Here is a 72,089-nt window from a genome sequence, read left to right on the forward strand (position 1 = left end):
CACATAAAGACTTAAAGCAGTCCTGTTGGCACAAGTTTGGCAAAAAACATTCAATGCTAATTTACCACTAATATTTATCGTTATGTTGGTGTATTTACCATTCTACCATATATAAGAGGTGCAATCCATTTATATTAGACTTCATAGTAAATTTACTAAGATGTAGATTGTAAACCATTATGTGTCACCAGTGGATTAGGTGAAACTGCCTACTAAAACCGAGCAGGAAACATCTGGTTTTACCCAACATTGTGTAAGACATTATGGTGGGCCCAAGCAAATAATTTTGTCCCTACACCTAGAGTGGACAGTCCAATAGTAACTAACACTGGACCCCTCCTTATACCCCTTATTGCATTGGGTACAAGGGTAATAATGTGAAAATGTTATGCATGCACATGTGGCACTACAAGTGCCAGTATGCACATGGGTTCCAACAGATATAGACACTTGAAATAATAAAATTGTAGTGGCTGCATTGATAGAAATTATAATATATAATAGCACCACTTTCATATAGTTAATTTAATAACATTACCAAATTAATAATTATTTTTTTGCTCAAATTAATATTTTGAATTTGGTTTACCTAAAAAATACCTGTGGGTAAATGTATGAACATGCGGGTTCTTCAACACCCGTCTGTTCAGCGTGTTCGGCGACTAAATTTCAAGCGGCGCTGCATTGTAAAGGGAAACTTTCCTTTACAATGCAGCGCCGTTTGAAATTTAATCGCCGTACACGCTGAACACGCGGGTGTTGAAGAACCCGCATGTTCATACATTTACCCCCTGATCTCTTCTTTTCTTCATCCAATGTAATCCATATGAAATGTAAAACATAAACAAATAGACAAGATGAACTGCTAGCTAGGAGCTCCCAACACCAGAGGAGTTAATCACCTCTAACCACACCTACTTAATCGACGGGCAGCAAAAGATTAGCAGTCTTGCACAGATGAGAGGCCACTCTAATTAATAATTATTGCACTATTTAGTTAATTATTTACAATTTCTGTAAGCTCTCACACATCATTTGTATACCTTGAAGGAACTGGTCCTCTCTAGGTGCGGGGGGCCAGAATGTTAGTATGGTTCCCTCTCCTACCTAGAGGACTGGGCCTGATGTTGAGCAGTCTTGGTGATAGAGAGAGAAAGGGCTTTTTTAAAAAATCTTTCTATTTTCCTTATTTTTGTAATTTTCGACAGGCATGACAGCTCATATAGCATGTGGTTTGAGCTGTTTCAGCAGTCAGAACTGTATCTAAAAAAACTGCCTTTTTCTGGTTGTGTTTTGTGGGCTTCTGTATACTGAACATTCATAAATCCCTATTTGTGTCTCCCCCTTTCCTTTAGGATGTAAGCTCTCAGGAGCAGGGCCCTCTTTCCTTGTATGCTCCTTCTACTATTCCATCACCCACTGTACCTCTTGGCCTGCTTCCCTAACCTGTTTTCTTAAGCTTTGGCCTACTTCTCGCTGTTTTCTACCATCATTTTCAATCATTGTCCCAGTAATAATTTGATTTGAATTACCATGTTACCTGTGTCCGTGTATATATTTTTATTCTTGTTTTGTTCTTTCTGTATCATGTTGTGTCATGTACCGCGCTGCGGACCGTTTATGGCACCTTATAAATTAAAGATAATAATAATAATAATAATGCATGCAAGGAAAAGAGAGAGGGGATGAGAGGGATAACTCACCGGACCGAAACGAAGGGAAACAGAAGTGGTAAACAGGGCAGAGAAGGGGGGACAGGGACACATGGCAGCACTAGATTACAGTAATAAGGCTGCTGCAAAAACTCTGAGATATCTAGCAGCTGAATGGAAAAAAGGGGGGAGGGGGTAGAATAAAAGGGGTAAAAAGGGGGAAATTAGAAAAAGTAGAGAAAACAAGAAAAGTAGAAAGAAAGAAAAAAATAAAGGAAGGACTGCATTGCACAGAAAAGTAAAAAAAAAAGGGGCATATATACAAAGAGAAAACACAGCAGAAGGAAATTGTAAAATATAAATAATTTCTCCAACAGGTTCTTCCCATGGATCTTGCAAAGAAGAGTGAGGCAACCAGGAAATGAGAGGACCTATAAAGAAACCCAAGACCCTCCCACAAGACATTTATTGGCCTTCAAGCTAAGTGTAAGCTCGAATGCAACACTGTCACTACTTAATTGCGTTCATCTATAGGGACTCTCTTCTAATCGTGCTCTGCATACCTAGTACACTTATTCTAATATTTGTCAAAAAAGAAAAACTTTCTCCAAGGCATGGAAGACCAACACCTTTCATAAATATAAAAAATTTGACATTATCAATCTTACATTGCAACCATTTTTGTCTTAAAAAAAAGTTTTTGCCTGGGTAGCTCTTTGTTATTATTATGTGACCTACAGACCCAATACATTTCTATCTGTATGTACTTCTGCACATGTATTTTGAAAATATTTTGGACAGTATACTTTGCAGCATTCTTAATTTTGAAAATGTCACACAAGTGGCATGCCTTTAACCGTCACCTCAAGGTCAAGCTGAGTGGCCACCATAGACATGCTAGGGGCACTGGCGGTGGTTCTATGGCTTCCTTGGACCTCAGTCCTCTTGAGACAATAGCATTGGCATCCATAGATGATCAGTTGAAGACAGAACACTATATAAGACCGACAGAGGGAAATTACTTTTTTTGCCATTTGGTAAATTCCGATTGTCAATTTTAATTCAAATTCATTTACTAAAGTGAAAGGTACATTCCTTAATATCTAAAAGGCAATGCATATGTTAAGCATCTGCAAATGTGTGAAATTGTCTCCAACTTTCAAATCATTTTCATATATTTGCAAAATAGTAATTTCACACATTAGCAATGCTGTTCTATAAAGGGAAATGTTATATGTGTGCTGTCAAGTTTCTACACAGTTACATAACTTTGCATTGCAGGTGTGTGTCCATATCATGTACTATGTATGCCTATATAGTAGCATACATTTATAATGCAATGCTTAATTTTTGTGTTTTCTAAAGAAATTGTCATGCTTCAAAATTTTATGTCATGCTTTTTATTTTTTTGGGTTATTTTACAGAGGCTTTGTGATTAACATAAATCGATCCATCCTAATAGTATGTCTATAATGTACAAGGAGACTTCAAAATGTGCAAGGCTTTAGATAATCCATATTTCTCTCATGTAGCCAGACATGGGCATGGTTGAAGCCTGGAATCTGTAGGATGACAAGTGTTATCCCCTCCGAAACCAGCAACTGTATACCGCTGCCGACCCAAGGAGCGTGTCTTCAGGCCACGTGTCAGCCTCTTTGGGATATCTGAAGCTGAGGTGGTCTGTGTCATCATGTACACCGTGTGCGTTAAGCAGATGGACCTAGAGCCTATACGCAACATCCCAACAGCAATACTGACAGCATTTGCATTTGTTAATGAATCAGGAACACTATGTTGTAACATTTACTGTATCCAGCTTGTGGGCGCTAAAATAATAAAGAAATCAGCATAAAAATTTACAAACTGTGTTATAGATAAGAGAAATTTGAAGCAGGTGAAGCGAGTTCTTGAGATAATATTACATAATTGCTACAGACAGGGTAAAGGTGAATCCAGAGTTGTTATTAGAGAAAAGGTAGAGATATTTTTTTATTTACAACATTGGTGTCACCACAGAGTGTTTATAGCACTGTTAAGTACAACCTATATGTACAAAGAGTTCAATGCATAACGAAAAAATACTTTAATGGGATATGCTTATCCAAAATTAGCAACATATAACATGGTAAAAAAGTACTATAATAAAAATATATTTTTAAACTTTAGAAACTTTAGAAGTGGAGGTGTATATTTTTAGCAGGACAAACCTGGGCAACCACTATTTCAGAATTATAATGCTGGGACTTGTAGTTCCACACCAGCTAGGGACTGTTATCCTTCTCGGAAGGACTGTATCAGTATATCTGGTTGTCGAAAAACAACACATGAAACAGTATTTGTTAATTGACATTATTTACAAAGGTACCTTATATAATGTGCATGACTCTGCGCAGTGCTGTAGAGGGATCTACCTCTCCCAGTCAGGCCTTCTCACCACGCACTTTCTGAGATTATTTGGGGGTCATTCAGGCCCAATATAACAAACTAAATCAATTGCAGAGGGCGAGAGAAAAGAGTGAACCAAATACAATCCATATGTATACACTACACTATATATGTGAGACAACTATTCGTCTGAATAACACAGGTATGTCAACATTTTTAGTCTGTCATATGGAACGCTAAGTGGATGCAATCTCAATGCAGCCCCATTTTATCTTTTTAAAACAGTTTTCATTTTCTGCTATTTATAACTATAAATATGTATTTTTGTATTCATCCAGGTACGTGCTGATCTGTGTAAAGAAAGTTGTTTATTGTTTGTTACACATTTCATCTTAATGTTTATATTGTAGTGGTGGGCCATACTTCTTTGGCACCTGGTCACAATCCCTCTGACAACTGGTCATGCCCCTTCAGTGGCATACCACCACTTCACAATGGCGCACACATACTATTTCATGATCCCCCACCATTGCATTTCTGCAGTGGACCCTTCAAGCCCCAGTCCAAAACTGAGTACATACATTAACGGCGTTTGAACCAGAGTCTCCAGTTATATTGTCTTGTCAAATTATTTTACAGTCAATGCTCCTGATAACTGAGTTACTGTACTCCATCATGCTTTATGTGGAACCCAGTATAAATTTCTTACTATTTGTCGCAAAACAGGAAGACATGCTAAGTTTCCATAGCAATAGGTTATCACTCGATCGGACAAGGTACATCCTGTGTTTATTGTAAGAGGGGTCATAAAGAGAATTGCAGATGGAATGTTAGCAGCCAACAAATATCAGTAGGTGAGGTCAACAAAAGGTTTAAATATTCTCCCACTTTTTAAAAGCAAATGATTATCTACAGGAGGACAGAGGAGGAGAGACCAGACCAGCTCACTGTATACTCTCTACACTGTATACTGCTCAAAGTAAGAAACTAAAGCCTTAGTCCTTTTATAAAAGAGCTGACAACTTTTCTATGAAACTATGATGTAATTGGAAAACAAATATATTATTGGGCTCTAATATACTAATTTACCTACGATCTGTTTGTTTTGCTAGAGCTTTGTACCTCAAATTGGTCTCTCTTTTAAAGAGACAGGTCTAAAGCGTAACTCTGTCTCTCTCGTTCCTGATTTTCCCTCTTCTGATTTCTATCAATATAGCTCAAATTTTGTAATACTGAAGTGTAGTGTAGAAAACTGTATCTGTGTTATCATTCAGCTTAAATCTGTAAATGTCATATGATTAGTCATCCACCCTCTTCTCCATATCACTTAGTTGGACTACTTACCTCATGTAAACATAACCATATGCATTCCATTTGTGTATGATAATATATAGCAAAAGTGCAAATGATCATATGTCAATCTCTGCAATTTCCTTGTTGTCATTTTGAAAGGATGAGTTGCATTTATGATTTAGGTCATTTAGTATCAAAAATTGAGGACATGCAATTGTTTTTATAAATTAAAACAAATGACAGGATTAATGTTATGAAATTTCTTGCATGGTAAATCAGGATATTAACAGCCACCAGGGAGGTTCATGTCCATCTAAAGGTACAAGGATTAGGGCTTTTAGGGGTCTATTTACCAAGCATATTTCCTGTGGTAAACCCCCGAAAACAACAGTGTATGGGAAGTGCTCAGAACCGCTATGTATGAAAGTTTAACTAGAGGAATTTTTCTCTTTTCTTACATGTTAATGTACGTCATCTGAAGCTGGCGCCATCTGAGGCTGGCGTACATTAACATATCTGAAAACTTTCGCGCTGTCCAGCTCTGCTCTGAAGAGCAGAGCTGGACAGCGCATGTGTGGAGGGATCATGTGATCCCTCCCTGTCAATCATCCTGCAGTTTTCCGTCCAGGATGTTACTGCGCATGCACCAACTTTTCGGTCGGTGCATGCGCACTAACAAAAAAGAAAAAAAAAGGAGAAGAACATCGCAGCCTTGAAAATTGAGAAGAGACTGCGATGAACAGGTGAGTCACTTCTCAGGGACAGCAGGTTATCGGCACTGCTGTCCCTGATAAAAAATTTTAATACATAGCCGTTACTTTTCAATCCTTATCAAGGAGATAAGGATTGAAAAGTATCAAGTAAAAAAAATGAAGGGTCATAAATAGACCCCATATACAGGTCATGGGAATTTGTTTTGACTATGAATATGTATAATAATATAAAGAAGTAATCCCCAGAAAACAATGAAAGGATGAATTTACAAATCACTGTTCATAACTAGTGACATCAGCAGGGCTGGACTGGCCCTGCAGGGAACCGGGGAGATCCCCAGTGGGCCCCAACAACTGAGTGCTCCGCCAATTACCATAGGGTGCAGGGACTTCCACCCGGGACCTCCAAACAATGCTACTCAGTGCCAACAATGCAGGTGGCACAATGCCTGCACTCTCTATACCGCCTCGGCACCCCCTAACACCATGTGATGAGCTCATACAATCAGTCAGATTACCCAGACTCCGTGATACCTGTTCCTGTTCAAGGGGGGGGGGTGTAATCAGAGTCACTCTCTCTGGTGGTACCCTGACACAGTGCCACACAGATGGTGGTACAACTGGTGCATCTGCCCCGGAACTGCACGCAGAGAAGAAGAAGAAGAAGAAGAAGAAGAAGAAGAAGAAAAGCCGAGGGAGTAAGAAAAATGAGAGAGAAGTGTATAAGTAAACTATATATTTCATATATTTAGTTTTCTCTTTAGAACAAAAAATCAGTAAAATCCCTTCAAGGGGGGTGGGGAGTGGGCTGTCTTAAAAAAAAAGGAACCAAATCTATAAATAATATAGTGGAGGTGGGAGGGTGGGTGACAAGACTATTCTGCCTCCTACTGTATCAATACTTTAGGGGGGATTATAATGCCGATTCTGACTCCCAATCTTTAAAAAAATAGGCTTAACATGACTTTAAATCTATAAAAATCTATAGAAGATGGGGTTGATGAGACTATTTTAGAACTTAAGCTATAAAAAAAAAATAGAGGGGTTGACATTATATTTATGGTGCCCAGTCTGTATAAAAATATGGGACTGGTTGGGAGAAATAGGTCTTTTTATTTTATTTATTCTTATTTTATTTTATTTATGCTAATAATGTCAGGGCTGGTGTGTGTGGGGGGTCTACATATTAAATGTGAATCCTATGAATTTAATGTCAGGGCTTGTGTGAGGGGGTGTTTAATACATGCACATATTAAAAGTCAATGATTATAATATTGCGACTGGTTTGGGGGAAGGAAGCTCATTTATTAAACCTAAGTATGATTTAATTTTGGGGTGAAAAGGGCTTAATTGTTAAACGTGGTTGTTATTAATTTAATGAGCAGCATGCTGGCTTAGTGGTTGACACTTCTGCCTCACAGCACTGGGGTGATGAGTTCGATTCCCGACCATGGCCTTATTTGTGTGGAGTTTGTATGTTCTCCCCATGTTTGTGTGGGTTTCCTCCGGGTGCTCCAGTTTCCTCCCACAATCCAAAAACATACTAATAGGTTAATTGGCTGCTATCAATTTGACCCTAGTCAGTGTCTGTCTGTCTGTCTGTGTGTATGTTAGGGAATTTAGACTGTAAGCTTCAATGGGGCAGGGACTGATGTGAGTGAGTTCTCTGTACAGCGCTGCAGAATTAGTAGCGCTATATAAACAGCTGATGATGATAATGTTCAGTGGGTTAGGCTGGTCTAGTGTTTAGTCATTGTTCTGCTCTCTAGGAGGTGAACAATAACTCTCATTCCAAACAGAACCCTAATATTCCAGGGTCTGGCCAAGCAGCAACTGACCTGAAGAAACCAGTAGCAGATGCAAGAACAGGTAGGAGAGAATAGCACAGGGATAGAGGGTGGTCTAGCACCTGTAAAAGGCTTGGCGCTGCCCCTGGGTGGCAGCCCCGACTCACACCACAATATGGAGGGGGAACAACTATGAATGAGATGTGAGAGGGCAATGTGAGAGGAACAAGGGGAGCAATGTTTGTATATGGGCAACACCAACTTTATATGTATTAGACAAGTGGTTGAAGTGGGGATTGTGAAGTGCTAGTATGGAAATTCGAAGATAGCTGCCGGGGATATTTGATAATGTAAAACTTATGTTATATGCTTTTTAACACTGTATAGTATAATATAAAACATTTTAAATCAGATTGTAGCTTACACTTTCTAGAATATACTAGACAAATGATTAATTTAATCTGGTTGCCTTGGGCAACACGTCGCATTTTCCTTTTCAGAATGTATCCTAAATCTACTCCTAAGGAATCTTTCAATATGGAACTTAAATACATGAACTGGGAATAAGGAGATAAATGAGAGTTACATGGATTTTGGTTGACAAATGAAAAAATAACATTTAATTTTTTTTAGTTTGACTTTCATTGGAATTATTCTTTAATAGGTTCTCATTTTGATTTAAGAAAATGTATCTGCTGATGCGCAGTAAGTGGTATGAACTGTAGATTACTGTAACACAAGAGGGGAAATTTGGTAAATGACTTGTATGTTGAAAAAGTGGATATGGGAGGGCTGCATGTAAGCTATAGGTACCCCAAGGTTTGGAAGAGAAGCCCTCTCATTAGGTTAAAAGCTGTTACGAGCATGGCCCTCTTCCCTCCCTTCTTAATACTTAGTATGTCTGCTCCAGTTACATTGCACTGGCTTGCTAGAAGCTTGTGGAGTCTTATTAGTATTTGTTTGTTGTTTTTTTGATGTTATACCTTGTCTGGTATAATTTAATGTTTGTGTACTTTATGGTGCTGAAGAAGTCTTGTTGTGCCTTATAAATAAAGGATAATAATAATAATAATAATAATAATAATAATAATAATAATAATAATAATAATAATAATAATACTATAAACTAGCTTTATTTTTTGTGTCATCCACATGGGGCAATTTTGCAGATCCCTCTGTTTCTCTCTGATGGCCAGAACCATAGAACGATGGGAGAGATATTTTCATTGATAATGGCTTGTTCAGTATTTGGATTATAAAGAATTTGCTTCCTTCTAAAATAACTATCTTTTGTCTTCCCTCTCTAGATTTTACAGAGGACATGATTACCATCGACCCCGTCACAATTCTTCTGTCTGTTGTTGTCATCCTATTTTTGGCCAATGTTTTTAACAATCGGAAACAAGACAATGGCAAAAATTTCCCCCCTGGACCAACGCCTTTGCCAATCATTGGAAATATGCATATTATAGACTTATCAAAACCTCATAATACATTTATAGAGGTAATACAGTACTTCTACGTAATTTTACTAAATTATTTAAAGGGTGTTTACACTTTATTTAACATCAATACAAAATCCTCTTCCTTCTCAACAACTTTGATGAGTGAATCCCACCATTTAGTATATTTAGTAGGGTCCTTGCACTCACATGAAGTTGGAATCTCTGCAGATCACCCTTGTTGCTGCAGCAGGATTTCAAATAGAGTAAAGAGACCCCCACCAAAATAACATAATTGAAACCCCCCAGTTTGTCTTGAAAATCACCAGAATTAACATGCTGCTCTGTATGGGGGGGATGTCATATTTCTGACATTTTCCTACTGCTGCCGGCCAAGTGCTGGTAGCAGCAATATTGGGGGGGGGGGGAAAAAGTGTGGGGTCCCCCCAATTTCAATGCAATGCAATGCAACACCAGCCGGGACTAGATCATCCACTATAGCAGGGGAACACACAGTTTGGGGTCTCCTTGCCATAATGACAACCAGCCACCAGCTGGTTAACACAGGGTTGGAATCACTAGGGAGTTGGGGTGCGCAAAAACCACCGAGGGTGTGGGGTAATAAAATGGTTAATGTTCGAAAGACACTTTTTTATTCATTGCTGAAAGGGGCAAATCTGTACTGAACGACAGCAGCCAATCAGCAACTAGATTTTGTCTGTCTAGTTTAAGACAATAAATGTACATATCTAATCAGGTACAATGTCATGAGTGCAGATTTTCACCATTTAGCAATGTTAATAAATATTGAGTGGAACTAACAAACAAATCAATATGCTATTACGCATATACAAATGTGTTTAAATAATTTTTTTCTTGACCAAATTTTCTTGCCCAAATTACAGCTATCCATGACAAATGTTTTGTGTACATGTCTTTATTTCCATTCAAAATTAACACATCTTGATACTGCATTAAAACTTCAAAACTATTATACATTTTTGCTACATGAACAATTAATCCTTTACAATTATTCATAAATATTGATTAAATATAAATAACATTTCACTAGGAATAATGAATATTTCACACACCAGTGTAAATTGATTAATGAATATCACATTAGCATATTAACAAGATTATTTATACTTTTTAGAAAGAGATGTTTATGAATTTCACTCATGGCCACTTTTATAAATATATACTCTATTTATACTATCAAAACTCACAGGTGAATGAAATGCAATGCTAAACAGGGTTCCTCCGGAAAAGGCGCCAAGGCACTCCGCTACAATGTAATATTGCAGATTATCTCCCACATCCCATGGAGGTGCATAGTAAAATCTGTGATGCTGCTCAGCCGGACACTGTGGTGTTGTCGATGACACATCGCGTTGAGATGAATCAGCTCCACTTTGTTTGAGCTGTCTCTCCCCATCCATTTGTGAAGTGTCCCGCTGCCATGTGATGTTTGACTGAATATTATTATTATTATTATTATTAATTTTTATTTATAGGGCGCCACAAGGTGTCTGTAGCGCCGTACAGGGACAAACGAAATTACAATATGAGGCGAGACAGCAGAGTACAGTAAACAATAGGCACAGTAACTCAGTGAGCTCAAAGCACAGCTAGAGGGGCGGGGGAGGGGAGAGGGGAAGATCCTGCATAAGGCGGAGCCCAAGAGGGAGGGCACGGAAGACAGGGAAACCCCCAGAGGGGAGAGGAGGGAGCGAGAGGGGTCAGGGGGAAGAGGGTCCTCGAGGAGGAGGGCTAGGTAGCTGGAGAGCAGAGTTAAAAAAGGGATGTGCACCGGCCACTTTTGGTGTCTCGTGTTTTGTGTTTTGGGTTCGGATTTGCTTGAGGTTTTGGGTTCGGATTTGTTTCACAAAACACCTGACGAAAGGTTTTGGTTCGGATTTAAGGTTTTGGATTCATATTTATTTTGAAAAAAACATAAAAAGTGTTAAAATCAAGTTTTTTTGGTTTATTTTCACTCCTACGCTATTATTAACCTCAATAACATTCAATAACAATCATTTCCACTAATTTCAAGTCTATTCTGAACACCTCACAATATTGTTTTTAGTCCAAAACGTTTCACCGAAGTAGCTTTCTGGACTGCATAGTGGAGTGGTCCCGCTACCCAATTTGGTACCGGGGCCACAATACCTCCTTCGACTTTCAAGTGTAGTGTTTCTAAGTTATAAACCCTACAGTAGTTCGAGCACGTCAATACCTCTTGTTTTAGACGACCATGGTACTGAGCATTCATCATTGAGATCCCATCAAGTATGTGAAAGACAGACAGGGTCAAAGTGTTATTTGTTGACTTTGTTAAAAAAAAAACTGTCCGGGTTGCAAATATTCATGCAATGAAGAGTGACTTTTTCATTTAAAGGCTCAAGCTTTCCAGTGTCGTGTTTCTAAGTTATAAACAGTACAGTAGTTCGAGGACGTCAATACCTCTTTTTTTTATTAGGACAGGGCATTTAACTTTTGGTTTAATTTGTTTAATTGGTTTTAATTTTGTTTTACTTTGTGCTCATGGCAAACGACTGTTGGACGGTCAATTGTTTTGTGAAAGACGTAGCGGTCTTACGACTTCCCCTCTTGGAAGATGACCGACTAACAGCAGCAACAGCAGCAGTGGCAGTAGAAGGCGTACCGCTGCAGGATTCCTCGGATGAATCCCTTATTAAAGAGGACTCAGTCTGGCTGGTGACTTTGGCTGCAGGACTGAATCTGATGGAGATCGTGGAGGAAGTTGACGAGGAGGGTGTTGCTGTTGTGTATCCAACAGGACCAAGGGATTTAGGTGTCCCTGTACTGATGACGGTCCTAGCCCCAGTTCCTGAACTAACCACTGAACTATGAAGGTTATTCAGGTGACGTATAAGGGAGAATGTCCCTAGGTGGGCAAGATCATTACCCCTGCTTATTTGAGCTTTACATAAGCTACATATGGCCATAAATTGGTTGGCCGGATTTGGATAAAAATAACTCCAGACCGAAGAGGTGCATTTTTTGGTCTTCTGACCAGGCATGACAATGGGCTTTTTAATCCCATGGACATCAGCTGTTTCCCCCCCTGGTGCCTCATTTACAATAACCACATCAGCATCCTCATCATCAAGTTCCTGCACATCGCCAGCTACATCAATAGCCTCCTCCCGAGCCACCTCTTCCCGTACAGTGATGGGAAGGTCAGGCTTGACAACCACCAACACCCTTGGACTCGCCTTGGGGATTTGTGATAATTTCTCTTTAGAAGGCAGAGTTGTTTGCTGTTTTGTTGCTGACAGCATAACTCTCTTCAATTTTTTGTAGGGGGGGAGGAGGAGGAGGGCTAAGATCCTTGGGTGAAGCTGAACCACTAGTCATGAAAACGGGCCAGGGCCTAAGCCGTTCCTTGCCACTCCGTGTCGTAAATGGCATATTGGCAACTTTGCGTTTCTCCTCAGATGATTTTAAGTTTCTCTTTTTGCTACTTTTTCTTAACTTGGGCTTTTTGGATTTTACATGCCCGGTACTACGAGATTGGGCATCGGGCTTGGAAGACGACGTTGATGGCATTTCATCGTCTATGTCATGACTAGTGGCAGCAGCTTCAGCATTATGAGGAAGTGGGTCTTGATCTTTCCCTACTTTATCCTCCAAATTTTTGTTCTGCATTATATGTAGCACAAGAGAGCGTACCCCTAAGCCACACACACTCGGCAAAGCCTTTAAAAATTATATGCGGCACAGGAGAGTACCACTGGACTGGAGTTATACAGCAGTACCACTGGACTTATACTGCAGAATCAGTGAAATTTGTAATATGGCAGTAACAACAATGGACTTATACTGCTTAATCAGTGAACTTTGTAATATTGCAGTACCAATGTACTTATACTGCAGAATCAGTGAAATTTGTATTATGGCAGTAACAATGGACTTATACTGCAAAATCAGTGAACTTTGTAATATTGCAGTACCAATGGACTTATACTGCAGAATGTGTGAACTTTGTAATATTGCAGTACCACTGGACTTATACTGCAGAATGAGTGAACTTTGTAATATTGCAGTACCAATGGACTTATACTGCAGAATGAGTGACTTTGTAATATTGCAGTACCAATGGACTTATACTGCAGAATGAGTGAACTTTGTAATATAGCAGTACCACTAGACTTATACTGCTGAATCAGTGAACTTTGTAATATAGCAGTACCAATGGACTTATACTGCAGGATTGTTTTGGGATATTTCTTTTTTTTTTTTCATAATTACTTTTTTTGTAATTTTTTTTATAACTATTTTTGAATTTTTTTCTAATTTGGGAATAATGGGGAAATAACAATGCCCTTAGAAGGACAGAGCACAGGACACAGCACCACTGGACTGAACAGGACACAGCACAGGACCCAGCAGCACCACTGAACTCAGAAGGACAGAGCACAGGACACAGCACCACTGGACTGAACAGGACACAGCACAGGACCCAGCAGCACCACTCAACTCAGAAGGACAGAGCACAGGACACAGCCCCACTGGACTGAACAGGACACAGCACAGGACCCAGCAGCACCACTCAACTCAGAAGGACAGAGCACAGGACACAGCACCACTGGACTGAACAGGACACAGAGCACAGCACAGCACAGAACAGAACTGAACAGCACGAGATATAGCAGGACAGAGGACCACCTAACACACCCTCCCTCTACCCTGATCAATGCCCGAGTGAAGATGGCGGCGACTAGCGGGGAATTTATAGGATCCGAGTATCGTGAGATCTGACAGCGAGATTATGACTCAGAGCCTCGCTGTCACTCACCGCACTGTGAGTGCCATTTCTCCTGTGTTCAGGAACCGTGGCCATCCGCCATCCTGAGGGTCTGCGCATGTGCAGCCCTTATTAAACCTTCAGTACCTGTTGCTTTTAATTGATTGGATGATCAGGCAACCCTCCCTATTTAAACCACCTGTGATCATTACCTGGTTGCCTGATCTTGGAGTCTCATTCCCCATGAGCCTCTGAAGGTGTTCCTGTGTTTCCTCGTGTATTCAGCTCCAGCTGATTCCTGTTTACTGCTATTGTGGTTTCCAGACCACTTCAACTCTCCTGTGATCATCGTGCCTGCACTCAGCTGATTCCTATCTGCTACTACTACCGGACTCCAGTTCGTCTCAACTCTCCTGTGTTCAGCGTGTCTGCTCTCCGCTGCCTCCGTTACTACTGCAGGGTTCCAGACCGTCTCAACTCTCTTGTGTTTATCGTGTCAGCTCTCCACTGATTCCTATCTGCTACTGCTGCCGGATTCCAGACCGTCTCTACTCTTCTATGTTCAGCGTGTCTCCTCTCCGCTGCCTTCGCTACTACTACCGGATTCCAGACCGCCTCTACTCTCCCGCGTTCAGCGTGTCTTCTCTCCGCTGCCTCCGCTACTACTGCCGGATACCAGACAGCCTCAACTCTCTCGTGTTCATCATGTTTCCAGTTTTACTTACTACTGCTTCCTGAGTATTGCTTCGTTGATACTGGATTACCTGCCGTGCGCTGCACCAACCTGATTACCGCTTCCATCCTCCAGTGGTCTCTCCTCCTGCCGGCCTTCAGCTGTTCAGGTATCCCTGCACGTCTCTCTGACAGCCTGCTCTCCTGAACCGCGGTATGCATACTTTCCATTGACTTTGCTTTTGTATTGCATATCCGTCTGGACTGTGTTGTGTTCTTCTCCGGAGTCTCCGATCCACTGAAGCTATTGTTACCATTGACTTTGTTTCCTATTACCTGGATCGCTATAGTGACTTTGTATACTTCAAGCAGCGCTTGTCAGTTATTATTGTATTGTGGATATCATCGTGGGATCAAGTTCTGTGTGCCCCGTGTATCCTCTGCTTTACATTCATCTCCTCGTGCCCCTCCTCACATATATATAGCAGTGGTACAACTTGCTGACGCAGACCACTGACTCCTGTTTCCCTGTGACACGAGTTTCAAGTATCCTCTCACATAAGCAGTGGTACAACTTGCTATACGCAGACCACTGACTTCCCCGTTACCTACTTGCACCTGGACTCCATTCCTTCACTATAGACAGCGGTACAACTTGCTATACGCAGACCGCTGACTCTCACTACCTCCTCGCTACTCCTGGACATTCCTCCTCATTATAGCAGTGGTACAACTTGCTATACGCAGACCACTGACTCTTCTCACATTTACTTGTCCATCTGGTTCCTCGTGTACATAGATCTACTCATTACCAGTTGCTGTTAGTCATAGACTTTCCTTGAGCATTCTCTCACCATCTGCTGATTCTCCTGTTCCGTTGCCACCCTGCTACCAGAGAACCATAGTACCAGCTATATTACTCTGGTAAGTCCATCATCTGGTGATATCCTGGGCAAAGACTCCTAGTGCCCTTGACACTCGCTTTCAGTTTTGCAATTGGCAGGAATACCCAGATCTGTCTCGGATCCGACTCGGATTCGCAACGTTCGGGTGGGCTCGGATTTCAGAAATCCGAGTGCGCTCATCTCTAAGTTAAAAGTGGTGAAGACAGGAGGAGAGATGACCCTGCTCAAAGGAGTGTACAATCTAAGGGGTGGGGTAGACAGACAGAGAGACATGGGGGAGAGAGGGAGAGAAGGAGGAACGGAGGGTAAGGATAAGGGAAGCGGAATGAAGGGGAAGAGGCAGAAGAAAAGGTAGGAAGTTAAGTGGGAGACTGGAAGGAGCCAGCTTGAAGCTGGACAGATTAGGGGAAGTTCTGATAGAGGGAGGAAGCTTGTTCCAGTGGAGGGGCTCAGCCCGGGCAAAGTCTTGGATACGCGCGTGGGAGGAGGTGATCAGGGGAGAAGAGAGGCGACGGTCATTATCAAATCAGAGAAGGCGGGATGGAGCATGAATAGAGAGGAGGGTAGAGATGTAGGGTGCAGTGAAGTTGGCGAGGGCCTTGTATGTAAGAGTGAGCAGCTTGAAGAGAGTTCTGTTGGGGAAGGGGAGCCAGTGAAGGGATAGGTAGAGGGGGGAGATACTTGACAAGAACAAATCAAGCCTCACATACGAGACGGACCATTCCACAGTGGATGGGGCCAGTTATCAGCATTTTGAGAGAGAAATCATGGGTAGGTGGATTGTGGGGAATGAGAGCCAATTTCATAGTTTAACATATTATAGAATTATTCTTTGAATGGTTTGTTGATTCTGTTCTTTACTGTTTTTACAGCTGGCAAAGAAGTATGGCTCAGTATTTAGTGTCAATTTAGGAGAAAAGATGGTCGTCCTGTGTGGCTATGACACTGTAAAAGATGCTCTAATCAACCATGCAGATGCATTTTCTGACCGACCTGTTTCACCAATCATCTCTAAAACATCAAAAGGATTTGGTAACTATTTTGAGTTGAAAGTCAAAAAAATATACAAAAAGTTCAGAGCTTAATACATATATTAAGCTCTGTAAAAGTGCATCAAAGTATAATGAACCCTGCTCAATGAATGAAAAATTCTTGTCCCCGCTCATATGCATTTCAAACATGGCAAAACATAGATACTACTGACACAAAACCATACTATACCTAATATTAAGTAATGGCACCTTTGGGAAATGTGCCTGAAAATATTAGCACAGGTCCCAGCAGCTAAGGTAACCCTGTGCCGTTGGCAACCATGCTACTCCTGGTCCTGAGCCCCTCTGTTATCTTCTCTGAGTGTGAGTATTGTGTGTTGTCCGCATTCAGCATGGAGCTTAAAGATCTCCGTGCTGTTTTATCACCTACACCAAAAGCATTTGAAAGCCCAGAATGGGAGTGTGAACAAGTTAACCTTCCTTTCTGAGTAGGAAGTGCAGAGTGAAGTGTTGCAGAGCACCAGCTGGTAAGATGAGGCAGGTTTGCAACCTGGTATGGTAAGTGAGAGGAGAGGGGGTTTGAATATCTCTCACCCTAGAAACATTGTTGGTCCCTGCAAAATTTTGCTATGGTGCCAAAAATGTCTTCCTAGACCCCTGAAATGACATGTCCACTTTTAGACAAGTGGCTTCTATTACATCTATTAATCTGACACACACACACACATATATATATATATATATATATATATATATATATATATATATATATTCACCACTACTGAATTAGTTTAGAAAATGAATCGCTGCCTTGCTGTATGTAGAGTAATCTTTTATAAGTTGGATTGCTCTGGGTAAGAGACAACTGCTAGAGTGCATTAAGATTGTCAGTTGTAACTTTCTTCTTATTCAAACATCATCTGACCCCTGCTTTTACTTACATTCCCTTCTTTTAAGTATTAGAAATTTGATATCGATAGTGGGCATTCAGTGTGAAATTATTGAGGTAAAACCTTTTTAAACGTCTCTGTAAGGCAGCTAGGCAGCTTGTTTATGTCCACACAGGTGCATGCCACATCCTGTTCAGTGATACTGTAATGCATGGTATGGATTATGGTAGGTGAAGGTTTCTGCATAATTAGAATTCGGGGGCCACATAGCAAAATTGTGATGGGGTCGCCAATGTTTCGACAGGGAGGGACACCCTGATCATTCACAAAGTTAAAGCAGCTGGGCTCTACCGTTTCCTCCTCTGCTTATTGCTCTGGGCTTCATTTATTGCACGGTCATGAAAGGAAAACAAGCGTTCCCTTCCCATCTTAGCAGAATTTAATTTTGGAGAGTTAGGATGCCTACTAACGTGCATGTTTTTCTGGGGCTTCAAATGCTTTACATGTTATAATTCACACAATAGTTCAATAAGATGCCCACTGACTGCAGACACTGCAGAGGTCAGAGGTTCCACAGCAAAGTAGGGTCCTGCAGTTGAGAGTCTCTACTGCTCATGCTAGTCCAGTATACTGTATATGTCACTGTGTTTGCCACATTTCATTGTTGGATGTCACTGGAGTGACCCCAGGCCGATCTATACATACCAAACCTGCATCCTAGAAAGATACAGATGTCATGGGCATGTTATAGTTTCATGACAGATTTATTTTCAAGATGGGTTTAACAACTACATGTACAGTAACTACACCTATAAAACAGACATACATTGATAAAAGATATTCAGGAGAATTGAGAATAGAAGGTGGTTGTTTATGGACTAGGACCTGGCAGTAAGTTGATGGGAAATTGTGGCATTAGGTGTTTGGGGCAAATGCTATTTTGGCTCATATATCACCATCAATATTTTCCATTATCAATGTAGTACAAATAAGTGTAACGCAGTGATGTGTATTCATTCGATTTAGGTGTTATCGCTGCTAATGGCGAGAACTGGAAAGTGATGAGACGATTTTCTCTTTCAACATTACGAGATTATGGAATGGGAAAAAAAAGCATAGAAGAAAAGATCAATGATGAATGTGAAAGTTTAATGCAGACATTTAGATCCTATAAAGGTGAGTGTTTGCTATTGGACTCTCTATCATTTTCTCATATACCACGATTACTACTTTGATACCAATAATATATTTGCATTTAATTAAATATAAACATACATCATAGTATGACCATGATACAGTAAAGAATCTCTTTAATACTAATGAGGAATCCATATTTTCACCAATCATAGTGCCTTGTCACTTGCACAGTTTTGGGTAATAAAAGCTCATTAGTTTTTTATATATTTTTCTACATACTAATTAGGTTACATCTATGACATGCTTTTTTTCAGTCTTTTTTATAAGTTCTTAGTTCCCATGATAAATAAGTTTGCCCACCTTTGAACCTGTCATTTTCTGCTGTGTCCATCTTGTAGACACGAGCCAAACACTTTAGCCCAAGAAGTGGTCTAACTATTAAGGAATACAATATGATAAAGTTGTGCTATTGTAATTCATTTGAATAAATGCACCTTTATTTTAGATTATTGCTGTTAAAGCTAATTATATGTGTAATCCCTGGATCCAGGGATCTCCTGTAAAAGAGGGTTGGGTTCCGCGAGTTGATTGAGACATCGGCATAGGTGGCTATCCAACTCTGTCTTGTGTGTCGCTGTCATGATCTGCCTCTGGCTGCAGTCCTGTATCTAGCTGCAGCCATGCCTTTCCCTGATCTTGCCTGCAAGGAGTATATCCGGACTCTGTCATATGTGTATCCAGCCTGCAGTACCGCTGTTCCACCAAAGGGGCCACTATGGTACTTGCACTGTTGTCCTACATGCTAGAGTTAAGCTTGTTACTCTGGGATGTTTAGCATCTGTTTCTGTTTGTGGAAATCCAGATTTGTTCCAGTTGTCTGCAGATTGCTATTTTCCTTTTCATTGTTTCTTGCTAATGCTGTTGCTAATGATAAAACTATATTCAGAGAGGATGGCCACCGGAGAACCACTCAGGCCTTTGATACATGTTTAAATTCCAGGGGGTAAATGTATCAAACTGAGAGTTTTCCGACGGGTTTGAAAAGTGGAGATGTTGCCTATAGCAACCAATCAGATTCTAGCTTTCATTTTAAAGAATGTACTAAATAAATGACAGCTAGAATCTGATTGGTTTTTCAAACCCGCTGGAAAACTCTCAGCTTGATACATTTACCCCCAGATTTCCAGAGCTGGTAAGTGTGTACTACATGTGGGAGTAATCTAACAAATATTGTGCCTCACCATACCTGTGGCCAAAAGTCAGTATTGCAGCCCATTTAAATCAGAAGCTTGGCCTTGAACTGCTTAAACTCTCAGGACTACTCATAACTGTATCCTTATTATTTTCTAGTGCTTATTGTGCAAGTGACTACTTTGCTCCTTTTCCATTGTCACTCCTATTCTCAATTAAGATACAATGATTCTATGTGTTAGGTCAAGCCCAGTTAATATGCAAACTAGTTATAATAACCACGGGCCTGATTCATTAAGGATCTTAACTTAAGAAACTTCTTATTTCAGTCTCCTGGAGAAAACCATGTTACAATGCAAGGGGTGCAAATTAGTATTCTGTTTTGCAAATAAGTTAAATACTGACTGTTTTTTCATGTAGCACACAAATACTTGATAGCTTATTTGTACATGTAAATTTAAAGTTGATATTTGAGTGCTACATGAAAAAACAGTCAGTATTTAACTTATGTGCAAAACAGAATACTAATTTGCACCCCTTGCATTGTAACATATTTTTGTCCAGGAGACTGAAATAAAAACGCTATCTACTGAATAACTTTATCCTCGATCCCCATATCGGATTATGGATTGCAAACAACCGCAAGTATAGCGAGGGGTCGTACTCCCTTTCATCATTGAAGCATTTTGTTCATTTGCTTTATCACCGATCTGACATCTTCGGTTTCAAGTGTACAGACTCTCCACATTTTAGATTTTATTTTTATATTTATTTATTTTTTTTTCTTTTCTCTTTTTTTAATTTTTCTTTTTTCCCTCCTTTTCAATTTTTTAATTTTCCATTGTTTTGTTTTGGTTTTTAGGGTAGATCTATCCTCATATATATTTATGGACTATGTACAATTTTCTCTCTTTTGCTGGGCTTATTTAAATAGGTATATCTGAGATATTTTAGTTTTCTCATCTTTTAGCCTGTATTATTATTGTAATAAATCTTTATTGTATAACCTATATAATGTACAGCATCTTTTTGCTGAGTAGTGATATGGTATCAGCTATTTGGTTAGAATTATAGCATATCTGAGTTCCACACAATTTACATTATTATCTTGTCACATTTATTTCTGAGTTTTCACATAATATATCTACACAAGTCTATGTTGAGCGCTGTTTTTTTCTAATTCTCTGTATAGCATTATATAGGCTGGATCACCCTATTTCTTTACTAAGCTGCGTCACAGTCTTTAATATTTGGTTAGTGCGCAGATTAATAAAATATACAAGCATATTTATATGTCATCATTCTCATTTATTTGTAGAGCGGAAGCAAATTAGGTACAATTTGGTATCTACTTGTGTAAATATCTACTGATGTCTCTGTCCATCTAATAACAATTGTTACTGCTTTTTCACTCTGCATAATGCCTGTATAAAGTTTCAAATGTAGCATGTGCACTGCATTTCAACATTTTTAGCTCTTGCACCTTACACTATTTTTTTTGTTATTTAATTTATCCAATGGGCTTGCTTCAGTTGGTGGCATGGCAGATGACATTTTTTTGCAGCTGCTGCAATGTTCTACATGTGGTCACTAAATGTTGAAAATGGCTACAAAAAACCTTGCAACAAAAGTCCCTTTTTTAAATATAGATTTCACTGAATGGCCCTTCCAAAATATAAATGTATTGAGAAATAGAAAATATTACAATATATAGCCTTTTTTGGGAGGGCAGGCTTGCTACACTGGTAGGTTAATTGGCTGCTATCAAACATTTACCCTAGTCTCCTCCTCTGTCTGTGTGTGTGTGTGTGTGTTAGGGAATTTAGACTGTAAGCTCCAATGGGGCAGGGACTGATATGAATGAGTTCTCTGTACAGCGCTGCGGAATCAGTGATGCTATATAAATAAATGGTGATGATGATAGAACAATAAAAGTATATATATTGTAAATAGCATTAATTACATTGCAAGAGGGGGATATATTAAGGAGCAAGTGAACAGTCAGTTCTTGAAGTTGATGGGTCTGAGTCATTAAGGAGAGCAAAACATAAATAAGGAGTAACTTTGCACCTGGGCAAAACCATGCTACATTGGAGGGGGAAGGTAAATTTAAAATGTAGAGACAGATTGAAAGTTGGGATAGGACATATACTAGATCAACTTTAAATTTTAGTGTAAAAATAAAGCTATGAAGTGTTTGTGTGCTAGATGAAAATACAGCCAGTATTTAACGTATGTGCAAAATAATAAACTAATTTACACCCCTTGAATTTTAACATGGTTTGTCCCGGAGAACATTTACTCCTTTTTTTGCCTTACTTGCCTAAATGACTCAGGCCCGATGTGTTAGAGGCAAGAAAAATGTGCAAAAAATAGCATTTGAGCTACTTTAACAAAGGCCAAATTGTGATGGTTAGATGACTGGGTCAGAGTATCTCCAACTGCAGGTATTGTGGGGTGTTCCCGGGATGAGATGGATAGTATCTACCAAAACTGGTCCAAGGAAGTACAATTGGTGAACCTTTGACAAGGTCAAGGGTGTCCAAGACTTATTGATTCACTTGGATACCTAACTGGACATCATGAAGTTTTATATGGTAGCATAAATATTATCAAATTCTTTTTCATATTCAGTAGGATGAGTTCAAATGTAAATCAGTCAATCTAAAGTATGTAAGTATTTATCAAGATTCCATCATTATAGAATTACCAACTTAATATTTTAGAACTCCTAGAGGCGATATATAGAATATGGGGCATTACTAGAGAACCACAAGAAAAAACTTGGGGTAGTTCCCAGGCGCCTGTAACAATATGACAATATAAGAATATATATATATAGGGTGTTTATTTTGGTCAAAGTGTGACCGCAGGGGTGAAATAGAGATGTGTATTACATCTTTCAATGCTGCGATAACGCTGAAAGTAAAAACAACAGGCACGCAGCAATCATGCTGGCATATAGAGTACTGAATACAAAAACAGCCTGCTTGATGAATCTTGATGGCAGAAATGGTTGTAAAGTTCAATCCAATGTTGCAATCACCATATAAACAAGGCCCAAAAAAATTGTGGGTGATATGATCGCATAAACTGCATAAAGTTCCCGTGCTGATTGCACAATAAACAGTCAAAGTGGATATATAAGAGTCAATAAATACTCCTAGAATGGTAACAGCTCCGGTACATCACAGGAGGGGAATCAAAGAAGGTAAACTCACCCCACGTCTTGAAGGTCCGCTTCACAGATGTCCGTTCGGGGAGGCCGCTGTGCGAGTCTCTATCCACGCTGCTTGGCATCCAGCTGCCGAGTGAAAGTTCGTAGGTCACGCATGCACATGCGGTGGTGTATGTCCGGTCTGTGTAAGCGTGCAGCCGGCTTGACAGTGTAAAAGTGCAGATGCTGATGAGTGTTGGTAAATCTGTTTGGGATCGATAAACTATGCGTTTCGCCCAGTGATGGGCTTCCTCAGGGATGTATGGAGGACAAAGGCCACTTTGCCTCCTTTTATAGTTGTCTAAAACGGATTTGACCAATGAAAAGCCATTTTTGACCAGATATACCAACTAAGGCTATGTGGGTTAAAGCAAGTTTCACTGAATCTGTATAAGCATATATGATACTCCTCATGGGAGACCGGGAATGTTGTAAGTCGCAGAAAGAATCCTCTGTTAAACTAATAACCTTGTAAGTTTAGAATCAATAAACATAAGGAGAGTGTTAAAGGAAACTATTAAGTTCAAAGTCAATGTTTAGACCTCGTGGTGTTAAAGTCTTCAGTGTATAGATCCATTTGCTTTCTTCACGTGACAGGGATCGAATGAAATCCCCTCCTCTCCAAAACTCACTGAAGAGAATAGAGGAGGAAATTTCACTTATACAGGTGAAGTTAGACCCTCTTAAACACCTAGAAGACTATCAAAATCTAGAATCACTGACTTTAAATAAGATCAAAAAAATAGAGGAAGACATCCTTAAAATCAAAGAGAGCAAGTTCTTAAGAGATCTAAAAGATTACGAACAAAGTTCTCAATACATCCAAAATGAACCCAGACCATTAAATCACAGGGCGGAGACAACTACAAAAACAGACAGGGGTGGTCGAAGACCCGTCCATATGAGAAGCAAAGCAAGGTCTGGGAGACAAAAATCAGGACCTTCTCATTCTAATAAGGGGTCCACCCATAGATCGCCTCTCATTAAGGAGCTACCTCATAGGAGTTCCCGGAATAGGATTTACAAACCCCTAGATCCAAGGAATGTAGACAACTCCCTGGGACAAACTTCCCCTTCCAGTAACTACATCCAACTAGCAAAAGGTGGGTTTGGGAGGGGAAAAGCCACAGCCTACAAGGAAATATCACAAGTACAGTTAGATATATTGAAAAAACTAGAAAAGGCACAGGCACCTATTTCCCAACACACGGAGCACCTGAACAAACCATGGGATCAGGACCCAGAGAAAAATCTGGATCTTTTTTTAGATCTTGCGAAGGATCCCGTGTTCCTTACAGAGATAGTCCATGTGGACACAAATCTAACAAGACCAACCCCTCCATCCCCCAGGAGGAGAAAAAGGCGCATACCCTCAGAGGAAAGAGAGGAGGAAGAATGTGCAGGGGCAAGGCCCAAAATAAGGAAGTAAGCCAATCCACTAATGAAGGAATTTTCAATCTCAGTAGTACCCACCTTACCAAAGCTCAAAATGAGGTTTTGGGAAAAGGACTAAAATTTGCTCCAACACAGCAATGGACAAATTTGAGACGTACATTGACACTCATAGGTTCATTCGTAAGCTTACCCTTAAAAGATACTTCACAAAAGACCAGAGAGACATCGCCTCCACCCCAACTAGCAAGGTCAATAGGGAGCATTCAGACAAATATACCCATACAACTTTAAGGAACAAATCTACATTTTACCCTAATTGTATGAAAGGATCCTTCATAACTACGTTTCAGAAACTAGTTGAAAATGACCTAGAACATCTGAAAATAGAGAAAAAGGGTTCTCAATGTAATACCAGTAAGGCAGAAATGAAAGCCATTAGAGAACTCAAGAGCAATCGTGAGATTGTCATAAAACCAGCGGACAAAGGAGGGGAAATTACTGTCCTCAACATCACTGATTATCTAACAGAGTTAGAAAGGCAACTAAAGGACACTAATACCTATGAGCACCTTAAAAGTGACCCCCTGGCCAATTACCAACGAGATTTAGTGAAACTACTTAAGAGTGCATCAGAGGAGGGGATACTTAACAAAACAGAATTAGAGTTTCTTAAAATCAAGGACCCAAGATTACCAGTTATATACCGTCTCCCGAAAGTGCACAAATCCCGTACCAACCCACCGTGGAGACCAATTGTTTCTGGGATCAACTCCCTTACTACCAACCTATCAAGTTACATAGACTTTTTCCTGCAACCACTTGTCACTCGTCAAAGAAGCTATTTGAGGGATACTAGCCATGCATTGGAGATCCTACAGGAGGTCCAATGGGAAGAGGGCTTTATCCTTCTCACATGTGATGTAACTTCATAGTATACGATAATTGATCATGACAAAGGGTGCCAACATGTGAGCTCCATTCTGAGAGAGGAATCCCACCTCCAAATGGAACAGATAGAATTTATTTTGCAGAGTATTCGTTTTGTCCTACACCACAACTATTTTTGGGCAAACAGTGGTTACTACAGACAAATTCGCGGGACAGCTATGGGCGCGAATTTCGCGCCCAGTTACGCAAATTTGTTTGTGGCCCACTGGGAGAATCTAAATATATGGAACAACAATCCATTTGTAGAGTATGTACACAAATGGTACAGATTCATAGATGACGTACTGTGCATATGGACAGGGACTGTAAAACAGCTAGAGGAGTACCTACTATACATTAACACCAATGACCTTAAAATGAGGTTTACAGCCAACTTCAGCAGAGAGAAGGTTGTTTTTCTAGACTTAAAGATATACATTGAAAATAATAAGGTTGCAAGTAAAACGCATCTGAAGGAAGTGGATTGCACCTCGTATATCCTGGCCTGCAGCAGTCACCATACCAACTGGCTGTGTAATATCCCTAAAGGCCAGTTCACTAGAATTAGGAGGAACTGTTCCACTATAGAGCAATACGACATCCAAGCCAACCTGATTAGGGACAGGTTCCTGCAAAGGGGCTATGATAGCACCTCTGTAGAAAAAAACCCTGGTTGAAGTCAGAAAAGAGGATAGAGAAAATCTTTCAACCAAGAAGACAACAAAATCCCTTGAACAATCTGACGCCCCCTCTTTCATCAGCAGATATAATAGTGATTCCAAAAAGATAGAGAAAATTATTTGCAAACATTGGAACATCCTTTTGGGGGATGAGAAATTGAGGGAGGTTTTACCCAGTAAAGCGAGGTTCATTTATAAGAAGGCTAACAACCTAAAAAATGCCCTTGTGACAAGTAGTATTCCAACTACCGTACAGACTCCTAGCATTACATGGTTAGGAGAAGACAGAAAAGGGTTTTTCCATTGTACAAGATGCCAAGCATGTAGAACTAGTCATATGAGGGGCACTAAGCCCGCCAGCACATTCACTTCAACTGCTACTGGTGCCACATACACCATCAGAGACAAAATCACTTGCGACACTAAGGGGGTGATATATTTGCTTGAGTGTCCTTGTGGAAAGCAGTATATAGGAAGGACTGCAAGAGACCTACACATCCGTATTAGTGAACATCAAAGGAACATCAAAAAGGGGTTTGAGGCACATAGTGTCTCAAACCATTTTGCTCTCCTTCACAATAAAGATCCTTCATTGCTAAAGTTCTTAGGCATTTGTAAAGTGAAGAAATCATGGAGAGGAGGGGATTTCATTCGATCCATGTCACGTGGAGAAAGCAAATGGATCTATACACTGAAGACTTTAACACCACGAGGTCTAAACATTGACTTTGAACTTAATAGTTTCCTTTAACACACTCCTTATGTTTATTGATTCTAAACTTACAAGGTTATTAGTTTAACAGAGGATTCTTTCTGCGACTTACAACATTCCCGGTCTCCCATGAGGAGTAACCCACATAGCCTTAATTGGTACATCTGGTCAAAAATGGCTTTTCATTGGTTAAATCCGTTTTAGACAACTATAAAAGGAGGCAAAGTGGCCTTTGTCCTCCATACATTAATGATGAAGCCCATCACTGGGCGAAACGCGTAGGTTATCGATCCCAAACGAATTTACCAGCACTCATCAGCATCTGCACTTTTACACTGTCAAGCCGGCTGCACGCTTACACAGACCGGAGATACACCACCGCATGCGCAAACTACAAACTTTCACTCGGCAGCTGGATGCCAAGCAGCGTGGATAGAGACTCACACAGTGGCTTCCCCGAACAGACATCTGTGAAGCGGACCTTCAAGGAGTGGGGTGAGTTTACCTTCTTTGATTCCCCTCCTGTGATGTACCGGAACTGTTACCATTCTAAGAGTATTTATTGACTCTTATATATCCACTTTGACTGTTTATTGTGCAATCAGCACTGGAGTTTATGCGATCATATCACCCACAATTGTTTTAGGCCTTGTTTATATGGTGATTGCAACATTGGAATGGACTTTACAACCATTTCTGCCAACAAGATTCATCTAGCAGGCTGTTGTTGTATTCAGTACTCTATATGCCAGCATGATTGCTCTGTGCCTGTTGTTTTTACTTTCAGCGTCATCGCAGCATTGAAAGATGTAATACACATCTCTATTTCACCCCTGCGGTCACGCTTTAACTAAAATAAACACCCTATATATATATATTCTTATATTGTCATATTGTTACAGGCGCCTGGGGACTACCCCAAGTTTTTTCTTGTGGCTTTCTAGAATCTAACCAGGGGGAGGGGTCTCCCCCATTTACAGTGTCCCCGATTTCGGCAGCCACCTCCTATTTTCACTGGGCATTTGAGCAGATATTTCCCTTTTTACTATGGGGCATTACTGACTGACAATCTCAATACTGAGTAACATCATGTGGTTTGTGCAATTAATGCTGATCAATTGATATATGTATAACCATGTAATCTATTAAAGGATTTTATTAAATGAAACAGCCAAGTGGATACACAGGACTATACAACGATTTCCAGCCAATCAGATATGGGATGACAAAGTGGGAGTATTATAAATGCCCACACAGGACCCATATGTTCAATTCACCCTTGAGAAAGTTCCTCCAGGACAAAATACATTGGACACGCCCCGGGTATTCCATTCGCTGCATCTAAATACCGAAAGTGAAGCTTGTGTTCCACAGTGGAAAGCAAGCGTCTCCCAACCTACGCCACGCTGATACTTGCCACGCTGCCGAACCTCCACCCTCAAAGAAATTGCTGGGTACCCAGCCATCACCGACTCAAGCAAGTATAACATTTTATTAGGACCTCTGTTCTATGCCTACTATCATTGCTAACATGGCGGGGGAAGAATCTGTACAATACAGGTTAGGATAACACAGTGTAATCCCTACAATCTTTCCTCCCGCATAGAGAACACAAGGCAAGATCAACTATAATTCACTATCCACAGTGGACTATCACTAACCCTGATTTTTACAGTGGTTAGTATATCAAAATGGGAATTGGCTGGACACTTGGCTGAACTTTTCTTTTATATTAGATATGGTCCAATATGGATTGTGATTACCACTCAAGCACAATCTAATTTATATGTAATATTGTGTGATGCATATTTTTGTGATCAATAAGTATTTTTATGTGGTTTTCTGACACATAAGTTAATGTTGTTGTATAATGTCAGCAATTGATGGGATTGTTTACATGTAAGGAAGTTACTTTGAATAAATATTGTTAAATTATAGATTGTCATTCCTAATTAGGAGGGAATACCAAATAACAACTAAAATGGACAATATAAAAAATCCCACTAGCATTTTGGTACACATATGCAAAAACATTATTATTAGTCAACGAGCTAATACACCTTAGTTTTCTGCGCATCTAAACACTTGGAGAGCAAAGGCTAGCCCATCTGAATCAATCCTACAGAAGAGCTACTATAGCACAAATTGCTAAAAAAGTTAATGCTGGCTATGGTAGAAGGGTACCTTACAGTGCATCACAACATGCAGCATACAGGGCTGCTTTACCACAGACCAGTCAGAGTGCTCATGATGTCCCCTGCCCACAGCCATAACTGGACCATGGAGCATTGGAAGAAGGTGGCCTAGTCTGATGAATCATGTTTTCTTTTACATTGTCTGGACAGCCAGGTGTATTTGCATTTACCTGGGGCAGAGATGGCACCAAGATGCACTATGAGAAGAAGGCTAGCCAGAAGAGGCAGTGTGACGCTCTGGGCAATGTTCTGCTGTAAAACCTTGGGTCTTGACATTCATGTGGATATTACTCTGACACGAACCACCTATTATTATTATTATTATCTTTTATTTATAAGGCGCCACAAAGGGTCTGCAGCGCCATATATGACATATACAGAAAACAGTGATCTATGACACAACATGATACATGAAGAACAAAATGCAAAGATAAGACCTACTGAAATAATAAATATAAAAAAATAACATAAAATAAAATACAGATAACATGGTAATGCAGATCAAAATAATTCTGGGACAGTGAGTGAGTAGTAATCAATGAGAAGTAGGCCGAAGCTTAAGAGAAAAGGTATAGGGAAGCAGGCCAAGAGGTACAGAGGGTAATGGAATATTAGAAGGAGAACACAAGAAAAGAGAAATAATACCTGGACACTGAGGAAATGTCTCTGAAAAACATTTATCAATTTGTGGTCTCTGATGAAATGTCACTGAAATAAATCTAATAACTCCTGCACACTGAGAGAATGTCACTGAAAAACATCTAAAACCTCCTGGACACTTAGGGAATGTCACTGACATACAGAAAATAATTCATGGACATTGATGCAATGTCACTGAAAAACATCTAATAATTCCTGCACACTGACAGAATGTCAATGAAAAACATTCAAAAAATCCTGGAAACTGAGGAAATGTCACTGAAAAACTTCTAATAATTCCGATACACTGAGGGAATGTCACTGAAAAATATTGAATAATGCCTGGATACTAAGGGAATGTCACTGAAATACATCTAATAACTCCTGGACACTGAGGGAATGTCACTGACATACAGATAATAAATCCTGGACACAGAGGGAAACCTAAATAAACATTATTAATGACCAAATATACCCATTCATGGTAATGGTATTTACTGACGGCAGCAGCCTTTTTAAGCAGAATGATGTGCCCTGACCCACTGCAAAAAATTGTTCAGGATTGGTTTGAGGAACATGACAAAGAAAGATTTCAAGGTGTTGACTTGGCTTCCAAATTCCCCAGATCTCAATCCGGTTGATCATTTATGTGATGCAGTGGAAAAACAAGTCTAAGCTGTGTGAGGCCCTACCTCACAACTTACAGGCTTAAAGGATCTGCTGCTACGGTATTGGTACCAGACGCAAAAAGAGCCCTTGTGGAGTCCATGCCTTGACGGGCCAGAGCTGGATTTTTATGGCAGCATGAGAGTGACCTACACAATATTAGGCAGGTGGTGTTAAAGTTAAAGCTGACCGGTGTAAATATATATATATATATATTTACACAGTGTATACATACACTGGTGAAAACAACTAAATGACTTAGGTAATGGGTTGTTCTTGGTACATTAACACCGGTGGGGAAATATGGAATTCAATAGAACCTATGAGAACAAATGTGAAACAGTTTATCTGCGTTACTTTGTGGTATGAATGTCATGGACAATGTAATTATAATGATGTCTAGTTCATAAAAGCTGTTTATAAAAGTATTCATGTATTATAATGATACTTTGTATTCTTATACATGCATTTTTACCTTTCCTCACTATTAATTTTGTTCATATTAAATTTAACAATGTATCTTTGTTCCATATTCAGGAAAACCTTTTAACAATTTCACCATCATCAACGCTGCTGTCGCCAATATCATAGTGTCCATACTACACGGTCAGAGATTTGAATATGGGGATCCAAACATACTGAGGCTCATGAATTTAATTAATGACAATATCAGGATCGGGGGAAGCCCTATGGTCAGGGTAAGTATGGTAAAATCCATCTGTCAGATGGATTTTAAAGATGTCCAATGTATTTTTCTTAACTTCAGTTTCCTCCAGCTAATAATATGATCATTGTTGCAATTTCATAAGAATTAAGTTCAGACAAGTTTAATTGCTGTTAATAGGGAATGGATTGATAAGATTTTGTGTACATCCCATTTAAGTTGGTGTATTTGCTTAGGAGATAGCATGTCTACTTCCCCAGCTTTGGAAAAACTCAGTCCACAGTCCCAGGATGGCGACCCTTGCTATTTGGCGTCAAGTTTCATGCCAAATTCACGTACAGTATCCTAAGCAAAATCTATTTATTACAAGTGTAAAATTATGCATAAAATTGTGTTCCCATTTTCTTTAAATTCATCATGCCTGTATTGCATACCATTTTCATAGTCTGTTTATCATGCAATTGTCATCTACAATGCCAGGAGAAGTGGTGGTGTAACCACATCTCACTCCCCTTATCCAGAATTTCTCCCGTGCTGCCTCCCACCACTGGAATGATCTCTCTTATTTTATCAGACTATCTCCTAGCCTAAATAGCTTCAAAAAGTCATTAAAAACCCACCTGTTTAGAAAAACCTGCCAGTCCTCCACCTAACCATTTCATAATGTAGTATACCTCACCCTCTATTATCCTCCATCTCTCTCACTCTTGTTTTTTGCTGTCAGTTACCTTCACATTGGCTTAAAACCATGTGTCAACCATTTGTCTGTCCCATTCTCTTAAGATTGTAAGTTCTAGTGAGCAGGTCCCTCTTCACTTCTGTTCTCATAATGTGTAAAGTTTGTTCTGCGCACTGCGCACCTCTTCCTAGGGCTCTCTGCCAATTGTTCATTCCTCCATTGTCTTCACACTTCTTTCAGTGGCTCTAAACCTGCTAGTTGTACCCACGCTAATGGGCACAGGTTTCAGCTTCCGCTGAATATGACCCTTACACCAACGTGTTGAGAGTTGTAGTGTTATTTGTTTACTGTATGGTACTGCCTTGTTGTCTCAAAATCTTGAAATTTCATGTTACATGTAATATTATATGTTTCTAAACAATATATTATATTTTATTTTCTTTTTAAGTTGTATAATAGATATCCCTCAGTGATAGGCTGGCTCCCTGGGAGTCACAGAAAAGTTTTTGAAAACATACGCAGAATGAATGAATTTATTAAAGAGACATTTATAAAACAGGACAAAGAATTGGACATAAATGATCAGAGGAATCTCATTGAATCATTCCTTGCAAAGCAGCAAGAGGTATGTATTTAACTTTTATCTCCTTATATCTTATATGTAGTAGGTTATTTTTTTGTATTTGCTCTAGCGATGAGCAAAATAGTGGCAAAACTCTGCAGTGTATTTATAAATTTACATTTTGCTGAATTTATTGATTATGAATAGAGCTGGGATAATTCATTATGCAGTATGGTTGGGTTTGAATTAGGAACAGTTCATGCCAAATTCCCCAGGTGAAGTCTACAACATTTTGAGGTCTAATGCAAAACGGGGCAAATTTTCTGCTGAACTAGTTTTGAAAATTTTGCTTAACTAATTTGCACATTTATCAGTTTGATGATCTCCATTGGCCAATTCTTAATTGAATGTTTGTGCCATGAATAGATCTGAATCGATTCAGGGGTTGTGTGGTTCAAGCAAAACTTTCTGCCATCCCGTCAGCAAAGATTATTTATGAAAAGGCCGAACCTCAACCACTTGTCCTCATAGCACATTCATATGTGCACGGCCACCTCTTGAGTAATAAAGGGACTACTAAGTCCAGTCCACTATCATTGTAGGATCACTCCCTTCTTTTGTTCAGTTTCTAACTTAAAATACTGCTTGGTTTATGTGAAACAATGCAGTGTGATTTTTGGACTTGTGCGATTGAAATGTCGAAGTCAGCATATTGGATAAAGTCATTTCAATTAAAATCGAGCAAACTTGGTTGTCTTTGTCTGAAAAGATGCGTACAGTATGCTAAGGCGTAAAAGGGCACGCTACGGCGTGGAAGGGCGTATGCAGCTGCAACACGTGGCAACAACAGTATTTAGTCTTTTACATACATTCGCACAAACACTCACACTTGTAAAATAGTACACATTAAAGGTAGTTGCAACACATAGTCATTTATGTCGAAATATAGTAGTATTTATATGTAATAATATAAATTATATGCATATCAGTAAAACATATGGTACACGTTGAAGGAATCTAGTCATGTGTGGTATCATACTAATCCTCTTCGCATTTGCGACTGTCCGGTTCACTCTGCGAAGGAATCACAGAGTGCATATGCAAGCTATTAATGTTAAGGAATTATGGACTATTATGACTGAGTAATCTTGGCGGGAAGATCAGAGCTTATCCCCTGAAGAGATGACCCCCTCCTTTAGATTCCTGAGCTTAAACTAGCCAATGATTGACAACCCCTTGGACCTTCCTGAAACCTGGACCAATAGAGGCAAGCTATACCATCTACATTGTTTTACTGTATTTCTGTGTGCACATAAGCAGCAGCTCCTCATCTAGTGTTCAGACATCTTGTCCCCAGACTTCAGGATTGAATGACTGCACACTGGATCCAGAACGCCTGCGATAAGTAATGGCTGTACTTATTATAATTTTCGCTTGAATATCTACTGCTACTTTAAGAGAATAAATCTTTGTGCGCTGGAAACACAAAATCGAGATTCGACAATCATTATTGGTTAGCGACAATACGCACTTAACAATTTGGTGGCTCATCAGCTTTGGAGGTTTTGTTGCCGGACGAGACCAACGGATTTCGGTTCCGCAACAAATGGTGGAGACGCGTCATATACGGGTAAGAACGCAATGTGTTCAAAACCTGAATTTTACTCTGTGTTGTGAAACTGAATGTCCATTTTGCATTGTCTAGGGCACGCTAACTAGAACCTAGGGACAAAAGAGAAAACTGTTTCTTTTTACTGTTCCTGCTTTGCGTATGTGAACTTCCGGTAGATTTGTCACTTGGTTAAACAATCGTTTTGATAGTTATACATGCATAGTATAAATCACTTGTGAAAGTCTCTGAAATGTTATTACTATTGTTGGGAATATTGTTGATTTTCTGCGCAGAAAACTAAGGTGTATGTGTTTGGTGATTGTATGATTTTGAAGTGAAAGTTGATTTACTGTTGAAAAGACAGGGATATCGGTTGCCGCTTGACGAGGCGGGCTGGACAACCGAGGTAGTATACAAGGCAGGTATACTGGCAGCAAAAGCCCTGTTTGAAAAGAGAACAGTTAAAAAGCTTTTGGAAACTTTCTCCCCAAGAGTAATCGCAAAGTTTAGCGATAGTTAGTATTGCTAAGCGGTGCGATCAAACCGCATGGTTTATTGTGCAACCCTGCTTGTGACTTGGGTTGAACGGCTGGAGGAATTACACTGGTACAAACGGGTAAACTCCGGTACTACCAGTTCAGTAATACTCAACAGAATTTTGTGGCGAGCCAGGATATCGAGGAGCTGTTATTTCTGATGTCCATAGTGATATTTCTGTGTTAGGAGGTGTGTGGGAGCAGCCTGTGAAACCGTCCACGGATATAAATCTCTAGTAGATTCTGTTTGAAAGGAGAACAGGTAAAAAGTATTTTTGCGTAGCGTTGAGAAATAGGTTGTTTTCACAATGGGTGCTAAGCAAACGCTAGAGATGGTTGATGTTGTACTGCCTAAGGAAGAGCCTATTGGTTCAGCGAGATTTCTCATGTGTAAGAAATATGGTGCATACGCAACTGCGTATTGCGAAACGTGGGTCAAGATGACCAAAGATTGTGATAGGCCTTTCCCAACAATAGGGAGTTTTAATTCAGAGGTACTAAATACTGTAAAAGATAAAGTATGGTTGATTAAGTCAACGAAAAAGAGACATAGACATAATGATTGTTTAAAATTGTGGCAAATGGAAGGTAACACGTGGCAGAGCAGCGAATGCACAGCGGAAGTAGGCGTGGCGAAAAGCAAGCACACAACGGAAGTAGCCGTTGTGAAGCGTGGAGAACTCAGTGCAAGCGCGCCCCCGCCACCTTATGTGGCGGGAGGGGTAAGTACAGCCGTTATTAAAATTGAAAAAAGAGAAATTGCTAAGTTATATCCTGTTTTAAGTCAGTTTAAAACAAGTGTATCAGAAGATGAAGATGAACCCACTGTGATTTCGGCCATTGCTCATGCTGTTAATATGCTAGAGGTTCAGCGTAAGTATGGGAAAGGAGCAATGGCTGAGATAGGTGAGAGTAGTGTGATCACTAAGAGTGATAGCGTTCTAAGTCTTGAAGCAGCAGATCCGGTAGTGACTTCTGGAGCCAAGGAACCAGTGGGTGCGTACCCAGTCCGCACAATATCAGTTCCCAATGGGAAAGCGGATAAGGATGGTATAGTCCCTTTAAAGAATGTTACAATGCATTGTCCCTGGACTAGATCAGAATTACGTTCCATTATGACTGAATTCCCAGACCCTAGAAAGGAGTTGGCTAAGTGTCAGAAATTTGTTAAAGACTTAGGAAATGCACACGAACCAACCAATAAGGATTGGCGTGTAGTGTTGAGGGCTTGTCTTCCTCCCAATACTGACATACAAAAATTTATTAAAGATTGTTTGTTGGACGAAGATGACACCTTGACTGATGAGATTAACCAAGAGAATATAGAACAAATTGTCAAACATTTAGCCATCTATTTTCCAGTAGTGGTAAATTGGAGTAAGATTTTCACCATAAAACAAAAAGATAGTGAAACTGCAGCGGACTATTTTGGTAGAGCTCTTGCATCAATGACACAGTTTACTGGGGTATCAGATATAAGGGAGAACCCACATCATAGGGAAGTAGTGGTAACAGTACTGATGGATGGTTTAAAGGAAAATCTAAAAACAAGAGTACAAACCTCAACCCCTGGTTGGAGAGGCAGCACAGTAGATTCTCTTAGTGAAATTGCTGTGGAACATGATAAAAATATCTTTAGAAAGAAAGAAGAGAAAGGTGATAGGTTGATGACGGTGAGTATTCAAGCTTTGGAGGGAATACGCACACAACCACAAACATACCAAGCATACGACACAGGTAATAAGGTAATGGTATGTTTTCGCTGTCATAAAGAGGGACACATAAGGAGATTCTGTCCAGAAGCAAGGAAAGAAACATCAAGGGGGGAATCATATAGGTATCCTCTACGGAGAAACACACATAGGCAAGAGAACACACAGCTACCTGCGCATGTTATAGCAGCAAATATTGCGCGGAAATATGATAGTCAGCGCTAGGGGTCAGGTCATACCTGTAGTCTACAGCCAGTGAGGTTAACTGAGAGTCTGGGGGAAGAACCAACAATGATAGTTGACATAGCTGGTAGGAAACACTTTTCTTGTAGATACAGGGGCGGCCAGATCTGTGATAACCTCTCCTTTTAATCTACAGGTGACCAGTAAAACTAATCCAGCTATGGGGTTAACGGGAAGAGTGTTACATTATCCTCTAACTAAACCCGCTGAAGTTACTATCGGGCCTCTGCATACTAAGCATTCGTTTCTCTTGGCTGCAGCGGCTCCTACTAACTTGTTAGGGAGAGACTTGTTATGTAAAATGGGATGTGTCATATACTGTACTTCAGATGGTGTGTTCCTAGATATACCCGAGAAGGTCGCTCATGAGGTACAGGACATATTGGACACCCCTCAAAGGTTAATGTTACACTCTACTGTTATAGAACCAAGTCCATCTCAAGTAAAGGGGATGTTGCTGGAAATACCTGGTTCACTATGGACCAGAGATGGACAGGACACTGGACTGATGGCAAACGTAGCCCCTGTCATGGTAAATCTAAAAAGTGGTATGATAGCTCCAAAAATCCCACAGTATCCATTAAAACCAGAGGTGGAACTAGGGGTATATCCTGTTATTGAGAGGCTGTTACAACAAGGGATTTTAATTTGTGCAGCCAGTACAGCAAACAGTCCCATTTTTCCTGTGAAGAAGAGTGGGGGGAGGGGCTATAGATTAGTCCAGGACTTAAGGGGAATTAATAAAGTTGTTGAGAGCCAATTCCCCGTAGTGCCCAATCCAGCTGTCATCCTCATGCAGATTCCACCGTCTGCTAGTCATTTTACTGTCATTGACCTATGTTCTGCTTTCTTCTCAGTCCCCCTTCACCCTGACTGTCAATACCTTTTTGCATTCTCCTATCGGGGAGTGCAATACACATGGACCAGACTACCCCAGGGGTTCATTGACAGCCCCAGTATTTTCTCCCAAGCCTTACATGACTGTTTGCAATCCTTTCAACCCCACAATGGGTCTGTTCTAATTCAATATGTGGACGATTTGTTGCTGTGCTCTGATTCTTTTATGTCATGTTTACATGATACTAAATTGTTGTTGCTCCATCTCTCACAAACAGGGCACAAGGTGGCAAAGGACAAATTACAGCCATGTCAGACTAAGGTCAAATACTTAGAACACTGCCTCACTAAAGGGCTAAGACACCTGACAACCGACAGGATTGAGGCCATACAACACATGACTCTGCCTCAGTGCCAGAAGCAGATTTGTACTTTCCTGGGGATGTGTGGATACTGTAGATCCTAGATCCCAGGTTTTTCCATTCTGGCATTACCATTGCAGGAGCTAGTCTCTTCCTCAAAACCAGAACGTGTTGTACACACAGAAGAGTCAGAGCAAGCGTTCTTTAATCTTAAAGATAGTCTGACTAGAGCACCTGCATTGGGAATACCTGATTATGAAAAGCCTTTTAAGCTATACTGTACGGAAGATGATGGTGGTGCAGCAGGGGTCCTCACACAGAAACATGATGACGCTAGCAGACCAGTAGCATATTACAGTGCACAATTGGACAATGTGGCAAGATCACTCCCAACATGTCTCAGAAGTGTAGCAGCAACTGCTCTTCTGGTACGTAAGAGCGAGGACGTAGTATTAGGACATAATTCAACTGTCTATACACCCCATGCTGTATCAGCTCTGTTACTCTGTTAAATTCAGCCCAAACCAGACATGTTTCTTCAGCTAGATTCACAAAGTGGGAACTAGCTCTGATGGCACCCTCAAACATCACCATCAAATGATGTAGCACCTTAAATCCAGCTACATACCTTCCATATGTGTCTCTAGAGACACAAAGGGTGGGAGGTGAGGAGACCCTGGTCGATGATGAGTTAGGCAAGAATACTGACACGCATGACTGTATGGAACACCTGAATCAAACCTTTACTGCAAGGCCCAACATACGTGACACCCCCTTAGAAAATGTAGATTTTACGTTTTATACAGACGGAAGTTGTCATAGACAGACAGAGACGGGAGAGCTATGTACTAGTTACGCTGTGGTAGACGATCAGGATGTGGTAGAAGCTGAACCCTTTGGCCCACCTCACTCAGCCCAGGTGGCGGAACTAGTAGCATTAAGGAGAGCGTTTGAGTTGGCAGAGGGTAAATCAGCCAATATATATACTGACTCTAGGTACGCCTTTGGGGTAGTGCATGATTTTGGGGCCCTTTGGCATCTTAGAAACTTTACGACAGCAGCAGGTACGCCAGTGGCACATTCACAACACATAAAAGGACTTCTGACAGCGATACAGTTACCCAGAACAGTAGCCATCATAAAGTGCAAAGCCCATACCTTTGAAGAAGACCCAGTGTCATTGGGCAACAACAGGGCAGACGAAGCTGCTAAATGGGCAGCAGGGCAACCTATGACTGTATCGACTGAGACTATGATGGTTTTTCAGACATTAGACATGCAGAAATTAATTGAAATGCAAGATTTGTGTTCCCTGCAGGAAAAGGCGGTCTGGAAGGCGAAGGGATGTGATCAAGAGCCCTCAGGACTCTGGAGGGATGGACAAGGTAAGCCTGTAGCTCCCCGAACATACTATCCAAGCCTGGCTGAAGCAGCACATGGTCTGACTCACCTGGGTAAAGAAGGTATGTGCAAACTGGTGAGAGCATACTGGTGTGCTCCTGGATTTTCCTCTCAGGCTGGTAAGAAAGCAATGTCATGTCTTGTTCGAGGAAAAATGTCGGGAAAACTATTCCAACTGAGCCATCCCACGTCCTACAGACGGACCTTTTCATTTAATACAAATTGACTATATCCAATTACCACAGTGCAGGAATCTAAAGTATGTGTTAGTGTGTATTGATGTGTTTTCCGGTTGGGTAGAAGCATATCCGGCAGCCACTAATACTGCTGTGTTCACTGCAAAGAAAATTGTACAAGATTTTTTATGTAGGTTCGGTATCCCTAGAATCATTGAAAGTGATAGGGGTACCCACTTTACTGGTGATATCTTCTAAAATATGTGTAAACTCATTGGAATCGGTAGCAGACTTCAAACCCCTTACCGACCGCAAGCCAGTGGTAAGGTGGAGAGAGTAAACGGTACTATAAAGAACAAGCTTGGTAAGGTAATGGCTGAAACTGGGTTGGCATGGCCCGAGGCTTTGCCATTGGTCCTCCATAGCATTCGGACCACTCCCAGACCTCCTCTTAATCTGTCCCCCTTTGAGATACTGTTCGGACGACAACCTCATTTGATCGTGAGTCCACTAGACGACTTGAAGTGTAATAATGAAGTGGCTGTACAATATCTTATAAGAATGAGTAGACAGCTAAAGCAACAACAACAAAAACTAAAAATGCTGTCACCTGGTATGCCAGAAACGAACTGTCATGATGTTCAACCTGGAGACTATGTTATGATCCGCAATTTCTTACGTTCAGGTTGTTTAATAGACCGTTGGGAAGGCCCGTACCAAGTGCTGCTGACCAGTACTACATCGCTGAAAGTTTCAGAGAGAGACACTTGGGTCCATTCCACCCACTGCAGGAGAGTCTGTAACCCGGAGAAAGTGCAAGATAAAACTAAGACCGACGACATAGATTTGTCACTTGTGAGTCTGTTCCGGGAGACATAAAGCCTGCAGTCGAGACACCTGAACCAGAGACGTTGCCCCAGAACTATCTTTCCAGAGATGGAGTGGGGGTTTTTGTTTTTCTTTTGTTTCAGGATTTTCCTTGTTTATACTTTTTCTAGGACATTCCATTTTTGTGAAGGAGGATGGAGGACGGAGGAGGGTTCTGGTAGTGATGCGGATGAGATGGAGGCAGAGGAAAAGTTATTAGAATACTCAGAGCAGCCCATTATCAAGCTTGGTCCGGGGGTTATGAAAAGGTCTGCTAGCTCAGGAAATCGGAGGCAGTGTGAGGGGCTATTGTCTGATGAGTATTGTATCTGCAAGTTCTGCGACTCCCTCGTTGAAGAGAGATGCATCCAGCGATGTCAGTCCACCGGTAATCTGAATGTGGGCGGACATCCTTTGGAGGATTATCACTCCCTGGTGGGTAAGGTGCTAAACCAAACCGAGTGCTGGGTGTGCTCTCATGTGCCACAGGGGCAGCATAACATAGGACTAGTGCCATTCCCTTTAAACATCTCCGAAGTACTCGAATTGAGGGGTGGGAGGCCCATAGAGGAAAGGTACAATAACACTAGGTCCCCTAGTCTAACGCTTTGACAATACTCTGTAGACAGATCTTTGCTGAGCCTGAATATCTCTCATGCAAAACGTCTGGAGAATTGGGAAGCTGGCCCATCAGATCAGACAATGGCTCGCCACACTCATTTTAGAGGGAGACTCACAAGGTCACTAATAGGCAGGAATGTTGATGTAAGTTATAAATTAGGGCGTATAACCAAACATAAGAAAATGTCCATTGGTAAAGTCTCTATAGATAATTGTGAGAATGTCATCCATGCTGACACGTGTCTTGAGCAAATGAAGACTCTAAGCATGGGTAGTTTCGTCAAAACTCTATGTGATATAATTAATGGGCATACTGTTCCTTATGTTCTCCCTGATGATGTGTATTTTGTTTGTGGAAGAAAAGCTTATTCCTGGGTGACTCCGAGTTCCAAGGGCTTGTGTTTTTTTAGCTAAACTGGTTCCTGAAATCATGACTATTACTCTTGAACAAATGGTTGATATTCACAAGACTACATCACCACCATACATACACACACAGTATGAACACTGTGGCAAGAGAAATATGATTCCTGGTGAGGAACCCATAGCTACAAAATTGATTAGCGAAACCGCTGGTTTCAAGTTATGGTTGCTCTAGATCTCACCAGGACCGCTCGGGGAACATTTAACTTTAAATATATCCAAGACCTAGCTAAATTAATAGATAATATCACCGAGATGTATGATGACACTTTCAGGTATACTGGAAGGGAGCTACAAGCGTACAAGAAGGAGTTGGTGCAACATAGACTGGTACTTAATTATCTCACCTCTATTACTGGTGGGTACTGTGTGACACTGGCCACCCAGTTCGGTGTAAAATGTTGCACGTATATCACCAATAATACGGATTGACCCTAAGGAGGTTATAGACCGGAAGATGGATGAAATTCTGCAACTGAAATGGGAATTTCGAAGGAACCATAATTCTTCGTTATATGAGGTCGGGGAAAAGGTGGCAGGTTGGTTCTCATGGTTGAACCCTGTGAAATGGTTCTCTGGTCTGGGGGAATGGGTACAGGAAATGGTTGCTAGTGTAGGTAAGCTCCTTCTCCTTATACTGGGTGTCATCTTAGCAATTGGTTTATTTGTCAAATGTGTTCCTACTGTGTTGAAGTGTGGGAAACAGTCTTCTAGGAGAAACACTGAGAACGAGACAGAAAGGGAGGTGCAAGACACCGAGATCATGGTATGTGAAGAAGTGTTGTATAACCCTGAACTTGAAACGGTGATTAGGTGATAGTTTATTATACTATCAAAGGGTGGAGCTGTCGAAGTCAGCATATTGGATAAAGTAATTTCAATTAAAATCGAGCAAACTTGGTTGTCTTTGTCTGAAAAGATGTGTACGGTACGCTAAGGCGTAAAAGGGCACGCTTCGGCATGGAAGGGTGTACGCAGCTGCAACACGTGGCAACAACAGTATTTAGTCTTTTACATACATTCGCACAAACACTCACACTTGTAAAATAGTACACATTAAAGGTAGTTGCAACACATAGTCATTTATGTTGAAATATAATAGTATTTATATGTAATAATATAAATTATATGCATATCAGTAAAACATATGATACACGTTGAAGGAATCTAGTCATGTGTGGTATCATACTAATCCTCTTCACATTTGCGACTGTCCGGTTCACTCTGCGAAGGAATCACAGAGTGCATATGCAAGCTATTAATGTTAAGGAATTATGGACTATTGTGACTGAGTAATCTTGGCGGGAAGATCAGAGCTCATCCCCTGGAGAGATGACCCCCTCCTTTGGATTCCTGAGCTTAAACTAGCCAATGATTGACAACCCCTTGGACCTTCCTGAAACCTGGACCAATAGAAGCAAGCTATACCATCTACATTGTTTTGCTGTATTTCTGTGTGCATATAAGCAGCAGCTCCTCATCTAGTGTTCAGACATCTTGTCCCCAGACTTCAGGATTGAATGACTGCACACTGGATCCAGAGCGCCTGCGATAAGTAACGGCTGTACTTGTTATAATTTTCGCTTGAATATCTACTGCTACTTTAAGAGAATAAATCTTTGTGCGTTGAAAACACAAAATCGAGATTCGACAATCATTATTGGTTAGCGACAATTTGCACTTAACAGAAACATAAAGACACTTGCGATCCATCCCCCTTTTCTGTGTACTCTGAACTGTTTTTGTCTTACTGCTTTACAGTTTATTGTTCTTTCTTGTTCCTATGCTGTCAGGCGCCATCTCTGCACTGACACTTGGTGCAGGAGACGGACGCCTGCACCTTCCAAGCAACCACGTCCTGTTGCCTAGCAGTTGGACGCTATCTCTACTCACCTGTCTGTAGCCAGCATGTCTTGCCGCCAAAATCTCCCTAACCCTATCAGGAGGCACCTTAGGGTATAAGGCAGCCTCTCTCTCCTTCTTGAATTTGGCCAATAAGCGAGGGGCATGTAGCTCTTGTACATCGATCCAAGATCTCTCCTCGGGGCCATAACCCCTCCAGTCAACAAGATATTGGTGGTGCCCCCTGAGATCCAGAAATCCAGAATCTGATTGATCTCATATTCTTCCCCAGTCCCAGTAAAGACTGATCATGGGGAAGAATGTGAGATCAATCAGATTCTGGATTTCCGGATCTCCAGGGGTTGCCACTAATATCTTGTTGACTGGAGGGGTTATGGCCCTGAGGAGAGATCTTGGATCGATGTACAAGAGATACATGCCCCTCGCTTATTGGCTAAATTCAAGAAGGAGAGAGAGGCTGCCTTATACCCTAAGGTGCCTCCTGATAGGGTTAGGGAGATTTTGGCGGCAAGACATGCTGGCTGCAGACAAGTGAGCAGAGATAGCGTCCCGCTGCTAGTCAACAGGACGTGGTTGCTTGGAAGGTGCAAGCGTCCGTCTCCTGCACCAAGTGTCAGTGCAGAGACGGCGCCTGAGTAATGCATTGGTTAATATATGTTAATGTGTGTGTATTTATGTTAATGGTTCTTTATATTAGACAAGTTATTCTTAAATGTTGCCAGGTGGAATGGTTAATAAGGAGTAAAAGAGAACAATAAGTCTGAGTTAAACAATTAGCATATGCAAATTGGTCATTGTTATACAATACCATAGATTACACTTCTTGTGTCACACTTCTGGTAGCAAAGATGGAAGTCCAATAGAAATGTAATTCAAATGTGAACAGGATTTATTTTAATATCCAAATCTAATGTGTGGGCAGCACGGTGGCTTAGTGGTTACACTTCTGCCTCACAGCACTGGGGTCATGACTTTGATTCCCAACCATGAACTTATCTCTGTGGATTTTGTATGTTATTCCCGTGTTTGCGTGGGTTTCCTCCGGTTGGCTCCGGTTTCATCCCACACTCCAAAAACATACTGTAGGTTAATTCGCTGCTAATAAATTGCCCTTAGTCTCTCTCGGTCTGTGTATGTGTATGTTAGAGAATTTAGACTGTAAGATCCAATGGGGCAGGGACTGATGTGAATGAGATCTTTGTACAGCACTGCGGAATTAGTGGCACTATATAAATAAACAAATGATTATTATTATGATAATGATGATGATGTATTTAACAAGTAAAGTCAATAATCCCAAGTCTGAAAAATGCCCGGTGAAATTATATAATGATTGCAATACAAATTACAAAAGGAAGCAAGGTTCTCTGAAAACATCTAGGTCAGATTCAAACACAATACACTAGCCAATTCTTTAGTCAGGAAGCATCTTTTATAGGCCCAAACAGAAATGATATCCAAGAGGGAATCTTCATGAATCAGTCCTAGCCATCTTGGATGTGGGATATTCTAAGGGCAAGTTCATAACAGAGATCTAAGATGGAAGTCCAATAGCCATGTAGTTCAAATATAAACAAAATTTATTTTAATATCTAAATCTAAATTATCTAAAAAGTAAAGTCAATAATCCCAAGGCAGAGAACGGTCTGGTGAATGCATCAAACAATTGCAATCCAAATCTCAAAAGGGAGCAAGGTTCTGTGAAGGCATTTGTTCAGATTCAAACACAATACACAAGCAAAGACTTTAGTCAGGAACTGTCTTTTACAGGCCCAAACAAGAAATGAGATCCCAGATGGAATCTTCATGAATCAGTCCTGGCCATCATAAATGAGGGATATTCTAAGGGCAAGTTGATAACACCTTCTTCACAGGGATCCAACGGTCCCAAATACCATGGGGGAGGACACTCAGGGTTAAGTCTTATCATCAAGAATCACATCTGTCTGGTGATTGTATATCCACATGTCTGTATTGTCATCTATAGAGTAACCTACATTTTGATTGCAACAATCGAAGTGATTTCCAAGTACCCACTAGGATGTGCAGTCTTCACAGTTTACCCTTATTTATATCTTAAATGACGCAAATGACGTAATTATGCTTAAAATTATCTTCTTATTTTGTCCCTAAATCCACCATATCTGTGTCCCATCCCATTTTAATAATACCCTTATTATGTAAATATTGTCTAAATACTAAGAAATGTAGGTACAAAAGTTTTGAAAATAATTTTCCCTTTTTTCATCCATAATACATAATGTTCACAAACCTTATTTGATCCCAACCTTTTTTGTAGTATAGCATTATGTCTCTCCCAAGCATGTTTAAAATCGCTTACTATATTATATTCTACCACCTTTGATCAACTGTGCCAATACAAGCCCCACATGGGCATGTGTGGCATGTGGGGATGAAAGGTTAATAAAAATTAAAAACGTTTGATCTGTTTAAAAATAACTAAAATCCACAAAAATATATCTCACACTATAATTTATGTCTGCCGCTTTTAGGAAGGATTCAGTTGCTTCCTGACGGATTACAAAATGGAATCATAACCTACTTAAATCAGAATTACTGTAACAATTCTCTGCATAGATATAGTCTATATAAACCAGGCTTTGTTGACCCATGAATTCTTTAAGAACACAACGTCAGATCATGACCCTAAATAGGGTTCTTTCTAGCGAAAGGAATGTCCCAAATTTTAGGACCTATTGAGCTGTTTGCTGATCTGTAAACAAATGTTGATTGCTTGCTTCTTCTGAGATACCAGGGTATCTGATTTACTAAGCTTCTATGAAAATGAATTTGTTGTGTTTTTTTTTTTTTTAAAAAAACACAAGAAAATTGGGCACACACATCTGTATTCAACTACAAGCAGGTCTGAAGAAGCATCGCTTGCTGAATACCGGTCTCGGTACACTCTGCATATACGGCACGTACTGTATTGAGACATAATACATTGCAGGATACGTACATATGTGGAATATAAAGTTCCGGGACAACTCACAGAGAAAAAAAATATATATATTGTCACCTACATAAAAAAAGTAGTTTTTTTCCCATGCTCCCCCAATTAAATATATTTATCAGCATGTTATGAATGTCTACTGTACTTAAAATTCATTTTTACAGTTGCTCTTGATTGCAAGCACATGTTCTAGCATGTATACGCGACTGTCATCACTATCACCTGCCACTTACACCTAACCTGTCGCTGCTGCAAGTGATCAGACACATACATTAGAGATGCCCAAAGCTTGAATCTACCTTGGCACGTTCTTACTGTACATTGACTATGTGCATAAGCCCCTTCCCCTCCCCGTTCTGCCAATGAAATTGTAGGCTGTTGGAAGTGTCCTATATGTTCAAAGATTAATTGAATGTTCTTGTATTCACTGTCGTATAGATCATTTCTGGGCATGCGCAGTGCAATTTAACGCAAATAACAATAACTATCGGCATTTACTTTCCTTAATGAATCACTGTGGCTTGGACCAATAATCTGACTTGTAAAATAACTGTTACAGAATGATTGGTCAGATAAACATTGTTTTCTCCTGGACTTACTGCACCTCAAAAATATTGTATTGGTTACAAAGATTTTCCCATTTATATTATACAGGGAAAGGAAGAATCTACTTTGTATTTCCACAATGACAACCTAGTCACGCTGGCCAGTAATCTGTTTGCTGCTGGAATGGAGACAACATCGACCACTCTGCGATGGGGCCTCCTGCTAATGATGAAATACCCTGAAATCCAAAGTAAGAGACAAGTAGGAAATTTTATATTAATGTCATTTGGCTTCATAGCTGACTATGTCTGTAGTATCATTATGCTAGTCAGTTTTATGTACTGTGATGTATTTATTTCTGAATGACCATGCTATAGTGTCATTGTCCTTATGTGTCATAATTCAAGAGACATCTCATTTTTAACTTATAGAAAAAGTGCAAAATGAAATTGAAAAAGTGATTGGATCAGCTCAACCACAAACAGAGAATAGGAAACAAATGCCGTACACTGATGCCGTCATCCATGAAATTCAACGATTCGGTGATATTGTCCCAGCTAATCTCCCACATGCTGCTTCTCAGGATGTCACATTCAGAGGCTATTTTATTCCAAAGGTGAGTGGAGATTCTTAGAAATATTGATTTGTTCCTTCCTTACTGTGCATTGGTGGCATACATTTAGAGACTCAGATTCTGATGTGGGCAGGGCCCAAGTGATTAACTCTACCCATCAGTAAAAGAACCTTGGGAGTGACGGCTTCCACATTTCTTAAGCAGATAGCAACAATGCTGGAAGCAGGCCTGAAATATTTTTAAATATCAATATGGAATGAATAATTGTGCTAACACTTAAAAAATTAGACCTCATAAATATCCAATTATTCAGAAACATGAATGTTGTCCCGAGCTGCAGGTGGAGGATGAGCCGCTGACGCTCATTGTTTGCTGGTACCTCGCTTCCTCATTCACCCAGGCCATAATCAGGGCAACGGCCGGGACGCTCTCTCAGCCAGCACCGCGTTCTGGCATGAAGGGACAGCCGGGCATGTGCGCAATATTTTTTGTTTAAATAGTTAGTCTCCTGGGGCTAATTTCTACCACAAGGGCTTCTGATCCCTGAACGGCTAAATCTTATATTAAAGGCTTGGCCTCCCTGCCGGTTATAGCGTTGAGGACCTCAGTTGCTGACCTACTCTTTATCCTATGGACACTCTATTCCTTGCTGATTGATTCCTGTTGTGACCCCTGGCTTGTTTTTGGACCCTTCTTTTACTCTGATTGCTCAGACAATTGACTTTGTTATTTGGATATCCCTGCTCTCTGTCAGCCATGATCCTTTTGGCTTTTCATTGATTGCTCTGCTTGCTACCGATCCCTGATCCTGGACTGTTCCTTACCACCTACTCCTGTCTTGGTTACCACCTATTATCTTTCTCCTGTGGAATTGTATATAAGCCTCCAATGCACTAAGAGTTAAGATTAAAGTACCTGTGAGCGCATTAAGCTCTACGGCAAAGGCAGCTGCTATAGGTGAAGACCTCTGTCAACTGTTCTGGAAGCTCATGTCAATAGCCGCTAGTCATAACAAATGTTTGATTAATCAAAACAAGTCCCAGTGTTCAACAATGTCTACTTCTTTAGCAAGGACTTTACTAGTTCCAGAAAAATCTCTCGCTGTTACTTTATTTATAAGTCTCAAAATTATTTCCATATATACTGTACATAACAATAAAAACATAAATCTAAATGTCAAAATTCTAATATCCAGTGATTTAACTTCGTATATATGGTGATATTCCTGTGCTTTTCATGCATCGGTGACACATTCTGTACAAATATCAGTGAATACACTACACAAATATACTTTACACTTTTAAAACTGATAGAATTATGCTTCTTTCATTCCAATAACTAGTTCTTCAAAAAATATAAAAAAGTAAGCTAGAGACTTCCTTTCACCACAAATCTACCAACAAGTTTAAAAATGTTGTCTTTCGACATTATGTCACTCATTCAGTGTTTTAGTTGCCCACTACACCCTGGTGATCTAGGCAGCTGCCTAGGTTTGCAAATACTATATTTATATATGTTAGCTTGAATTAATTCAGTAATTTGAATATTAAATCTTGAATTTTCATGATAAACCTGTACAGAGAATGTTTGCTTTATAAGGGAGCAATGCTGCTTATTCTGATGATCCCTCTTTATATAAACATTTATATTTCCCCAGGGCACAATCGTTCTTCCAATACTGTCCTCTGTACTGAGAGACAAAGCCTACTTTGAGAAACCAGAAGAGTTTTACCCAGAAAATTTCCTCGACTCAGAAGGACATTTCAAGAAGAATGAAGCATTCATACCTTTCTCCTTAGGTAAGATTCATTCTGAAAGTCTTTTTGTAACATTACTGCTCATGAAAAATCAGTAACATTTGTATCTAAAGTATGAAAGTGGAATAATCTTGCATGGAAACACTCTAATTTTAGCATAAGCATTACAGTTAAATAATATGTATATTTATGAGGATGAACAAAATGTGAGAATGTACACAGACATAACCAGAAATGTCCGGGCCCTATAGCAGAATTGTGATGGTGCTCTATATGCTCCATTATAAAGCCATATCGACTATGATGCCTGCTCCATAGTCAGTATCCAATTGGGCAGAGTAGTAATTGGATTAATAGGAAACTGTCCCATTACTCTCAATTATATGTAAAGGGATTTGATCCTCATTTTATTCCAAATCATATAATTGCCTGGATAAATTCATTTTAATGGATTCATTCATCTCCGTTCAGCACAAGATCTGTGTCTCTCATCCACTCTCATCAGATGCTCCCATTTCTGATAACTGGACTTTTTTTGGGCTGCATCCAATCTGTGTGATTCTCTCCCTTGCAAAATAAGACCTTCTTCTAGACCTCAAACCTTCAAGCATTCTCTCGAAAGCCCACCTCTTCAGGCAAGCTTATAAAATTCCTCAACCACCATCATAACCTCCCTAGGTCACCCTATTACCACCCTCTACATAGTTCACAAAAGACAAAAACCCTTTGACCAACATTGCTATGTGACTGGATCATATAGTCCACTAAGCACTTTTTACCTTTGCATTCTGGCTGGACCAATATGCAATATGTAGCACTTAACCTCCTGTATCAAACTCCCATTGTCTCATAGATTGTAAGCTTGTGAGCAGGGTCTTCTTACCTCTCTGTCTGTATTGCCCAGTATTGTTTTAATACTGTGTTTGTTCCAAATTCTAAAGTGCTATGAAATTTGCTGGCACTATATGAATAAATGATGATGATGATTATTTATATAAAGTTGTACTTTCGGACATATTTTTTTCCTCTGGTACATGGCCACATGTACTGTTGGACCCCAAAGCAGTCACATGACTACTGTGCCTATAGTTGCACCCTTAAATGTACAAATATGTACATTATAATCTGTTTTTAACATAGGTGGATCAAAAAATTACAGTATTAGCCTAACCACACTCAAATCACAATAAAATATCAATGCATTATACAAATTCACTTGTTACAAACACACAGTGGAGACTGACTTGTTGTGGCGTGAACCAATATCCTTAAGAGTGCACCTTGACAATTCAATAGGAAGCGATTGCTGTCAATCAGGCACTTAAAAATGTTGACAATACAGCCAATAGGACCTAGTGAATTGATATACTGCGTTTTGACTGTTTCAACCCCTGAAAAAGACGGCATCTGGTGTGTGTAGCTCTTTTATTATCCATTAGTTTGTAAGCTCTGCTGTGAGCAGTGCCCTCCATTATGTATGACCCGTTTTCCCCACTGCTCCACACTGTAGATCACTGTGCCTCCTTACAAATCAATAGTAATCATAATTATCAAATAGTATTGCCCCAACAATATAATTATAAAATAATATTGCTCTCTTAATATAATCACACATTAATTTAAACCCACATTAATATATTCATAAAATTATAATAATGTCACCTTTGTTTCTTCTGGTGGCTTTGTCTAAACCAAATGTAGTTTTCAAACCAGTGCACATCGCTGGTGGTTTGAGTTTTCGCCCTCCACACCACCAAATAGTAAATTCTTTGGTTTGGAGTTGAAAACTGCAAGTAATGTGTGGTAGTTTGATGTCTGAAGGAGCCAAATGAAGCAGGTATGAACATGAAAAATATTTGCATAATTTTCATGCTCCTTCACCATTCAACGCTGCTTGCATGCCAATAAATCACAAAATACTGCATGGATATAGCTGAGCCATGTTTAGTTGTCCTATGAGTGAAAATGCCTTATCTCAGTAATTGTTCATCTTATTTCTCTCCCCCATCTGTCCAACTGGGAACAATAAGAAGCTCAAAGATACCAGGATTTTATGTATTAGTCTGACTTGCACTCAACTGGTCAAAAATAATCAGCTGATTTGTTACAACACATTCAGCATTACTAATAAATACTTTATCGAAAATATATTAGATGTTGCTTTATTCACATATGTACAAGCAGTTAGCTGGTCTTAATGTTTCATATTTATGGTTTAACTAGGTAAAAGAAGTTGTGCTGGAGAGAACCTAGCCAAAACGGAGCTGTTTGTGTTCTTCACAACCCTGCTACAGAACTTCACATTCCGGGCACCACCTGGAGCTAAACTGGACCTCACACCTGCAATTGGATTTATTAATGCACCATTACCTTATGAAATTTGCGCTATACCTCGCAGCTAGACATGTTTTCATCCAAGCTGTTTTGTAAGATATGTTATAATTGTTTTGAATTGTATCAACACCAAATCTCTCGTCCACTCTCTGATTATCTCCCGCTTGGACTACTGCAACCTTCTCCTTATCGGCCTCCCCCTCTCTCATCTCGCTCCCCTTAGATCTGTACTTAACGCCGCTGCTAGGCTTATTTTCCTCTCTCGCCGTTCCACCTCTGTATCCCCACTCTACCAAGCCCTTCACTGGCTCCCCTTCCCCTACAGAATCCTTTTCAAGCTCCTCACTCTGACTTACAAGGCCCTCGCCAACTCCACTGCTCCCTACATCTCTAACCTTATCTCTATTCACACTCCCTCCCGCTCACTGCGATCGTCCAACGATCGTCGCCTCTCTTCTCCTCTGATTACCTCCTCTCACGCACGTATCCTAGACTTCTCCCGCGCCGCTCCCCTCCATTGGAACAAGCTCCCCCGCTCCATCAGAACTTCCCCTAATCTGTCCTCTTTCAAACGAACATTAAAAACCCACCTTTTCCTTAAAGCCTTCCAGTCTCATGCCTAAACTCCCACCGGTCGGCTACCTCTCTTTCTCATCCCTTTTTCCCTTCTCCCCCTTCCTCGACTCCGTCTCCGTTTCTCCCGTCTCTCCGTCTCATCCATGTGTCTGTCTGTCTTCCCCCCCTTTTAGATTGTTCGCTCTTTTGAGCAGGGCTCTCCTACCTTCTGTTTTCATCACTTTTAACTGCGCTCTCCAGCTACTCAGCTCACCTCCTCTCAGTCCCTCTGCCCTCTGTCTCCTCTCGCTTCTCTCCGCTCCCCTCAGTGACTCTCAACCTGTCATCCGTGCCCACCCTCTTGGGCCATAGTTACCTGCCTATACTCACTTTTCCCCTCCCTCCCTCTCTTTCATGCTGTGCCTGAGCCCCCAGAGTTATAGTGCTTACTGTTACTGTTACCTGTTTCACCTTGTACTGTGCCATTGTTTGTCCTTGTACGGCGCTATGGATACTTTGTGGCGCCCTATAAATAAAAATTAATAATAAAAATTAATAATAACACAAAGTGGGGCATGTTTTAATTATCTACTCTATATAGTAAATTACTTTTTAAACAGTTATTTCTGTACATATAGAATTTTTTTGCAATAAAATATGCAATGTTTCTTACTGTATATCAGTTTGAAGAGCAAGATTTTGATTATTCATCACATAATAAAAAAACACTAAAAGTATAAAGGCTAATTTCTGCTATTCTACATTGGTGAGCAGGAACGCCAGTCTGTGGGTGGTGATGAGTATTATTTTATCATTAAACAATTGATACATAGAATCTTTGAATCAATTTTAGCAGGATTGCCTATTTATCTGTTTGTTTGTTTTTTAAATCAATAAATCGATGGTACAGTATGACTTTGTACCACAAGGCATCTCACTGTCTCCCTTTTGTTTTGTTTTTAACGTTTGATAAGTTGCAATTGACATACATACACAAGCAAATCAGTTTAAAATAAAGATAATTAATTCAGAGTATAACTTACAGATAAGCTGTATATTGTGTGTCAAGGGAAATTGACTTGAAGATGGACAGCTTATCAATGGTGATTAATTTCCCAAAAGACTGACAGTTTGTCCCATCTCAACACAGGTTTTTAAGCAGCATCAAATGGGACAGCATTCACAGGGGCAGTGTCAGTGTGGATGCTAATGCGGGGCGAAAATGCCCCCTGGGTGTCACCTAGGGTTTGTTTAAAACTATTCCTAAGTTTTGACCTGTCTTAACTTGTATCAGATATATCCCAGAAACATAACTCTCCCGTCAATAAATCAGTCATAATCTCCTGCACATTTAAATACCAAACATGATGGAATTATAAAAATATGACATACCTTTCCCAAATACATGTGACTACAGCTGTACAACCCTGGTGTGGTTTTTGCCTCTCAGTATGGAGTACCACAAGATTTCAAAAATATGAAATATGAAGGCGTTTTCTTTGAAGTCCCTATTTCTATATACCTGCAAAGAGAGCCTTCATGTGTTGCCTTTGTTTACATAAGATACAGCAAGTCATCACATGGTCTCCTTTTGTAAGACCACAAGCTGTGAGCAGCTCCCTCCCATCTTTCCAAAGTCTCGTTAGGTGTAAAAAAAACTCTCCTGTGTCAGGATGCAGTTCACCCCAGGACCTTTGAAGCTGCTCACCTTTGCCTGAAAGTGTTGCTGCTATCTTTTAACATAGAGGTGGGCAGAAGCACCAGGTAAACACACAACAGAACCTCTGACTTTACATTTTGCAACTTAGTAGCTCAATTTCTCAATGGATTAATTTGATATAACATATTTACACTGCAGTTATGATTAGTTATTCCCCACAATTATGTTATTGGTTAATACTTATAACTAATTCCTCTCTGTTTACTACAGGTATATAATGAACAGACAGCAACAACCCAAAACACATAACATAATACATGAAAAGAAAAATGAATTCAAAGGCCAGACATCTACTATATTACAAATTATAAACAAACAACTTGGCAATGCAGATCACTTTATTTATGGGACAGCGAGTGAGTGTGATGGTAATGTCCAATGGGAAAAAGGCCTGGACTTAAGAAAACAGGGCTAGGGTTGCAGGCTTAGAGGTTCAGAGGTTGACGAAATAGTAGAAGGATAACACAAGGAGTTCACTCCTTGTGAGAGCTTACATCAATTCAAAAGTGAAGAGTGTTCCCCATGTCACAATATCAGACAAAATTTGCAGCCAACGGAGGCCCATATTTATAGATCTGGATTGGTGCAGAAATGAGAGTTTTCAGGTTTCTTCAAAAGGAAGTCTATATCGACCGAATGGTTTCTAAATAAAGAAGACAATGATTTTCCCTGATCACCATATACATTGCTGCTATGACCTGGTAATCTTTAGAATAACTAGATGGATCAGATGCCTTGATGAAACAAACGATTCCAGAATGTTAGCCATGTAAATTTTAGCAGGGTTGTCTCTCTCCAGATCTAACTACCAGTTCCCCATAACTAGTTGTGACATGTCCAAAAAAATGCAAGCCACCCAAATAGTAATGTTAGTGTTCTATTTAATGTACATAGGAGCTCCTCCAGCGAAGAGAAAAAGTGTAAGCTCTTTTTTTAAATGAAATCTTCAGGAAAAATATATAGGGGAGTTCTTGAAAAATTAGTTGAAATATGGTAGGAATATCCTTTTAATAAGGTTAAGCTTGCCTGCCAGCAACAAAGGGAGGTCAGACCAGATATTAAATTTTTCATATTTTCTGGAGGATAGGGAGCGTTAGTAATTTCTGGAGGATGAGGGGATCTCATAATTTCTGGAAGATCTAGGCATTAATCATTTCTGTAGTATTGGGGGAAATCATAATTTTGGGAGGATCAGGGCAATATTTTTTTTATTTCATACTGGGCAAGACTTGTACTGCATACTTTGGTCTTTAACAAAGGTCCTTCCTGTTCCCACATATTTTGAAACTCTAAACATTTTAAAAAAGTATAAAACCTTAAACAAGCTTTACGTGCATTCAAAAATAATATGTTTAATTACTTTAAACTATGGTACAGAAAAGTATACACCAAATGTCAGCAACAACCGTTGCAATCCACACATGCAAAGAAATCAAACCATAGATGTCCATAAATTAAGTTTTGTGAAATAATCTGAAATGACACAGGGAAAAAGTATTGAACACATGAAGAAAGGCAGGTGCAAAAAAGGATGGAAAGCCAAGATACCAGCTGAAATCTATCATTAATTAGAAAGCAATCCTGCCAACTGGTTCAGCCACAAATGATGACCTATAAAAAGGTGTCTCATTACGAAGGTGTCACACAAGAAACGTCTTATGATGGGTAAAAGCAAAGAGCTCTCTCAAGGACTTTGCTACCATATTGTTGCAAAATATACTGATGGCATTGGTTATAGAAGGATCTCTAAACTGCTGAATGTTCCAGTGATCACTGTTGGTGCCATAATCCAGAAGTGGTAAGAACATCATTTCACCATAAACTGGCCACGACCAGGTGCACCTCGCAAGATTTATGACAGAGGAGTGAAAAAAATTATCAGAAGAGTTGTCCAAGAACCAAGGACCACTTGTGGAGAGCTCCAGAAAGACCTGGAATTAGCAGGTACAATTGTTTCAAAGAAAACAATAAGTAATTCACTCAACCGCCATGGCCCATATGCGCGCTCACCACGCTGTAGCCAACATACTCCTATGGGAGTTCAAACCAGGAGGTGTTACTGGGACCTCAACCCGCTAGTATGTCTTCTGGGATCCAGTGTTACCAGTCTGTGAAGTTTTGGTCCAATTCCATCCAGTGGAAGTCTTAGAACAGACTCTCTAAGTCAAAGTTCTGCCCAGTGTACACCAGTGGAAGGTCTGACATTGACACTAACCCCCTTAAAACCTGGCCAGGATCCAAATGGACCAACTCGCATTGGTTTCATTCCAACCGGTGCAGGGATGTCGAAGATATTTGTCAACAAATAAACAAACTTCTTCTTTTATATTTATATAAATTTTTTCCAAATCCATTCAGTGGAAGGTGAATAACAGGTTTCCCTGGTCAAAGTTCTGGCCAGGGTACACCAATGGGAGGTCTGACTGGGACCACAAACCCCTAGTATCTATTCTGGAATCCAATGTTGCCAGCCTGTAAAATTATCGTCAAAATCCATCCAGTAGAAGACTCAGAACAGGATCCCTGGGTCAAAGTTCTGCCCAGCATACAACAATGGGAGGTCCGACCAGGACCCTTACCCCCTTCAAACTTGGCCAGGATCCAACTGGACCATCTCACGTTGGTTTCATCCCAATCAGTGCAGGGGTGTCCAAATGTATGACCGGATAGACAAACAAACCAAATCCATCCAATGAAAGTCCCAAAAAAGGCTCCCTGGGTCAAAGTGCCTGGCCTGCGTACACCAGTGGGTTATCTGACCGGGACCTTAACCCCCTAATATGTCTTTTGGGATCCAATGTTACCACCCTGTGAAGTTTTTGTCCAAGTCCATCAAGTGGAAGACTCACAACAGGCTTCCCGGGTCAAAGCTCTGCCCAGCGTACATCATTGGGAGGTCCAACTGGGACCCTAACCCTCCTTAAAACCTGGCCAGGATCCAACTGGACCAGCTCACGCTGGTTTCATCCCCATTGGTGCTGAGGAGTCCGAATACATAACCGGACAGACAAACAAACTAAATCCATCCAGGATAAACTGCTCACCGAGTCAAAGTTCTGGCCAACGTACACCAACAGGAGGTCTGACTGGGACCTCAAACCCTGGTATGTCTTCTGGTATCCAAAGTTACTGTGAAGTTTTCATCCAAATCCATCTAGTGCAAGACTCAGAACAGGCTCCCTGGATCAAAGTTCTGTCCAGCGTACACCAACGAGTGGTTCGATCGGGTGCCTAACCCTCTTAAAACCTGCCCAGGAATCAACTGTATCACTTTACAATGCTTTAATCCCAATCAGTGTCCGAATGCAAACAAACCAAATCCATCCAGTGGAGGACCAAGAACAGGCTCCCTGGGTCAAAATTCTGGCCACTGAACACCAATGGCAGGTTCGACCGGGTCCCAAAAGCCCCTTAAAATCTGGCCGGGATTCAAGTGGACCACCTCAAATTGGTTTCATCCGACTCGGTGCAGCGGTGTCAAAGAAATTCACCTACAAGCAAAAAAACTTCTTCTTTTATATATAGACTCCTGGTCAGTGAATGGGCAGACCAAGTTCATAGATGGGATTAGTAGAAAACATATTATAATATTGACAATACTATATTGTTTGGTATAATTATAAGACTGGAACAGTTTTAACCATTTTGTAAAGCTGCATTTATATTTACAGTATAAATTGATTGATCCAATCACCTTGATATTGAAATGAAAGGAGAGACTATTTTTTTTTAAAACCTGAGTGCTAGCTGAGAAAAATTAGGTGAAATAAAAAATGTACCCTAGCACATAGTTTGCGAAAAACAAATGCTATGGATATAATTTATATAATTTCATATATAAAATATTTCTCCTAACTTACAGGACCACAAGCAACACTGCACCAACACAAATTTCTTCACTTGTTATAAAATATCTCCCAATTGAACCTCTCCGCTTTGCAAATTATCTGTGTCTGTCATCCACACTCACTTGTTCCCACTCTCAGTTATACTTTATACAGCTGCATCCACTCTGTGGAAACTATCCCTCAGACAACAATACTTTCTTCTAGCTTCTAAACCTTAAACATTCCCCAAAAACTCACCTTTTCAGGCAAGCTTATCAAATTCAACATATTCCCCTACTAACCTCCCTACGCAACTTTACGTAATTACCTATATTTTTTGCTGCTGAAACCAACCTTTGACCCCCAGACCAACATTGCTGTATGCCTGGGTCACTTAGCTGTATAAAGTACTTTTTACCCTTGCATTCTGTGTGGAACAATTGGCAATATGTGGCACTTTACCTCTTGTACAAAAATATTAATAAAATATTTGTTTATTTTCAATGCTATGTGTTCCGGAATAGGGTACAGGACTTGATCATTTCAAAACTTACTTGGGAAAGAACTATATGAGAATCATAATTTTTTTGTCAGATACATTTACTTTTAAATGACTTGCAATAAAAAATATTTCTCACTTTTAGGGTTAGGATAATATTGGAAATGTGGAAAAAAAAGGGTTGGGTAAGGTCGCGCTTCCTTCGGGTAAAGGATGCAGCCACAAGAATGAACCTAAAGTGTGTGGAGGGGAATCCCCACACTCCCAAAGAGTAGTATCAGAAATGTAAAATAGGTTCTGAGCGCATACAGATTATGTGATTGTTAAGTTTTATTCTTAATAAAGTACAAACATAACATATTCCGGCAGTGTTTGACAAATTAATACAACTCAGAGTACCCAATTATTCAGGGATGTATCAGAGGGTTAAAAATACATGTCATATAACAAGTGATATAATTCAAAAGAGTCTCATGGAATACTATCAGATTACAGAGAAAACTTGTGGCTCTGATTTAGAGAAAGTTAATCCAGCTAAGTGTTAAAAAGGTCCATATGGTGATACATACGGGGAAATGTGCAAAAGGATGATTGAGCTGTTGAATAGAAGTATGTCTCTATCAAGTATAGGTTCAGATGGCCATAAGCTCCGGATACCGTATAAGTGTGAAAGATAAAAGTTTCAAATGGACTTACAATCCAATAAAGGACAAGTCCCTATTGCCTCCTCACAGAGTCACCACCTCTTATCAAATCCTCCTCATGTCACAAAATTTTTCCTCAGTCTACCAAGCCCGATGCCTTGGTTTTAACCTTGACTCCGCCGTTTTATTTACTCTTTACATATGCCTTTATCGCAGTCCTGTTGCATTCTAATTCAAAATAATGTTAAAATACGCCATTTATTTTGTGTATCTCATGTGCCCCTCTTTTACGTATGCTCTGTTGCAGAACACTGTGGCACATTACATAATAATAATAATAACCTGTATCTATGCCTATTCGCTCTGGCAAAAAACGTGCAACTCTAATTTACCTCTGATATCTCTTGTCATGTTGATGTCTTTAACATTCTGCCATATCTAAGAGGTGCAATCCCTTTCTACTACACTTCACAGTAAATTTACTAACATCATTTTTTTGTGGTTTGCAAACTGCTATGTGTCATCAGTGGTTTATGTGACACCACATACTTAAACCTAACGGGAAACATCTGGTTTTAACCAACAGTGTGTAAGACAATATGTTGGGTCCAAACAAACTATTGGGTTTCTGCACCTAGAGTGGACAGCCCAATACTAACTAGCACTGGACCCCTCCTTATATTCCTTATTACCTTGCGTATGAGGGTAACAATGTGAAAATGTTGTGCATGTACTTGTGGCACTACAAACACCAGTATGCACATGGATGCCAACACAGATCAATACTTAATAAAATAATAGTGGCCCCATTGACTGTATTAATAACATAATAGTGGCCCTATTGATATAAATGATTTAATAATAGTGCCCCTTTTATATAGTCAATTTATTAATATTACCAAATTAATTCTAGTTTTTTCTCCAATTATTATTTTAAATGTAGTTTCCCTTAAAAATACTTACCTGATATCTTCTTTTCTCGATCCAATGTAATCCATATGAAATGTAGATGAAAACAAAGAGACAAGATGAGCCATTTATGAGGAGCTCCCAACATCAAATGAATTAATCATTGGTAAACACACCTACTTAATAGACGGGCAGCCAAAGATTAGCGGTCTCTCACAGATGAGAGAACACTTTAAATAACAATTATTTCACTATTTATTTCATTATTTATTATTTCTGTAAGCTCTCACCAGCAGGATCCTCTGTACCCTATGGCTCCTGTCTGCACCTCACTTGTCTACCTTGAATGCACTGGTCCTCTTTAGGTGCAAGGTGCCCAGTTGTTTGTGTGCCCCCCCCCCCCTCTCCCCTACCTAGATGAATGGACCGAATGTTAAGTAGTCTTTGAGATAGAGAGAGAAAGGATTTATTTTTTTAATATTTCTTTTTATTAAAAAGTTCACCGTGTATGCCCTAGTCAGGATTACCCAGGTATGACCACGGAGAGAAGATAAGTGGTTATTATGAGTTTATTAACAAACAGAGATGACAAGTTCAAAGTGCAGATGAGAAACAGGTAACTGCAATAGTAGATTTCAACAGGCAGCGTAGAACTACAAGTACCAGGTATAATGGTTAAAGATGCAGGAGTCCAGGACACAGGTAACAACAAATAGTAGATTTCAACAGGCAGCATAGAACTACAAGTACCAGGTATAATGGTTAAAGATGCAGGAGTCCAGGACACAGGTAACAACAAATAGTAGATTTCAACAGGCAGCATAGAACTACAAGTACCAGGTATAATGGTTGAAGATGCAGGAGTCCAGGACACAGGTAACAGCAAATAGTAGATTTCGACAGGCAGCGTAGAACTACAAGTACCAGGTATAATGGTTAAAGATGCAGGAGTCCAGGACACAGGTAACAGCAAATAGTAGATTTCAACAGGCAGCGTAGAACTACAAGTACCAGGTATAATGGTTAAAGATGCAGGAGTCCAGGACACAGGTAACAGCAAATAGTAGATTTCAACAAAGAAATATGCAGGAGTCCAGATAGCAGATAGAAGCTGAGCACAGGGAATGCTCCTCGGAATGACCTGATGATCTGGCCCAGACTGTTTGAAGCAGGCAGGTATAAATAGGCCTCATGCAGCTGAAACCACTCCCAGTAATCAAGGAGAATAATCAAGTAGCACAGTGGCCCCTTTGGTGGGCAGTGGTACTACAAGTGGAAAGCATACCAAATCCAATAGAGTCACTGCAGACAGCAGCTGCAGAGTGCAAATCGTGACAGTACCCCCTCCTTAAAGGGCGGATTCCAGACGCCCAAATACTAGAAATGGTCAGAAAAGTCAGAGTCATAGTCCATAATTGGGCATGTATTTGAGAAGTCTTCATGCAAGGACGGGAAGGGTATAGAAACCACACCACAGGGGAGTTGAGATCCAGGAGAATCTTTCTTCTTCTTCTTCCTCTTCACTTTCTTTTTATGGTTTTTAGAGGGTTGCTGGAAATGGAGTGAAGAAAATGATAATCTCAAAGTGGGAGTAGCTGGAGATAGAACATGTGGCATAGATGAAGCACTGGGAGTGAGAATAGCAGGTGCTGGTGTAAATTCTTTGATCACGGCCTCAGTAAAAAGCTGTAAATCAGACAAAATGGGATCTTGGGTTTCAATTAAGGGCTCTGCCCATTCCAGAGCTTCCCCTGTAAAGTTGGCCAACATGTAAAACACTTGCTTTCGTTGAGTATCAAGGAGGGAAAAGAGGGAAAATAGGATATACAGAATTTAATAAGAGCACGAAATTGCTGAATATCCCCATTGAAGGTAGGCGGTTGGAAGACTTAAACAGAAGGTGAATTCGAATTAACATGAGACTCGGCCAGCTCGGGTTGAACATACATCCCTTGGGACTTGGGTAGGACCCCCTTGGCAGAAGACAATCCATACTGGGCAGATGACTTGGCAGGGCGCCCGGATTGGGCGGCAGACTTGGGAGCAGGCCCGGACTGGGCCGCAGACTTGGGAGCAGGCCCGGACTGGGCAGCAGTCCTGGCAGGGACAGCACTTTGAGAAGCCTGAGGGCAGACAGCACTTTGAGAAGCCTGGGGGCAGACAGCACTTTGAGAAGCCTGAGGGCAGACAGCACTTTGAGAAGCCTGAGGGCAGACAGCACCAAGTGGCAACTCGGGCTGGACCGCATGGACTGGCAACTCGGGCTGGACCGCATGGACTGGCAACTCGGACTGGACCGCACGGACTGGCAACTCGGGCTGGACCGCACGGACTGGCAACTCGGGCTGGACCGCATGGACTGGCAACTCGGGCTGGACCGCATGGACTGGCAACTCGGGCTGGACCGCATGGACTGTCAACTCTTCTGGAGCAGACTGGAGGGACAGGAACCCCTCTGAAGAAGTCTTTAAGGGCAGCGCCCCCTCTGGAGCAGACAGTAAGGACAGCGCCCCCTCTGGAGAAGACGGTAAGGGCAGCGCCCCATCTGGAGCAGACGGTAAGGGCAGCGCCCCCTCTGGAGCAGACTGGAAGGGCAGCGCCCCCTCTGGAGCAGACTGGAAGGGCAGCGCCCCCTCTGGAGCAGACTGGAAGGGCAGCGCCCCCTCTGGAGTAGACTGGAAGGGCAGCGCCCCCTCTGGAGCAGACTGGAAGGACAGCGCCCCCTCTGGAGAAGACGGTAAGGGCAGCGCCCCCTCTGGAGAAGACGGTAAGGGCAGCGCCCCATCTGGAGCAGACTGGAAGGGCAGCGCCCCCTCTGGAGCAGACTGGAAGGGCAGCGCCCCCTTTGGAGAAGTCTTTAAGGGTAGCGCCCCCTCTGGAGCAGGCTGTAAGGGCAGCGCCCCCTCTGGAGCAGGCTGTAAGAGCAGCGCCCCCTCTGGAGCAGGCTGTAAGGGCAGCGCCCCCTCTGGAGAAGACGGTAAGGGCAGCGCCCCCTCTGGAGCAGATGGTAAGGGCAGCGCCCCCTCTTGAGCAGACGGTAAGGGCAGCGCCCCCTCTTGAGCAGACGGTAAGGGCAGCGCCCCCTCTTGAGCAGACGGTAAGGGCAGCGCCCCCTCTGGAGCAGACGGTAAGGGCAGCGCCCCCTCTGGAGCAGACGGTAAGGGCAGCGCCCCCTCTGGAGCAGACTGGAAGGGCAGCGCCCCCTCTGGAGCAGACTGGAAGGGCAGCGCCCCCTCTGGAGCAGACTGGAAGGGCAGCGCCCCCTCTGGAGCAGACTGAAAGGACAGCGCCCCCTCTGGAGAAGACGGTAAGGGCAGCGCCCCCTCTGGAGAAGACGGTAAGGGCAGCGTCCCATCTGGAGCAGACGGTAAGGGCAGCGCCCCCTCTGGAGCAGACTGGAAGGGCAGCGCCCCCTCTGGAGCAGACTGGAAGGGCAGCGCCCCCTTTGGAGAAGTCTTTAAGGGCAGCGCCCCCTCTGGAGCAGGCTGTAAGGGCAGCGCCCCCTCTGGAGCAGGCTGTAAGAGCAGCGCCCCCTCTGGAGCAGGCTGTAAGGGCAGCGCCCCCTCTGGAGCAGACGGTAAGGGCAGCGCCCCCTCTTGAGCAGACGGTAAGGGCAGCGCCCCCTCTGGAGCAGACTGGAAGGGCAGCGCCCCCTCTGGAGCAGATTGGAAGGGCAGCGCCCCCTCTGGAGCAGATTGGAAGGGCAGCGCCCCCTCTGGAGCAGACTGGAAGGGCAGCGCCCCTCTGGAGCAGACTGGAAGGGCAGCGCCCCCTCTGGAGAAGACTTTAAGGGCAGCGCACCCTCTGGAGCAGACTTTAAGGGCAGCGCACCCTCTGGAGCAGACTTTAAGGGCAGCGCACCCTCTGGAGCAGACTTTAAGGGCAGCGCACCCTCTGGAGCAGACTTTAAGGGCAGCGCACCCTCTGGAGCAGACTTTAAGGGCAGCGCACCCTCTGGAGCAGACTTTAAGGGCAGCGCACCCTCTGGAGCAGACTTTAAGGGCAGCGCCCCCTCTGGGTTGAACTGGGGAACCCGGGTTCTTATGGGAGCAGATAACGTTTCTGGAATGGAGGCAGAAGCTTGTAACTCAGAGCTAGAGATAGAAGTTGAAGATGGTCGGAGTCTACGGAGCGGGCAATCCTGTAAAAAATGTACATCACTGGCACAGTAAAGACACAGTTTGTAGGTCCTCCTGCGCCATCGCTCCTCTTCGGTCAGGTGAGGGCGTGGAGCACCTGAAAACCTGGAATTTGTTACAGGAATATTGGGAGGTACTGCTTGCAGAGAGTCAAAGGCAGACAAATTTGGTAATGAAATGTTAGCAGCATAGTTAGACTCCTTACAGCAGGATGTATTAGGGGTGGAAACTGGAAATTGCTTAAGCACTTGGTTCAGCAAGGAAGATACTTGCGCTATTTGAGTGCATAGTTAAAGAATGTCCACTTGGAGCAACTGGAACAGGGAATTTTCGGAGGAAATAGCAGCCATGGTCTTAATGTTGAAAACGGAGTAGGTCACTTCCCTGGAAATCCTTTCCAAAAGAGATGAAAGCCGTGCAGCAGCAGGCTTCGTTTTATGGCCAGATCATACTGTCAGGATTTCCCAGGTATGACCACGGAGAGGAGATAAGTGGTTATAATGAGTTTATTAAAAAACAGAGATGACAAGGTAACTCATGAGACAGTTCAAAGTGCAGATGAGAAACAGGTAACTGCAATAGTAGATTTCAACAGGCAGCGTAGAACTACAAGTACCAGGTATAATGGTTAAAGATGCAGGAGTCCAGGAGACAGGTAACAACAAATAGTAGATTTCAACAGGCAGCGTAGAACTACAAGTACCAGGTATAATGGTTGAAGATGCAGGAGTCCAGGACACAGGTAACAGCAAATAGTAGATTTCAACAGGCAGCGTAGAACTACAAGAACCAGGTATAATGGTTAAAGATGCAGGAGTCCAGGACACAGGTAACAACAAATAGTAGATTTCAACAGGCAGCGTAAAACTACAAGTACCAGGTATAATGGTTAAAGATGCAGGAGTCCAGGACACAGGTAACAGCAAATAGTAGATTTCAACAAAGAAATAAGCAGGAGTCCAGATAGCAGATAGAAGCTGAGCACAGGGAATGCTCCTCGGAATGACCTGATGATCTGGCCCAGACTGTTTGAAGCAGGCAGGTATAAATAGGCCTCATGCAGCTGAAACCACTCCCAGTGATCAAGGAGAATAATCAAGTAGCACAGTGGCCCCTTTGGTGGGCAGTGGTACTACAAGTGGAAAGCATACCAAATCCAATAGAGTCACTGCAGACAGCAGCTGCAGAGTGCAAATCGTGACAGCCCTTCATCACCTTTCCCATACCTTACATAAAATAACCAACTTATGTAAAACAAAGACACAGAGACCTGGATAAAGTGGCAAACTAAAGTATTTTATTATAACCTAATTATCTTGGTGGCGGAGAAAGAGCACTGCGGATCAGCTACAGCTGATAACCGTAACCAAGCATGGACATGGCAATACCGCCTTAAGTCCACCCACTCCTCTCATGACCCCAACTGCTTGGCCAGCCCTAACCTGGCATCAGAGTAAACTGCACTCACCTCACTACTCACTCACCCTCCTTCACTAACAAACCTCATAGTGTGACAGAATAGGGGAATAAAATAACATTTATGAAATATTTAATATTTGCTGCTTAAGCATATCATAGAAAACAAAGTGAGGTGTACAAATAAAACAAGTGTAATGTCAAAAACCTAATACTTATCCCTCTGAAGAAGTTATGCTTGGCTATAGAAAAACACGTCAGGAAGGTGGTTATACGGCAAAACGTAGATTGATCCTACTTTTGAAATAGTCTCTATAGAATTCTGTTCTTGGAGACCCTAGATCTAATTATTACTATCAGGCTGTATCCCAGCATCAGCTGATTTGAAAATATCTTTACTTGAATACCTGTGGTCTGTATACTGCGGTCTGTAACATCTTATGTAGAACCGTATAGGACCCTAAATAGATGCTTGACTCCGGTGTTTAGTTAAGTGTATCTTGACCATCAAGATTAATGATTAGAATTATCAACAAGAGGAATTTCTTGTTAGTTGGATAACTAACTATACCTGCTTTTCTCAAAATTGTATGTTCATTAACTGTGGAACCGTTTGGATCATTATGAGATGCCAAACTCCTGTATGCATCTAAGGTACTCTGCATCTAATCATCATGTTTTTCACTCATACCGACTAATACTTTTATTCAGGATCTCTACTGTTTAAACTGTGGGACGTGCTTCCTCGTTAATACTTTCTCATTATTGGATTTTGTGTTTTTCCATCTAAGCAGTGGTGATAGATTATATCAGTATATACTGAAGGGGTTTGAGTTATCATATATCAGTTATTCCTGCCGTTTTACTCAGACATTTGTATATATATATATATATATATATATATATATATATATAATTGTTGATGCTTTTCTAGTGTGCTTATGTAGAGATATACCGTATTTCCCCATATATAAGGCGCTCGCATGTATAAGACGCACCTTAATTTTGGTCCCAAAATGTGAAAAAAAAATATTACAGTAGCTGTCAAAAAGGACAGGGAGAGTGTGCTGGCTGGCTGCTCTGATTGCGATCAGAGCAGTCAGCCAGTACACTCTTCCTGCAATCGCCCCCCCACCCCCGCTGCCACTGTACCTCTGCCTCCCTTCTCTTGGATGCACGCATTCCGCTGTACTGCTGCCCCCTCCTCCTGGAACTCCGCTGCCATTGTACCTCTGCCCCCCTCCTCCTGGATGCGCGTATACCGCTGTACCGCTGCCCCCCTTCCCCTTGATCCCCCCCTCTGCCACTGTAGCGCTGTCCCCCCTGCATCTCTGCTTCCCCTGTATAAGGCGCACCCAGGATTTAGACCCAACATTTTGGGAAAAAAGGTGCGTCTTATACATGGGGAATTATGGTAAGTGTTTTCTATAATTTAATTGATTTGTGTTCTGTTATATATATTGATTTTCTGTGGATGTGAGGCATAGGCGCTGTATCCTTTTTCTGTGGTATTACCTATTAGAGGTTGAACAAACTCTGTTTACTGCTGCCATTTCTTCAACATCTACCAAATAAACAATTAGTACATGGAGTACCTGTTTTTTTGAGTGTTTTTGGTTTTGGATATTGTACTGTCAAAAAATAGGTCCAGTCTGTTAATGTATCAGTACTTAGAGAGGTAATGGAGTAGTGACAGCCTTTAATGGTGTAGTCCAGAGCAGTTTATCAGCTGACATTTCTATCCGCTGTGAGGAGAAGCGGCGTGTATGGAATTGTATATCAGCTGACTTTCCATCATGTGTGAGGAGAAGGGCTGCGGCCGACTGCAGACAGAACGATCCGCATACTGCAGCACTTACCACAGTGGCTCATAGAGGAGTGGAAAGTAAGCGGAAAAGTGGAGAAGTATTGACTGAGAGAAACACACTGTCACAGTGATGTAATTTTTTTTTTTTTACAAGGGGCATACTGTACTCATGGGATGGTGGTAGAAAAAGAATGGCTGAAAGAAAATAGAAGGATTGCTTCCCCAATAAAAGAAGTCACTCAAAAAAGAGACGTAAATGGGAGGGGCAGGAGGATGGTACCAAGTAAATCTATAATGAAGGAATCTGCAATAAAGAATTAAATTCAATATTTAATTTTTCTATTTATGTGTTTAAAAATTCAAAGATTACATTGCCCAGTAAAGGATTAGGAAATCAATTTGGTTTCCTAATAAATTAAATCTAAAAGTTAGTTGAAAAGGACTTATGTGACATGAATTATAAATCTAAAGCTGATAATTTATCTGTGGATGAGAGGAAAGCATTGTATGAACTTACAGGTGATTATGTTAATGGGGCATATAGATTTTTGAATTATCAGTCCTGAGATAAGAAGTTAATTAAAGATTCTATGGATGAGTATGTGATACAATTACAACAGCTTTTCGATTAAGTTCGATCTAATGGACTTTTGAAAAAGTCTAGATGTTTGATGCAATAATTCTAAATTTCTATAATTTACGCAAAGTGCATAAGTGTTTACATAAACCTCCCGGACACACACATGTTCACTGGAAAAGACTAATTTCAGAGTATCTGAACAGTTTCCTTAGGGAATATGTTAAAGCTCTCCCATCCTATTTGAAGAATACCACTTTTAGACTATTTGAGAAGATTTTGAGTGGAATCCTAGTTATAAGAGTGTTACGATCCTTTTGGAAACACTTTATACATCAATTAAAAATGAAAAAGGAATAGAGGCTTGCAAGGAAGTTTTTAAGGAATTTAAAAGTGATTTGATTCACTTTATCTTAACCCATAACTATTTTAAACTCCTGGATTATTTTTATCTGACAGTATTTGGTACAGCTATGGGGATGATCTTTGCCCCTAGCTTCATTCTTTTATTTATTTATGGGAGTTTAAACGAACAATTATATAGATAAAAATAATATATATACTCACAATGTGAAGCTTATTAATACATTTATTAGTGAGAATAATTTTAATTTGAGGTTTACTTGTAATATTAATGTGTTAAAATGTATCTTTTGAATCTGATTATAAAGAGCAGAGATAGGAAAGATGTCACATGTAACTACAGTAAACCAGTGGACATGAATAGCTATGAACGCTTTAAAAGTTTTCATTTGGTAAGGTGGAAGACACATATTCAGAATTCTCTGTCTATAGGATTAAAATATATTGTAATAGTGATCAGGAATGCAAGGATCAATTATTATTATATGCCCAAATGTTTGCTGATTGGGGTTATCCTAGTGTACTACGAAAGAAAACCCTTCATCAAACCAAAAGGATTAAAATAAAGGAGAGCGTAAAAGAGAGCTTCTACTGCTTATCACGAAATGTAATGGCTATTGCAATCGAATAAGGAATGTGTTTAAAAAACATTGGGGGGTTTTAAAGTTGTACCGTGTTCTCAAGGAAATTTTATTTTTATTTTTAGGAAAGCAGGTAAATTGAAGTATTATCTTGCTCTGAATATATTAAAGAAGGGCCCTAAGACTGATAAAGAGATAATGGGCAATAAGGTGGTGGGATACTGCAAATGTGGCAATTCCAACATGTATACATTTGTGAATAAATATGAGATAAGTTTTTAAATATGACATTTCTAAAATATGGAACATTAAAAGCTATCTGAACTATACAACTATGTATGTTACTTATAAGTTGGAATGTGCATGTAGTCTTAAATATAATGGGCAAGTGGGCACAAAGAATTGGACCTTGGAGCATTGGAAGAAGGTGACCTGCTATAAGGAATCATGTTGTCTTTTACATCATGTGGATGGTCTGGAATTGTTTAGCTTGCTAAGAGATGGCACCAGGATACCCTATGGGAAGAAGGCAAGCTGGCGTAGGCAGTGTGATGCTATGGGAAATGTTCTGCTGGGAGACCTTGGATCTTGGCATTCATGTAGGTGTTATTTTGACATGTACCACCTACCAAAACATTGTGGCAGACCAAGTAAACCCCTTTATGGCAATAAGGCTCTCTGATGGCAAAGGCCTCCTTCAGCAGGATAATGCTCCCTGCCCCACTACCAAAAATCGTTCAGGGTTGGTTTGAGGAACATAATAAAAAGTTCAAGCTTGGCCTCTAAATTCTTCAAATCTCAATCTATTGTGCACCTTTGGAATGTGCTGGAAAAACAAGTCTGATCCATGGATGCCCCACCATGCAACTTACAGGACATAAAGGATCTGCCGCTAACTTCTTATTATTAAGGGCTAATAGAAGCCTAGACGAAACACGTTGGAAACTTTTATTTACTACATCCATTGGATGAAGGACTTGGAAAGGATTTAAACCATGGTTTAAGAAGAGGGATACTACCATCACAACCCAGGTCTTGAAATTAATGCAATTCATTTTTAAATTAATTCAAATTCATTTAGAATATACTACACTATATTTGTTTTGTTTTTCTATGCCTTTAATTATTAAGAAGATTAAAAGTTGATAACAATTTTCTTGCAATTTTCATTGAACTATAACACCGGTCGCAGTACCTGCATATCTAGATTTAATTACCTAAATCACTACAATTAATTTTTTTAGCACATTATTAAATGAGTGTGTGCATGTTTGAAAACATTTAAAATTGATCCTAAATTACTGCTTTCTATATATGCAACTACAAGTGTTCATTTGAGTAGGTCAATTTTTTATTGCATTTTAATAAACATAAATTACATTTTTTAAGCTTAGGTGTACCTGCATGAAAAGCTGAGTACATAAAATGTGGTAAGTTTTTCAGCTCAGGAGGATTTATTTTGCAAAACTGGGAGAATATATAAGCCGTATCTTGACCTCACATGTTGATATTTGTTGGCTGACAACATTCCAACTACTACTCTCTTTATGACATTTCTTACAATAAATATATACTGTACATTGTCAGAGAGAATGTTACCCTTTTACCATGCATTAGTTAACAGTCTAACAGCCCAGCAATTCATAAATTGGTTTATATATATAACTCTCAGTTAAACAGTTAAACTGAGAATGATTGGTACAGTTTGCCCCACAGCTCATGATCCTTCATGTTTTAAATATGTATTTTTTCTAGTATTTTAAATGGTTCCAACCTGAGCATTGATGGTGTGTATATGCCTGAATATTGTTGGACAGACTTTAAAAGTGCCATCCATCACCCAATATGGTGCTTCATTCATTTTTTAAAATTATCCTGGGTTGCAAACAATAAAATTCAATCACTGCCAACCCTGTTTTCTTTACCCAGAAACAGGACTCCGTTGATTTCTCTTAAATTAGCTGGCACATTGACCTTGTTTAGGGACATAGGCTGTGACGGCATATCTTCTGGACTCACCCTCTACATGACTTGACTTAGAGCGTCACGATTAGCAAGATAATTAGTTTTGGTGGAAGGCATGTCGCTGGATGAATGTTGCATAATTTGTGCTGGTGTGTCAAACATATTTTGGGCATGTTCTCTGATCTGCCTTTGCTACAGCAACAGCAATATCAGTTTCCCTAGGTAGATGATTATGTTCACCGTGTGAGAGCAGGTCTCAGCTATGGGCCAATTCCTTTTTATGGCATAGGCTGCACTTTCAATATCATATTATTTTCCTGTATTTCTTGATGTGACCTGGAGCATACTTTGGATTTTGCTGCTTTCTCCTGTCCCTGACTATTGCCTGTTTTCTGGATGTTCTATTAACCTCTTTCTGCCCTGACCTTGGCTTGTTTACTGGATTTTGCATTGAATTCTGCCAGCCCTGAACTCTGCCAGCACTGACCGCAGCCTTTAATACCCATTATTATATTAATTGCAGCCACCCCTGACCTCAGACTGTCTTTTGACCTCAGCCTGTCCTGCCTGAGGCCAGTATTTTGGGATTATATGCTGTTACTATTTTGGTTGTGTCACTCACCAGACTGTGAGTGCTTCTTCCCGTGTGTTTAGGAACCGTGGCCGTCCACCATCCTGAGGGTCTGCGCATGCGCAGCCCTTTCAAAACCTTCAGTACCTGTTCCTTTAACTTAATTGGCTGATCAGGCAACACTCCCTATTTAAAGCACCTGCTGTCCATACCTCGTTGCCTGATCTTGGAGTCTCATTCCCCATGAGCCTCTGAAGGTGTTCCTGTGTTTCCTCGTGTATTCAGCGCTGCTGATTCCTGTGGTTTCCAGACCACTTCTACTCCTGTGGTTTCCAGACCACTTCAACTCTCCTGTGTTTCATCGTGACTGGTAGCTGATTCCTATCCGCTGCCTCCGTGCACTACAGTCTTCAGACCACTTCAACTCTGCTGTGTTCCATCGTGACTGTTAGCTGATTCCTATCCGCTGCCTCCGTGCACTACAGTCCTCAGACCACTTCAACTCTCCTGTGTTTCATCGTGACTGTTTGGCTGATTCCTATCTGCTGCCTCTGTGCGCTACAGTCTTCAGTTCATCTCAACTCTCCCGTGTTTCCTCGAGACTGCTACAACTGATTCCTATCCGCTGCTCTCCGTGCTCAACAGTTCCAGCTCAGCTCTACTCTCCCGTGTTTCATCGTGGCTGCACCTGCTGGTTGCTATCCGCTACCTCCATGTACCTGCAGAGTCCTGCTGGCTGCTACTCCTCAGTTCTACTCGTGTCTGCAGCAGCTGATCCGCTCTCCGTGCTTCTCAGTGTTCCTGCTGGTCTCTACTCGCCAGTCTGCATCGGATCTGCGCCTCACTGCTTTCATCTCGTCTAGACCATCGCTACTCTTCAGGGTCCTCCAGGAGTCCAGTTCTACATACTACTGCTTCCTGAGTATTTGTTCCCCTGCTGGTCTACCTACCTGTGCGCTGCACCTACTTGATTACCGCTTCACCCTCCAGGGACTTCGCATCCTGCCGGCCTCCAGCCATTCAGGTATCTCTGCACTCCTGTCTGACAGCCTGCTCCTGAACCACGGTATGCATACTTCTCATTGACTGTGCTGGTGTATTGCATATCTTGCTGGACTGAGTTGTTCTCCTCTGGAGCTTACTATCCGCTGAGACTTTTGCCATCATTGACTGTGTTATCTTTTGCCCGGATAGTTTCTATGACTTTGTATTATTGCAGTGCTGTTCAGTCATTACTATATTGTGCATGTCATTGTGGATCAAGTTCAAGGTGCCCGTGTATCCTCTGTATTGCAGTCTCTCCCCGTGCTCCTCCTCACATATATATTCAGTGGTACAACTTGCTAGAGGCAGACCACTGATTCCTGTTTCCAGTGTCACCTGTTCCAGTGTCCTCTCACATAGCAGTGGTACAACTTGCTAACGCAGACCACTGACTTCCCGGATACCTTCACCTGGATCCCATTCCTTCACCCAGACAGCGGTACAACTTGCTAAACGCAGACCGCT

At 40.9% G+C, this 72,089-nt stretch overlaps 1 protein-coding gene across 1 annotated transcript; it reads left to right on the plus strand.

Annotated features, from left to right (window-relative positions):
* Nucleotides 1–4,865: 4,865 nt before the first annotated feature.
* Nucleotides 4,866–52,486, plus strand: LOC142143426 (cytochrome P450 2K1-like). The gene is made up of 10 exons (XM_075201266.1): nucleotides 4,866–5,016; nucleotides 9,138–9,334; nucleotides 16,496–16,655; nucleotides 18,532–18,681; nucleotides 30,802–30,962; nucleotides 32,056–32,232; nucleotides 46,451–46,592; nucleotides 46,774–46,958; nucleotides 48,574–48,715; nucleotides 50,897–52,486. The coding sequence occupies exons 2-10, from the start codon at nucleotides 9,152–9,154 to the stop codon at nucleotides 51,073–51,075; spliced, it is 1,479 nt and encodes a 492-aa protein (XP_075057367.1). The 5' UTR covers nucleotides 4,866–5,016; nucleotides 9,138–9,151; the 3' UTR covers nucleotides 51,076–52,486.
* The last annotated feature ends 19,603 nt before the right edge of the window (nucleotides 52,487–72,089 follow it).

Source organism: Mixophyes fleayi, chromosome 3 (genome assembly GCF_038048845.1).
Source record: "Mixophyes fleayi isolate aMixFle1 chromosome 3, aMixFle1.hap1, whole genome shotgun sequence".
NCBI classification, from domain to species: domain Eukaryota; kingdom Metazoa; phylum Chordata; class Amphibia; order Anura; family Limnodynastidae; genus Mixophyes; species Mixophyes fleayi.

Bases quoted from the DNA above. Each gene is read 5' to 3' on its own strand.
- LOC142143426 (XM_075201266.1), top strand. From the start codon at position 9,152: ATGATTACCATCGACCCCGTCACAATTCTTCTGTCTGTTGTTGTCATC. The intron at 18,682-30,801 runs GTGAGTGTTTGC...TTCCATATTCAG, and splicing joins GACATTTAGATCCTATAAAG to GAAAACCTTTTAACAATTTC. The intron at 46,959-48,573 runs GTGAGTGGAGAT...ATATTTCCCCAG, and splicing joins GAGGCTATTTTATTCCAAAG to GGCACAATCGTTCTTCCAAT.